This window comes from Amphiprion ocellaris, chromosome 16 (assembly GCF_022539595.1).
Source record: "Amphiprion ocellaris isolate individual 3 ecotype Okinawa chromosome 16, ASM2253959v1, whole genome shotgun sequence".
In the NCBI taxonomy this organism is placed as follows: Eukaryota; Metazoa; Chordata; class Actinopteri; family Pomacentridae; genus Amphiprion; species Amphiprion ocellaris.
In genome coordinates this window covers 34,293,961-34,347,735 of record NC_072781.1, presented here as the reverse complement: position 1 = coordinate 34,347,735, position 53,775 = coordinate 34,293,961, and the positions used below count along the sequence as shown (strand labels likewise).

General features: G+C 41.9%; 3 protein-coding genes across 6 annotated transcripts; all 3 read right to left on the bottom strand.

The window, feature by feature from the left end:
* Positions 1 to 272: 272 nt before the first annotated feature.
* acss1 (acyl-CoA synthetase short chain family member 1) lies at positions 273 to 33,615 on the bottom strand. Of its 2 annotated transcripts, XM_023285671.3 has the most exons (14): positions 33,108 to 33,615; positions 29,713 to 29,809; positions 21,862 to 22,061; positions 19,276 to 19,451; positions 18,315 to 18,467; positions 17,395 to 17,542; positions 16,771 to 16,908; positions 16,571 to 16,663; positions 9,382 to 9,494; positions 7,164 to 7,290; positions 6,969 to 7,096; positions 6,364 to 6,427; positions 1,208 to 1,329; positions 273 to 846 (listed from the first exon to the last, which is right to left on the bottom strand). In XM_023285671.3, the coding sequence occupies exons 1-14, from the start codon at positions 33,598 to 33,600 to the stop codon at positions 658 to 660; spliced, it is 2,241 nt and encodes a 746-aa protein (XP_023141439.2). In that variant the 5' UTR covers positions 33,601 to 33,615; the 3' UTR covers positions 273 to 657. The 2 variants fall into 2 exon arrangements, with proteins under 2 accessions (XP_023141439.2, XP_023141440.2); XM_023285672.3 differs by lacking the exons at positions 16,571 to 16,663; positions 16,771 to 16,908.
* Positions 33,616 to 35,985: 2,370 nt separating this feature from the next.
* Positions 35,986 to 38,725, bottom strand: LOC111578739 (zinc finger protein 135-like). Of its 2 annotated transcripts, none has more exons than XM_023285679.3 (3): positions 38,501 to 38,725; positions 37,539 to 37,680; positions 35,986 to 37,328 (listed from the first exon to the last, which is right to left on the bottom strand). In XM_023285679.3, the coding sequence occupies exons 1-3, from the start codon at positions 38,627 to 38,629 to the stop codon at positions 36,172 to 36,174; spliced, it is 1,428 nt and encodes a 475-aa protein (XP_023141447.1). In that variant the 5' UTR covers positions 38,630 to 38,725; the 3' UTR covers positions 35,986 to 36,171. The 2 variants fall into 2 exon arrangements, with proteins under 2 accessions (XP_023141447.1, XP_023141446.1); XM_023285678.3 differs by having other exon boundaries at positions 37,539 to 37,683; positions 38,501 to 38,724.
* A 716-nt stretch (positions 38,726 to 39,441) lies between these two features.
* vsx1 (visual system homeobox 1 homolog, chx10-like) lies at positions 39,442 to 48,218 on the bottom strand. 2 transcript variants are annotated; one of them, XM_023285673.3, is made up of 5 exons: positions 47,760 to 48,218; positions 47,016 to 47,091; positions 45,917 to 46,040; positions 42,018 to 42,213; positions 39,442 to 40,810 (listed from the first exon to the last, which is right to left on the bottom strand). In XM_023285673.3, exons 1-5 carry the CDS (start codon positions 48,184 to 48,186, stop codon positions 40,521 to 40,523), a joined length of 1,113 nt encoding a protein of 370 aa, XP_023141441.2. In that variant the 5' UTR covers positions 48,187 to 48,218; the 3' UTR covers positions 39,442 to 40,520. The 2 variants fall into 2 exon arrangements, with proteins under 2 accessions (XP_023141441.2, XP_035811142.1); XM_035955249.2 differs by having other exon boundaries at positions 42,033 to 42,213.
* Between the last annotated feature and the right edge of the window lie 5,557 nt (positions 48,219 to 53,775).

Below are 53,775 nucleotides of genomic sequence, written 5' to 3'. Positions count from 1 at the left end.
TGTCATGAACTCTAATTTGTTTAGTTTGAAAGAAATTCTTAATGAAACAAAAAATAAAAATCCAATTAAATAAAATTTTCCGTTTTTTGATTTCAGGAAACTTAGATTCTGTTTTAAGATTAAGGTTTTTTGTGCATACTGGAGAAGATAAAACTGAACAAGAAACTTATTTTAAATTAAAAACACAATAAAATAATGTAAACATTTTCATAATTTCAGCTAAAATTATCTCTTTAAAAAACAAACAAGCTAAACATAAAAAGACAACAGACTTTGTGTTCATCAGTAAAAGTTTATTTCTGTGATTTAATCAAACCATCATAAATCTGTCAAAAGATCACACAGAGTTTATTAAATATGATAAAAATGTGTTAAACAGTGTTAATAATTAAAATATGATGATAATAATGTGTTAAATAGTGTGAATAATTAAAATAATGCTATTAAATGAATCCCTTTATTGATTAACGATAAACAACATCAGACAGGTGGAAAATAAAAATCATTTCTGCTTTAACTTTTGCTCCTGAGCTTAAATTTTCACTTTGATTTTACAGTTTTGACTTTTATTAATGAACAGATTTAAAGTTTATTATTTATTCATGTTCCAGGGCCCTTCCTCTCTTCTCATTGGCTGTCAGGTGGACAGGTGTCCTCCTACTTCTTCTTTTGCTCCTCTTTTCTCTGCTTCCTGTACGCCTCATGAGCCTCAATGATCTCCATGACGACCGATGGGTCATCCAGCGTTGACACGTCTCCGAGGTCGCTGCTCGTTTCCATGGCAACCTTCCTGAGGATCCGCCTCATGATCTTCCCAGAGCGAGTTTTAGGAAGACGCTTCACCACCTGACAGACGAGAGGCGCTGCAATTGGCTGACAGGCTGACAATGTAGTTAACTAACAAGATAACAGGCTAACGAGGTAATGCACTAAAAGTTAACAATCTGATCTACTAACTCCATGGAAAAAAACAACAATAAAGAAAAAACAACAACAATAAAGAAAATAAACAACAACAAAAAAGAAAATAAACAACATCAAGTCGGCCATCTTATATCTGTGGTCATGTGACTTAAACCTATTTATCCGAAGCACCACATCCCAAAACACACGTCTGTTCATGTCATCACACTCTGCTATGACTGGTCGGTACACCAGGTCTTAGGTGTGCAGGAGCCCCGCCCACAATGACACGTCTGTGACTCACCAGGAAGTGTTCGGGGATGGCGTATTTAGCGATCTTTGTGGAGACAAGATCTTTGAGCTGCTGGAGGACGACGGATGGACGGTCAACAGAGTCCTCCTTCAGGACCACGAAGGCAAACGGCACTAAGAGACACACAACACAGTAACACAATAACACACACAGTAACACACACACAGTAACACACACAGTAACACACAACACAGTAACAATAACACACACAATAACACACACACAGTAACACACACACAAACACACACACACTAACACACACACACACAGTAACACACACAGTAGCACACACACACACAAACACACACACACAGTAACACACAAACACACACAGTAACACACACACAATAACACACACAGTAACACACAAAACAGTAACACACACACAGTAAGACAGACACACAGTAACACAATAACACACACAGTAACACACACAGTAACACACACACACACAGTAACACACACAGTAACACATGCACGCACACACACACACACGCACACACACACACACACACACAGTAAAACACACACAGTAACACACACACACACACACACACACACACACACACCCTCCTCTGTTTCTGTTCTCTCTCCCTCTCTTAGGTGTGCAGGTGCATAGAGGTTGGCAGCAGGTGTTTTCTGTTAATGCTTAGTGGCCGCTGGGCAAGGGCAGGTGATATGCATCTAATCAGCCACTCCAGTCTTGCATATAACCAGATGCGACCCTGCAGTCTGCGCGGGATTGTGTACATGCTATAGTTAGTGCTGCGTACTGTTCCATCTGAGCTCATAATCTTGTGCTATTTGGGAATTCTGTTTTCTGCTCTGTTCAGATTCAACTCCTGTCTGCTCGTGCTTCCTGGATTCACCTACCCTTCTGCCAAATGCCTGGAACCCCTGACCTCCGGTAACATGCACTGCTGCCAGCCTCTCCGCCACAAACACCAGCACACCACTACAAATGCCGACCTCTCCATCACGGATACCGACCACGCCAGCCACGCCACCACTGGACCTCCGCCATTCCTAAGTCGGCCCAACATCCACCGTCCGGCTGGATCCTGGCTTCCAAACTCCGGACTCACTCTTCTGTTACTTGCAGCTAAGTCCAAACCCGAGCAGTGCCAGACTTATTGCTGACCTTGTGATAGATAATTCTGTAGATTCGAATCAGATTTTTCGTTTAGTCAGAATATTGTTTATCGATTCTGGTCTGATCTAAAATTAGTCTAGTGATAACTAATTTTGTGTTTCGTGTACTTATTTGAACATTGTTAATCAACAGTTTTTCTGTAGCCGAGGGATCTAGTTCTTATGGGCTTCTTGTGGTTTTCCTGCCTTGGTCATACCATACGTGGGTTTGCAAATGTGTTTGTTCTCCGTTCCTGTATTTAGTCCACCAGACCATTAGAGGGAATCTGGGTCCGTTTCACCTTCGGCAGATTTGGAGTTATCTTCCAAGTCACTAGTTAGACTTCCTGAAGTATTTGTAGTTTGTATTTTCTCGGTTGTGTAAATAAAAGCATTTCTTTAAACACTCATTTGTCTGGGATTTCCTCTCCTGCACCTGAGCCTCTATACAAACCATAACAGAAATGGGTCCAAGAAGATCTCCAAGCTCTAGAATGTTCCCAGAGACTCTGTTGGAAGCATTATTGGTAGTTCAAAGCCACCACTACTGTGGCTACACTACATGGTCCTGGTGGAAAAAAGAAGCTATCGGAGACATCAAGATTCCTGGAGACAGGTGGACCAGAACCCTTGGCTTACTGCCAAGGACCTTGAAGAAATTGCAGCTTGGGCGTAATTGGCCGTTCCAGCGAGACAATGACCCCAAACACACATCTGAACCAACAAAGGCTGGTTAGAGAAGAACGCCTGGAAGGTTCTAGAGTGGACATCACAACCTCCAGACTGAAACCCAGTGGAGAACCTGTGGTGGATCTGAAGAAAGCTGCTGCAGCACATAGACCTGAGAACATCGCTGAGCTGGAGACCATCGCCCACGAGGAATGGACTGAGCCCTTGTCCACACGTAGCCGGGAATCTCACAAAACGAAGATATTTTTCTACGATTCGGCCTATCATCCACACGAAAACGCAGATTTACGTCATCAAAAACGATTCTTTTTAAAAACTCCGACCAAAGTGAAGATTTGCGAATTCTCCGTTTTATGCGTCTGCATGTGGACATCAGTAACCGGGGTTTTGCGTTTCGAAACGTCACCGCCTGCGACAAAATATGTTCTTACGTCACATATGCGACCTGTGTTTACATTGGGTAACAGCATGGACGCTCTCACAAGGTTTTGGGCGCCGTTTCTTGTACAGGCGCTTTTTACTTGCTTGTTTTTACAAGCCCAGATACTGCTCCACATTCAACAACACAGGCGAAGGATGACGTTAAGGACGGTTATTCTCCACCACCTTGCTAGGATTTGGGGAACTACTGCCACCTAAAGGTCCGGCATGCTTATGAATGTGCTTAAAAACGCACTTATGCGGTTAGGTGTGGATGAAGTTTTTTTCTAAAAACGAGGTGGTGTGTACGTAAGTTTTTTTTTTTTTTTTTTCTAGACGGAGGGGGCAGGATATTCGGTTTTACAAAAACCCTGCTACGTGTGGACAAGGCCTAAAACTCCCAAGGAGCTGCCAGAAGCTTGTTGGAGACGATACCTCCGTCTACAGCAGGTCATTGGAGCTAAAGGCTGCTGCAGATACAGCCTCATAGGAGCTGAAGATACAGCCTCATAGGAGCTGCAGATACAGCTTCATAGGAGCTGAAGATACAGCCTCATAGGAGGAGGATCGTTCTGAAACCGGCTTTCAGTAAAAAGTTTACATTGTGGATGGATTCTGAATTAAATGTTGATTTCTGCTTAGGTTTTATATCCAATAAACTAACTGTTCCCCTCTGATTTTGTGAGGCCTGCAGCAGGCTCTGTGTAGGACTTTTTTCCCCTCCCTTCTGTTTTCCTTATTAGGTGTGCTTAGCATGAAGGCTGTGGCGGCAGGTGATGGCACTCTGTAATCAGCAATCAGCAGAAGTGCGTGCAGGTGGACCGGAGCTAATCAGCATTCCACCCTCCTACAACATATTCAGACGCCTCTTGTCTCTCAACGCCAGATCGTTGAGTGACACGGTCAGTTCTAGACGCATTCTGTCCAGCCTCCGTTGCTTGAAGACACTCAGTAACTTTTGTCTCTGTTTTCCCATGTCTGAACTGCCATCTGTTTGTGCACCACCGTTCCTGTACTCCTGGACCTAACCTTCCAACCATCCGCCACAGTCTACCACGTTTCCCCTCTGGATGCTCACCTGGATCACCTACACACCTCTGACCACAACCCCTTCTGCAGGCCTGTCGTCACAGCCTCAGCCATTCCTTCCTCGTGCCAACCCCTTTGCTCTCCAGCCCATTAATACCTTTGTCCTCAGCTAAGTCACAGCCTGTGCATGTTCAGACTAGTTTGAGTTTGTAGTAGTGTTTTTGTAATTATTGTTCCTAGTGAGTTGTAACTCTTTCGTATTCTTGTCTGGTTTGCCAGTTTGCTCTCAGTTAACTTCCTAGCTCAGGTAGTGTATTTTTGCCCAGTAGTTACTTGTGGTCTTGTTCTGTAAGTATAGTTGCATTTTTGTATTCTGGTTATATGCCAGCTTTGTTCTTGGTTTTTGTTCCGTTTCAGGTTCCTAGTATTTTAGTATTTTCTGGTAATTAGTCATAGTTAGCCTAATTACCTTTAGGTATTTCAGTCTGGCATACCGGAACCTTCCTAGTTAATTCTCCGACTCTGTTCTGTTTCCCAGTATCCTGTTAGCTATGCAGGGAGTTTTTGTTGCATGTCTTTTGTTAAGCCTGCCTCGCTTCTAGTTAAATCCTCTTGCTCTGGTTAGTATAGTTCTCCCTGAGATTCTCTTGTTGTTCGAATAAGTTCTATGAGTGTCATCACTCTTCCAAATCCGTGTATCTGAGTTAAAGCTTTGTTCTCCTGTTCCTTAGTTGGTGTGTTGTATGTTGTATTCTCCTTTGAGTTCCGCTTTCCTGCTCAGGTCATACCTGCCGTGGGTTAGTTTCCTGCCTCATTCTGTGTAGTTTACTCCACCAGTCTCTTGAGGCAGTATTGGTTCCTGTGAACTCTCACCTTGTTTACTTCCGATTTCAATCATCCGGTTATTTTGTAACAACTATCTGTGTAAATGAACTTATTTTGTACATATCTGTCTCTATCTCTTTCCTGCGCCTCACAGAAGCCATAACAGAGTAAGTTGTAGTGGCTAATCACATCAACTGTTACTGACTCTAGGACGAAGCTGAACAGGATCAATATTATAATAAACACAAACAGGAAACGAAACCAACAGAGAACATTGAGACTGTAGATCAATGACTGAGCAGCAGGGGGCAGCAGAAGCTCTGAGGACACTAACTACATTTACTGGAGTCCTGCATGTTTAGAGCAGTGGTGGGAGGCTATTAAACAATTTAATTTATTTAGAGGCTTTGAAATTAATCACTTTTGTCAAACATCAATATTTGACACAAGAAGTGTAGTTTTTAAATGCTCATAAATGTAGTTTGAGATTGAAGAATATTCATATCTGTGAACTTAATAAAATGTTTTCTATTTATCTGTATTTTCATCAGATTACTGCTAACTCTAAGTGACATTATAGTGATTATATTCAACATTTATAGACTTCAGGTAAACTCCAGCCCTTTCTGTGTCTTCTAGAGTGGCCTATTATGGGATGGCTCCACTGTTAGCCAGTAGCTAACATTAGCTCTAGTGCTAACAGCAACATGTTTTACATCGAGCTGATCAGAAATCAACCAGGCTTTTATCCAAGAAAACTTTAATACAACCAGATCAATGCATCTTGTTTTCCTTAACTTTCTGATGTCCCTCAGTGGATCTTCTTCAAATTTAGCTTCATTAGCGCCACCTACTGGGTTCAGCAGAGTTACCAGTAGGATAGAAACTAGGAACCGAGAAAGGTGAAACGCATTAAAGTCCCAGCCCTAGTTCAGAGCAGATATGATGCGATGAGGAGTCAACAATAAACAACCAAACATAAAACAAACAACAATCAGGAGCTAGCATGTTAGCATGTAGACTAGATCAGACCGAATCAAACCAGATCTCACCTTCTCCTTTGATTTCATGATGGATTCCAACAACAGCAGCTTCTGGAACCGCTGGATGTTCATCCTGGAACGACAACACACTGTAACTACACAAACACACACAGAGACACACATTTCCCTGTTTTTTGGTCTCATGCTAATGACTGGAAGCTAGCATACTACTGAGCGTTGATGTCCTGCTGGTTGTTTTGTGTCTGTTTGTGGTTGTTTTGTGTCTCTTTGTGGTAGTTTTGTGTCTCTGTGTGGTTGTTTTGTGTCGCTGTGATTGTTTTGTGTCTCTTTGTGGCAATTTTGTGTCTCTGTGGCTGTTTTGTGTCTCTTTGTGGCAATTTTGTGTCTCTGTGGCTGTTTTGTGTTTCTTTGTGGCAGTTTTGTGTCTCACTGTGGTTGTTTTGTGTCTCTTTGTGGTCGTTTTGTGTGTCTTTGTGGTTGTTTTGTGTCTCTGTGGTTGTTTTGTGTGTCTCTGTGGTTGCTTTGTGTCTCTGTGGTTGTTTTATGTGTCTTTGTGATTGTTTTGTGTCTCTGTGGTTGTTTTGTGTGTCTTTGTGGTTGTTTTGTGTCTCTGTGGTTGTTTTGCATCTCTTTGTGGTTGTTTTGTGTCTCACCAGAGCGTCTTCGATCTCGGCTGTCCCCAGCCGATGTCCGCTCACGTTGATGACATCGTCCATCCGTCCGGTGATCTGGTAGAACCCGTCCTCTGATCGAAACGCTCCGTCCCCGCTGAAGTAGAACCCTGCAGACGGACATGGGATCAGAAGGTTCTGATGGTGGAACCAAAGCTGCTGCAGCTCAGCACTGACCAGGATAGGGCCTGAAGTAGGTGTCCACGAAGCGCTGGTGGTCTCCAAAGATGCTCCGAGCCAAACCGGGCCACGGATCCCTGATGCACAGAGCTCCACTCACCGAGGAACCGGACAGAGGCTCCCCCTGACAACACAACACATCAACACAACACCTGGTTTCCATGGAAACCCTCACCTCCAGGTCACATGACTGACCATGATGAAACTCATAAACATCTGGTGTTCAAAGATGTCCTGATCCCGACCAATACCGGTGATCAACACCAGTGATCAGTATCAGTAACACGATCTCTGTTGGTGTGGTGTGGTGTTGTTGTTTTGCGTCTCTTTGTGGTTTTTTGTGTCTCTTTGTGGTTTTTTGTGTCTCTTTGTGGCTTTTTGTGTCTCTTTGTGTTTTTTTGTGTCTCTTTGTGGTTTTTTGTGTCTCTTTGTGTACTTCCCATATGGATGTGTAGATGCTGTTGTCACTGAGCAGTAAATTGATGTGAATTTGTCGTTTCAGACGGTGTGTGTTTCCCTCCGTCAGTGTGATTGTGTGATTGCAGTCATTTCCAGTGAGGGTTAAATGGTCCCAGTGAATCCTGGACAGAGTTAATGAGACATGAGAGCAGCTTTGATGAGGATTGTGGTGAAACGAGGATGAGTCTGAAGGAGTTTATTCTAATTGAATCTTCGGTCAGTAACCAGCACTGATGAGGAAAAATCCTGGAGCTGCAGATTAACGCCAGATAATGAATCTGACCGAGTGAAATCTGGTAATCAAAGCAAACAGATGTTGCCGGCTGCTTTCATGGAAGATTACAGGAAGAGACACTGTTAATGACATACACAGGAGCTGATTGGACGAGACACCTCCCTCTACCTCTGTCCCTCTAACTCTACCTCTCTACCTCTTCTGTCCCTCTCAACCCGTCCAGCCAGCAGCAGATGGTTCCCCCACATAAAGAGCCGGGTTCTGCTCAAGGTTTTTTTCCCTGTTAAAAGGGTGTTTTCCTGCCACTGTCTCCTTAGGGCTGCTCTGGGGGTTCAGGCATATGGGTTCTGTAAAGCGTCTCGAGACAATTTGACTGTAATTGGTGCTATATAAATAAAATTGAATTGAATTGAACTGAATTGAATTGAATCTGCTACTAGAACTCTGGGTGGCATTTATCTGGGCTCTAAGCTGTTAACTGGACATTTCTGAGGCTGGAGACTCGGATGAACATCTCCTCAGCAGCAGAGGAGACTCTTGGTCTTCTGGTCTTCCTTTCCTGGGGAGGTCCTCATAGGAGACAGTTTGGTCGTAGCCCTGGATGGTTTTAGAGACTGAACTTGGAGATACATTCAAAGTCCTAGTAGGTTCCTGGGTAGTTCCTAGATGGTTCCTGTGTAGTTCCTAGATGGTTCCTGGTAGGTTCCTGGGTAGTTCCTAGATGGTTCCTGGGTAGTACCTAGATGGTTCCTGGGTAGTTCCTAGATGGTTCCTGGGTAGTTCCTAGATGGTTCCTGGTAGGTTCCTGGGTAGTACCTAGATGGTTCCTGGGTAGTTCCTAGATGGTTCCTGGTTGGTTCCTGGGTAGTTCCCAGGTGGTTCCTGGTAGGTTCCTGGGTAGTTCCTAGATGGTTCCTTAAGGATACATTCAAAGTTTTTGCAGTTTTCTGGACTGACTGACCTTCAGTTCTTAAAGTAATGATGGACTATCCGTTCTCTCAGCTGATTGGTTCTTGCCATAATATGGATTCTAACAGTTGTCCAATAGGGCTGTCAACTGTGGACCAACCTGACATCTGATGGTCCCAACCCCATTACGAAGACAAGAAGTTCCACTAATCAACCTTGACAAGGAACACCTGTGAAGTGAAAACCATTTCAGGTTGTACCTCGTGAAGCTCATCCAGAGAATGCCAAGAGTGTTCAAAGCAGGAATCAAAGCAAAGAATCTAAAATATAAAACGTGTTCTGGCTTATTTCACACTTTTTGTTTCCTCCATAATTCCAGATGTGTTCATTCATAATGGTTTGATGCCTTCAGTGAGAAAATACAACGGAAACAGTCCTGAATATAAAGATTAAATGAGAAGTTGTGTCCAGACTAAACACTGGTAGTGAACAACAACTAGCACAAAGACACAAAACACACAATGATATAAACACACACAAGAGACTCAAAGTGACCAAAAGGACAATACACAGAACTACACACAGACAGACACCAACAGAACCAGAACTCACCTGTTCTCCCATCAGAACCGGTTGTATCCCAAAGAAAGGCCTCATGGCCATCGCTGGTAGGATGGAGGCTCCATCCTCTGCAGGATGAGGGGCGATACACACTCCCCCGGTCTCTGCAGACACACAAACAACAACAACAACAACAGCTGATTAAACAGCAGGAAGGAAACAGATTCACTTTTTTTATTTTCATTCCTCTTCATGTTCATTTTGTCGATTTGTTGTTGTATTTTGTTGCTTTGTGCTCATTTTGTGTGTCTTTGTTGTTTTTGCATGTCTTGTTTGTGTTTATGTGTTTTTGTGGTGATGTGTCTCCTTGTGTGTCTCCATACTGGAACAGGTCGATTTAATTCAGCAAATAAAAATCATGAAGCAAAAGTCTCAAGAATCACATTAAAGTTCTGCTTGGAGTGAGAATCTGTGTGTCGATTTATTGTGTCGGCATTGCTGTGTCTATTTATTGTGTGTATTTATTGTGTGTCTGTATTTGCTGTGTCTATTTATTGTGTGTGTATTTATTGTGTGTCTGTATTTGCTGTGTCTATTTATTGTGTGTCTATTTATTGTGTGTCTGTGTTTGCTGTGTCTATTCATTGTGCGTATGTGTTTGTTGTGTGTCTTTTTATTGTGTATCTGTCTGTGTCTATTGATTGTGTGTCTATGTCTTGTGTGCCTGCTGTCCTCTAGGGAGCGTCAGAAGCTGCTGCAGCTGTAATTTCTTTAATTTCTTAATTTATTGGGACCTCGTTGTGAAGCAGCTGTTGGAGTCAGAGTGGGTTTAAGCGGCTCGGTGTCGTGATTGTCGAGGAATTAGGTCATCAGCTGATCTGCAGATGATTGGATCTTAATTCTTCTGCTGCAGATGTTCTCCTGCTAATCGCTCAAATTAGGCCTCGGCGCTTCAGCAGCGAGAAGCAGACGGATGAAATGACCGAGCAGGACTTAAACCTGGAAGGACGAATCCATGAAGTCAGAAACATTCCAGGAGCTGTGGCTGAGTGATGCTGGAGGAGATCTGAAGAAGGTTTGGTGGATTTTCACACCTTTAATCAGCTGCTTCCTTCATGGAGCTCCTCACTGACTTTACACTGGGGAAACTGATTACACTGGTTAAACTTACTCTGGTTACACTGGTTACACTGGTTACACTGGTTAAACTGGTTACACTGGTTAAACTTACTCTGGTTACACTGGTTACACTGGTTAAACTGGTTAAACTGATTACACTGGTTAAACTTACTCTGGTTACACTGGTTACACTGGTTAAACTTACTCTGGTTACACTGGTTACACTGGTTAAACTGGTTACACTGGTTAAACTTACTCTGGTTACACTGGTTAAACTGGTTACACTGATTAAACAGTTTCCACTGGTCAAACTGGTTACACTGGTTACACTGGTTAAACTTACTCTGGTTACACTGGTTAAACTGGTTAAACTGATTACACCGGTTACTCTGCTGGATTTATCAGTAAATGTTCACTGCAGCTTCGGGAGCACGACATTTCAAACTTTCTCCATTACACGTTGGAAACTTCTGAACAAAAGAAGGAAATGACAGGAAACAGGATTAAAATTTGATCAGTTTCTTGTTTTAACCCACAAATTATTTCATTGGTTAAAAGATTATTCAGGATGTTTAACCTCCACATGTTTCAGCTGCAATGGAATCCTCTGATCTGTCAGCTGATGCAAGACATGCCATCAACACGCCATGAACACACTATCAACACGATATCAACATGTCATCAAAACGTCATCAACATGCCATCAACACGCCATCAACATGCCATCAACATGCTATCAACACATCAACACGCCATGAAAATGTCATCAACACGCCATCAACACGCTATCAACACATCAACATGCCATCAAAACGTCATCAACATGCCATGAACACGCCATCAACATGCCATCAACACACTATCAACACATCAACACGCCATCAAAACATCATCAACATGCCATCAACACACTATCAACACATCAACACGCCATCAAAACGTCATCAACATGCCATCAGCACGCCATCAACACGCCATCAACACGCCATCAAAACGTCATTAACATGCCATCAACACGCCATCAACATGCCATCAACATGCTATCAACACATCAACACGCCATCAAAATGTCATCAACACGCCATCAACACGCTATCAACACATCAACATGCCATCAAAACGTCATCAACATGCCATCAACACGCCATCAACATGCCATCAACACACTATCAACACATCAACACGCCATCAAAACATCATCAACATGCCATCAACACACTATCAACACATCAACACGCCATCAAAACGTCATCAACATGCCATCAGCACGCTATCAACACATCAACATGCCATTAAAACATCATCATGCCATCAACACGTTATCAACACATCAACACACCATCAAACCATCATCAACACGCCATTAACACGTTATCAACACACCATCAACACGCCATCAACATGTAATCAACACGCCATCAGCACGCAATCAACACGCCTTGAACACGCCATCATCATGTCATCAACATGCCATTAACATGCCATTATCACGCCATCAACACGCCACCAACATGTCATCAACATTCAATTCAATTCAATTTTATTTATATAGCGCCAATTACAGTCAAATTGTCTCAAGACGCTTTACAGAACCCATATGCCTGAAACCCAGAGCAGCCCTAAGGAGACAGTGGCAGGAAAACACTCTTTTAACAGGGAAAAAAACCTGGAGCAGAACCCGGCTCTAATGTCCATCTGCTGCTGGCCGGACGGGTTGAGAGGGACAGAAGAGGTAGAGAGGTAGAGATAGAGGGGTAGAGGTAGAGATAGAGATAGAGGGATAGAGGTAAAGAGGTGGGGGGGGACAAGGACCATAAAACACACAATTTGATACATGCATGATAAGACAGATGATACATGCAAAGTGGAACTAACATGGAAACTGATTATAGTTTACTGCTATGGTGTATGGCTCTGACATTAAATGTACTACATATATAGCTGGTGGTAAATTCAAAAATATGTAGATGAGCAAATCAAGTATAGTGAGGGTGAAGCAGAGTAGATTGATGGAAATGGGCAGCTGGAAGCAGTGGGCTGGAGGAAGGTCAGCAGCAGCAGCATCCCACAGATGGAGATTAGGCCAGTTGGTGGGAGAACCACCACAGATCTGAAGCATCCAGCTCTGGGATCAGGGACACTCAGAGAAAGGACACAGGGAGAAACAGAGTGAGTGTAATGCAATGATGGTATATATATTAAATCTAATGGTAGATAGAGAAGGGCTCAGTGCATCCAGAGAGGTCCTCCAGCAGCCTAGGCCTGTAGCAGCAGAACTAGGGGCAGAACTAAGGGACGTCCAAGAGGAAGACTCCAGCTGACCCCCTCAGGGTCCCCCAGTCAGTCCTAACTATAAGATTTGTCAAAAAGGAAGGTTTTAAGCCTGGTCTTAAAATTAGAGAGGGTGTCCACCTCCAGAACCCAAACTGGGAGCTGGTTCCACAGGAGAGGAGCTGATAACTGAAGGCTCTGCCTCACATTCTACTTTTAGAGATTCTAGGAACAACAAGTAAGCCTGCAGTCTGAGAGCGAAGAGTTCTGCTAGGATAATATGGTACTATCAGGTCTTTAAGATATGATGGAGATTGGTTGTTAAGAGCTTTATATGTCAGAAGAAGGATTTTGAATTCTATTCTAGATTTAACAGGAAGCCAATGAAGAGAAACCAGCATAGGAGAAATATGATCTCTCTTGCTAACTCCCGTCAGTACTCTGGCTGCAGCGTTTTGGATCAGCTGTAGATGTTTCAGAGAGCTATTGGGACAACCTGATAATAAGGAATTACAGTAGTCAAGCCTAGAAGTAACAAATGCATGGACTAGTTTTTCTGCATCACTCAGACAGTATGTTCCTGATTTTTACAGTATTTCTCAGGTGGAAAAAGGAAGTCCTACAGATTTGTTTTATGTGTGAGTTAAAGGACATGTCCTGGTCAAAGATAACATCGAGGTTCCTCACAGTAGTACTGGAGGCCAATGTAATGCCATCCAGAGTAACTATATGCTTTGAAAGCAATTTTCTAAGATGTTTGGGGCCAAATACAATGACTTCAGTCTGGTCTGAATTTAGTAGTAAGAAATTATAGGTCATCCAGGTCTTTATGTCCTTAAGACAATCTTGCTGTCTGGCTAGCTGATTAGTTTCATTTGGCTTCATAGATAAATACAATTGAGTGTCGTCAGCGTAACAATGGAAATTAATACAGTGCTTCCTAATAATATTGCCTAAGGGAAGCATGTATAATGTGAACAGTATTGGTCCTAAGTCAGAGCCCTGAGGAACTCCATGATTAACCCTAGTATGCTCAGGAGAGTCATTGTTGACGTGCACAAACTGGAACCTGTCTGATAAGTAGGATTTAAACCAGTCCAGTGCTGTCCCTTTAATGCCAATAGAATGTTCTAGTTTCTGTAATAAAAGTTTGTGGTCGATTGTATGGAATGCTGCACTAAGGTCCAATAAAATAAGTATAGAGACCAGTCCATTATCTGACGCTATGAGAAGGTCATTAGTAACTTTCACCAGAGCTGTTTCTGTGCTATGATGCACTCTGAAGCCTGACTGAAACTCTTCAAACAAGCTATTCCTTTGTAAATGTTCACATCATTGATTTGCAACTGTTCTTTCCAGAAGTTTAGAGAGAAATGGGAGGTTGGACATTGGTCTATAGTTGGCTAAAACATATGGATCTAGAGTGGGCTTTTTAAGTAAAGGTTTGATTCCAGCAACCTTAAAAGCCAGTGGTACATAGCCTGTAACTAGAGAGAGATTAATCAGATCTAACATTGAGGAATTAATTAAAGGTAAAGCCTCCTTGAACAGTCTAGTTGGGATAGGATCTAAAAGACATGTTGATGGTTTGGATGTAGAAACTATTGAAATGAGTTCAGAGAGATGTATGGGAGTGAAAAATTCTAAATATCCATCTTGTCTTACAGCCAATTCTAAAGTATCTGTACTCGATGATACATCTGTGACATTTGCAGGACGGGCCAGATTAATTTTTTCTCTAATCGTAATAATTTTATTTGTAAAGAAGCTCATGAAGTTGTTACTGCTCAAAGCTAAATGAATACAAGGTTGAACAGAGCTCTGACTCTTTGTCAGCCTGGCTACAGTGCTGAAGAGAAACCTGGGGTTGTTCTTGTTTTCCTCTATTAAAGATGACTACTATAGAACTTTTCTTTTTTTTTTTTTTTAAATAAATTACTAGACTATTTTTCCAAGCTACATAAACTTCCTCTAAATTAGTGGAGTACCACTTCCTTTCCAGCTTTCGGGACGCCTGCTTTAAAGTTCGCAGCTGGGAATTCTACCAAGGAGCAGGTCCTCTCTCAGATAGAACTTTCTTTTTTACAGGTGCAACACTATCAAGTGTTGTACGCAGTGAGGCTGCAGCATTATTAACAATACAATCCACTTCTGTGGGGGTAAAATTATAATATTTCCCCTCCATTATATCAGTAAGTGGTGCTGAAGTAAATAGAGAGGGTATTATTTCCTTAAATTTAGTCACCGAATTGTCAGACAGAAATCTACTGTAATGATATTGCCATCAACACAACATCAACACGCCATCAACATGCCACCAATATGCCCTCAATATGCCCTCTATACGCCATCAACACGTCAGATGAGGGTTCTGAGAAGACAACAGATGCAGTGGAACACGAAAACATCCTGAATAATATATAACTAATGAACTCAGTTGTTGGATAAAAGGAAAAACGCTGAACGAATGAAAAAGACAACAAAATGAAGACAATCAGCTCCGAGGAATAAAACGGCACTGAAATGCTTCATATCAGGACAAGCTGAGACTGGAAACCAGTTAAAGGCAGAATACAGTACACAACACCACGAAGTACGAAGTACACAAAACAACTACAATATACACAACACCACGAAGTACGAAGTACACAAAACAACTACAAAATACACAACACCACGAAGTACGAAGTACACAAAACAACTACAAAATACACAACACCACGAAGTACGAAGTACACAAAACAACTACAAAATACACAACACCACGAAGTACGAAGTACACAAAACAACTACAAAATACACAACACCACGAAGTACGAAGTACACAAAACAACTACAAAATACACAACACCACGAAGTACGAAGTACACAAAACAACTACAAAATACACAACACCACTACGAAGTACACAAAACAACTACAAAATACACAACACCACGAAGTACGAAGTACACAAAACAACTACAAAATACACAACACCACTACGAAGTACACAAAACAACTACAAAATACACAACACCACGAAGTACGAAGTACACAAAACAACTACAAAATACACAACACCACGAAGTACGAAGTACACAAAACAACTACAAAATACACAACACCACGAAGTACGAAGTACACAAAACAACTACAAAATACACAACACCACGAAGTACGAAGTACACAAAACAACTACAAAATACACAACACCACGAAGTACGAAGTACACAAAACAACTACAAAATACACAACACCACAAAGTACGAAGTACACAAAACTACAAAATACACAACACCACGAAGTACGAAGTACACAAAACAACTACAAAATACACAACACCACGAAGTACGAAGTACACAAAACAACTACAAAATACACAACACCACGAAGTACGAAGTACACAAAACAACTACAAAATACACAAAACAACAAAATACACTAACAACCCCTCTATGGTTGTTGTTTTCTCTCTCTGGTTGTTTATTTCTCTCTGGTTGTTTATTTTCTCTCTGGTTGTTTATTTTCTCTCTGGTTGCTTATTTTCTCTGTCTAGTTGTTTATTTTCTCTCTGGTTGTTTATTTTCTCTCTCTAGTTGTTTATTTCTCTCTGTGGTTGTTTATTTTCTCTCTGGTTGTTTATTTCTCTCTTTGTTTGTTTTCTCTGGTTGTTTATTTTCTCTCTCTGTGTATTTTCTCTCTGGTTATTTATTTTCTGTTTCTGGTTGTTTATTTTCTCTCTGGTTGCTTATTTTCTCTTTGGTTGTTTATTTTCTCTGTGGTTGTTTATTTTCTCTCTCTGGTTGTTTATTGTCTCTCTGGTTGTTTATTTTCTGTCCAGCTCTCACCCCAGGTGAGAGTGTCTCACCTGTCTGCCACCAGGTGTCCACCAGAGGGCAGCGTCCGTCTCCCACCACGCTGTGGAACCAGTGCCAGGCCTCGTGGTTGATGGGTTCTCCCACTGTGAACACACAGACCTGTACTGCTACCTCTGTGAGGACTCTGTGACCGACACACATACACGACACACCTGAGCTCTGTCACATGACGCGTGACATCACGGCCCACCTGAGCCCAGCGTCCTGAGAGATGAGCGGTCGTACTTCTTCACCCAGCCGTCATCATACTTCAGCAGCAGCCGCAGAGCTGTGGGAGCTCCGTAGAACTGGTTGATCTTCAGACGCTCCACCGTCTCCCAGTACCTGCCTGAAGCACACACACCTATCACACCTGAGGACAACACCTGGAGTCACCTGGACTCTCAGTTTACTTCAACACACTCTCACATGTCTCTGGTTGGTTGGTCTCATCTGTGACCTCAACAACACACCTGGCCGTGTGTTCCACCTGTAGCTGTTTACACTCATCAAAGGGAACGACCACATGACAGCGATAACACCTGCTGTAAACTCTGTGATGTCAGAGCTGTGTGGACCAATCAGTGCTCAGAGGAGCCATAAAACAATACAGGTGAGATAACCTTCCTGAAGGACATAAACCTTCATTAATGAGTAACTGAACTCTGGTGACCTGCTCTGCAGGTGAAAGTCACCTGAGAGGCTTCAGAGTAGCTCAGCTTTACTGCAACACATATTTTTAAAGACACGGATGTGAAGTGTGTAACAAGCATGTAACAGACGTGTTACAGGCATGTTACAGGTGTGTTACAGGTGTACATGATGTGCAAGTCACCTGGGTTGGGGTAAACAGGTGTGCTCTCGAACAGCACGGTGGTGGCGCCGTTACACAGTGGGCCGTAAACCACATAGCTGTGTCCGGTTATCCAGCCGACGTCAGCCACGCAGCCGAACACGTCTCCGTCCTGGTAGTCAAACACGTACTGGAACACAGTAGCATTAGTATTAGCATTAGCAGCTTCTCAGTGGGAAGAATCTGACCACAAACGAAATGGCTGCAGAGACACTGAGTGTCTCCTAGCAACGCTCCCTCTCTCTCCAGGAGTCTGTCGCTTGGCCGGCGGCCAGAAGCCTTTTTCACATAAACCAGCTTTTGTTCCTTTTTCATCCAAACAGCAGCGACGAGCCAAAAACCTGCTGATCTGTGAGCCGCTGAGCTGCTTAGAAATTAGCACTGATAGATGTTTGGCAGCGATGGAGGAGCTTCTGGTTTTATTTAATCATCTACAGCACGATGTGAAGCTGCTGCTGCTTTGTCCTCATCTCTGAGGACAGCAGCAGATCGTTGTGTAACAACTCCTTTGTTTCACTCATTAGAACACAGACTGCTCACTGAGGACACAAAGACCCATTCAGACTAAACACACAACAAATCCACAACAAACCCACAACAAACCCACGATAAACCCACAACAAACCCACAATAACCCCACATTAAACCCACAAAAAACCCACAATAAACCCACAACAAACCCACAATAAACCCACAACAAACCCACAATAAACCCTGGGACACAGTCCACCATGAAGAGTTCCACAAGATCCTGGGAGGAGAACCTGAGAGGAACATCTGAGGAGTTACAGGAGTCAGTTATAGGAGGTGTTAGTAGTACTGCAGTACCTGGTGGGTCAGGGAGCAGATAGTAGTACTGCAGTACCTGGTGGGTCAGGGAGCAGATAGTAGTACTGCAGTACCTGGTGGGTCAGGGAGCAGTACAGCAGGTATCCAGCCTGGGTGTGGACGAGGCCTTTGGGTTTTCCTGTACTGCCTGAAGTGTAGAGCAGGAAGAGGACATCCTCACTGTCCAGAGACTCAGCAGGACAGACAGGAAGCTGGGAGGACATCACCTGGAGACACACACACCTGTACTACTGATACTACTGCTGATACTACTACTACTACTACTGATACTACTATTATTAATAATAATACTACTATTAATAATAATAATACTGATGCTACTATTATTAATAATAATACTACTATTATTATTATTATTATTATTATTAATAATAATAATAATAATAATAATACTATTACTACTACTACTACTGATACTACTACTTATACTACTAATACTTCTGATACTACAGCAGGACAGACAGGAAGCTGGGAGGACATCACCTGGAATTGATTGTGTATTTAGGATGTATTGATAATAATTGATGATGTATAGATGATGCACTGATGATGTATTGATGACGTATTGATAATGTATAGATGATGCATTGATAATGATTGATGATGTATTGATGATGTATTGATAATGTATAGATGATGTATTGATGATGATTGATGATGTATTGATGATGCATTGATAATGTATTGATGTATTGATGACATATTGATAATGATTGATAATGATTGATGATGTATTGATGATGTATTGATGATGATTGATGTACTGATGATGATCGATGATGTATTGATGATGTATTGATGACATATTGATAATGATTGTTGATGTATCGATGATGTATTGATAATGATTGATGATGTATAGATGATGTATTGATGATGATTGATGATGTATTGATGATGTATTGATGATGTATTGATAATGTATTGATGATGTATAGATGATGTACTGATGATGTATTGATGATGTATTGATAACGTATTGATATATAGATGACTATTGATCGGCTGTCTCACCTCCTCCAGCGGGATGTCCATCTGTCCCATCGCTGTCAGTCTGTCCGTCCTCTGGGAGACAAAGACGTGTTGGATGGTGGGACAGGTCTTCACGGCAGTGTCCACGGTGGTCTTCAGCTCAATGGTCCGGCCTCCTCTCACACCTTGATTACAGGTGATCACGGCTTTACATCCGGCTGGAACACAGAAGACAAGAAGACAGAAGGCAAGAAGACAAGAAGACAGAAGACAAGAAGACAGAACACAGAAGAGAGCAGCGTGAGGCCAAGAGTTCCTCAGGGATCGATGCTGGGTCCTCCTGTCTTTAATTTACTGATGATTAAACTCATCATTCACCACACAGAGCAAATAGAAACTCTACTGTCAAAAAGAAGTTAGAGTAGTTAGTAGAATTAATAATACTCAGAAATATTTGGTAAGTAATTCATAAGCTGAGAGTTTGAGACCTTCTGGTGTTTAGAGTTTGTCATCTTCATGCCGTGGTTCTTCTTTAAAAGGATTTATTAGCAGGACTAAAACCAATTCCTCCTCTTCCTCTTCATCTTCATCATCATCAGAGCCCTCCAACCCCAGAGAAAAGAAAAAGAAACAGAAAAGCTCTGGTTCATCCAGTTTCAGGTTTACTGGGCTGGAGTTAGCAGTTAGCAGGGAGCTAGCTGGTGTTTCTAAAAAGCTAAAGGTGTAGCAGCGAGTTCATCTTTAGTTTCTGTTCCGTGTTCATCTGTTCTTCAAAACTGTTTAAAATGTTGTCTGACATATTTTTGCACATAAACTGTGACATTTAAACACGCATGTTGAGTTTATTCCCATTAGCGACGCTGCTAACAGTGAGAATGAGCGCTGCAGTGAATGTTTTCTGTCAGAATGAAACCTGAAGCTGTTTGTGTTTGAAGGAACCTTTGAACCGCTGTAAAATTCAGCAGTTTGGTGATAAAACGGAGGTTCCAGCAGCTTTAGCTCCTCCACCTGTTCCAACTCCACAGAAACCTGCAGCTCACATGTTTCATTCATAACTCTGCTTTTGGATTCATGAAGCTGCAGATCAGATTCTGTTTGGAGGTTTTTCTGACATTCATTAACAACATTTAAGTGTTTCTTTAATAGAACACATCGCAGTTCTGCTTCACCACAGATCTGAACAAAATGAGGTAAAAACAACATGAAGAAAAGATCAGTGACGCTTATCAACAGAGAAAACACTAATAATTCATGATTCCAACTTTTCAAAGGTGAAAATTTGCAGATTTTTCTTTTTAAAATGAAAAACTAAAAATTATGACAAAAAATAAACTAATTAAGAGTAAAAATGATAAAACTTAAAATGTTAAAAATGTAAAATAATTCCAATTAAAACACAATAAAAATGCAAACTAATAAGATGAAGTCAAAATTTACAAAAAAGATCTGATAAAAACTAATAAAATATAACAAGAAATAAAACAAAGCAGATTTTTAACATGTTTTTACTTTGTCATGTGGAAACACTGCCTGCAGTTCATCTGAAAACTGAACTTTGGTTTCTGTTTGTCAAAGAAAACATCTAAGAAATGAGAAGAAATATTTCATGATTCCAAATGTGAAGGTTTGAAAGATTTCTTGATGATTAAAGTTCATTCTGAGATCCGGTTGCTGAGATTTTGCGACGCAAAGCTGAAAGAAATAATCTGAAAATGAACTGAGGATTAAAATAAACCACCACTAATGATCAGTAATAATTGAATAATCAGTCAGAGTGAAGCTCTGAAGATGTTTTCAGATCATATTCAGCCTTCAGAGGTTTTTAGTTCCACTCTTTAAGAAGCTGAACTCCTCATGTTGTCGGGTCAAACTTCACGCTTCCTGCTTCTGTTTCCACAACAAACGTCTGAATTCCACAGAATATGAGCAGCAAAGAGCAGCGTTCTGCTGGTTCTGCTGGTTCTCAGATAACTTGGCTGGTTAATCAGGAGCTCTACTCTGGTCTGCTTTGATTCCTCTCCTGCAGGTCACCTTCTACTCTCCTGTCTGTCTCTCTACTCATCTGTCCAATAAACTCAACAAAAGGCCAAAAACAACTTAAAATGAATAATCAGAAACTAGAAGTGAAATAAAAACACTCTGAGCCCTGAACTACAGCTCTCTGTGTAAATATTTAAACATTAAAACGTGAATCCCAAATCTGACATTTTTCTACAGTAAATCTGTGTTTTTGTTGTTTTTTTATGACCTTATTCTGTAAATATTACTGGTTTTAAGTGTAAAATGGACCCAGTTTCTCGTAATAGTTCATAAACTTTGATATGTATTCATGGAATTCATTTTTTTTAAATTTTTTTTGGTGGGGGGGGATTTTTGGTGAAGTTTTTTCAACTTTAATAACGTTTCTCAAAATATCTCAACTACATTCTGTAAATTCCAGATTTTTCTGCTCATAAAGTGACTCTTTCCTGCAGCTGAAAACCAGACGACAGACGAGCAGCTGGAGGGACTGAAGGATCCTTGAGCTGCTCGTCTGGTTCCTCTGTGGAACTCTGGAAGTTCTCAGCCTGTTTCTAAAGAACCTCCTGATCTAAAGGCAGTTCCTGTCCTGTTCCTCTCTGGACTCACCGTCCTGGATCCGTCCGGCCAGAGCCTCGGCGCTGAAGCCGGCGAACACCACGGTGTGCACAGCGCCGATACGTGCACACGCCAACATGGCCGCCACCGCCATGGGTGACACGGGCATGTAGATGGCCACGCGGTCACCTCTCTGGACGCCGTGACTCTTCAGAGTGTTGGCGAGGCGGCAGGTCGTCTCCAGAAGCTCTCTGTAGGACGAAACATCTCATCAATAAAGACTTCATCAGTAGCAGGAAGTGATCACATCAAGGATCAATAACAGAACTGATCACACCAACGATCAATAACAGAACTGATCAGAACATTTTCAATAACTTCACCAACAGCTGATTAACTGAAAAACCCAACATTGATCAGAGAACATTGATCTGGTTCTGATGTTGGTTCAGTCCACAGACTCCTGGTCGGTTCCTCAGTTGGTTCTGATCCATCAGAGGAACTCTGTTGGTCCCAGTTTGAGTTCTGGTTGGAGGTCATGAACCTCCTCAGGAGTCTTTGTCATGGTGCTCCATTGCTGCTAATCTCATCCAGGTCCTGGTGGTTGTAGGAGCTTCAGTAGAAACCAGCTGGACATGAGAAGTCCAGCTGGTTTCTACTGAAGCTCCTACGATTAATAGGTGGAACAATTCAGGTCATATACCTCCTCAGGAGTCTTTGTCATGGTGCCCGCTGCTGCTGAACTCCCACAATGCTCTCTGCTGGGAGGTCTCATAATGACCAGGAGAACCAAACCATCATCCACCTCAAACAGGAGGACTACTTAGAGCATTTCTTCAGACTGATCATCTGAAAGTTAAAGTTTGGGGTTTGATTTTACAGAGAAGCAGGTCAGAAGGAACCTAAAGTCAGAGTGAAGCAGCTTCCTGGAGGTTTGAAGCTCCATAAGAACATCTGAAGGCTTGTTTTCCAGCCTGTGGTGAACGTTGACCACAACCTTTATGGGACACATTCCTGTTCCTGATCAAACATCTTCTGACGGAGCAGAGTTCTACTCTGAGCTTCTCCGAAGCTTCACTTCTGAACAGAAGAACACAAATAAAATAGTAGGGAGGTTAAGTGACTTTTGACTTCAGGTCATGATGCAAAGGTCTCCTTTGGTATGGAAGCACCTTAGGGTCAAACAAATAAATTTATTCTGAGACACAAGTGAGATCACGCTTTGGCCATACTTGAGAGGCCCATATCTTTGCTTCTGTTGTAGCTATAATAGCAAACTTGGTGTCCAAGTGTACATTTTTGGGGTCAAGGAATCCAATAAATAGGTTCCAAGACTACAAAAAGAATGATATTCTCTTCACCATGACAACTGAAGGTAAAATATGCAATTTATTTAAAAAAAAAAAAAAAAAAAACGCATACCAAAAACACAGTCAATTCACAATTCAATAATTTAATAAATAACAACTTAAAGTGTTGAATATGTGTATTATGGATGCAAAGAAACAAATGAAACAACAAGTTCATAACTACAATCGTGGAAAAACTTATTCAAGAACCCTTGTTTTCTTCAGGTTCTTGTTCATTTTAATGCCTGGTACCACTAAAGGTTTATTACCTGAAGAATCCAATGAACACAACTTTAAATGCAACTGATTCAATAATATTTTATGTCCTATCTGACCTGCTTCAGCTTCATTGTATTCCAGGGTATATAAGAGGACATTTCAAAGGCCTAGAGTGGTTTCCTGCTGATATTCAAGCTGTAGCATAACTCAGAAGTTGTCAGCTCCCACATAACGTCTGAAACTAGAGAATTATGTGAAGCCACAAAGGCAGCCATCATGAGTGAGAGACAGGTAGCCAAAAACCTGAAGATCTCCAAGACAGCCGTTCATTCCACCAAGTATAAACAAGCCCAGCATGGTTCTATCAAAATGCTAGCTGGTCAGGAAACGTCTTTCTACCCACCAGATGACCGTCACTCATCCGTTCCTGTCAGGAATCGTCCTCAGACCTCCAGGGACCTTAAAAATGAGTGGACACGGGCACCCGTATAGCTCAACGCATTAAACGGGCGACCCATGTACAGGGGCTGGTCCCCGACGCAGCGGCCCGAGTTCGATTCCCGCTCGCGGCCCTTTGCTGTATGTCTTCCCCCCAACTCTTCTCGCCTGTTTCCTGTCTCTCTCTCACTGCGCCTATGAAAATAAAGCCGAAAAAAGGCAAAAAAAAAAACTTTGAAAAAAAATAAAATTAGTGGACACTGTGGAGAAATGGGATTTGTTCTTCAAGGACAGTTGGAAAGTGACTTGTTGAAGCTGGTCTGAAGTCCCACAGGGCAGGAAGAAGCCCTTCATCAAGGAAAGGCAGAGGAAAGCTGGTTACTCTTTGCTGGGATCACAAGGATTGGACTGTTGATGATTGGACTAAGGTTCTCTTCAGGGATGAATCCAGTTTTCAGTTGATGTCCATCCAGCCAACTTACTGGTTAGGAGGAAGCCTGGAGAAGCTACAAACCAGACTGTCTGCCCCTACAGTAAAACATGGGGGTGGATCAGTGACCATCTGGGGTAGTTTCAGTCTGGGTGGAACAGGGCAAATGAACCAGGTCATGTTTGGGGCTACTCTGGAAAACAGTCTTCTTCCATCAGCTGGAAAACTCTTTCCTGCCTCCAATGACTCGATTTTCCAACAAGAAAAGGTCAGTTAAAGCCTGGATGGAGAACCAGAACACTGGAACCATGCCTTGGCTGCTCAATCACCAGATCTAAATCCAACTGAAAACCTGTGGAAAATCATCAAACGCTAAAAGGAGAACCACAAACCCAAAAACAAAGCAAGTTAGTTAGAATTAGTGCAACAGGAATGGGCTGCTGTGATGGCAGAACAATGTCAGAAGCTGATGGAGAACATCCAAGACGCATGACTGCAGTCATCAGAAACAATGGTTATGAATCAGTACTAACTCCTGTGTGGATCATGGGACTAAAACAGACAGAAAAGAAAACATGGAATCCTAAAAGCTGTTTCTGGCAGAACAATGCCATAGCTATTGATGATTGGTTATTATCTAGAAAACATGGAAAATGTCTGATATCAGCTCTGAAATTTAACTCTGATCCGCTGTTTCTGTTGTTTTCTTTATATTTGTCCAAACTAACGGACCTTTAGTGGTACCAGGCTTTAAAATGAACAATAAATTGAAGAAAACAGGGGTGGTCTAACATTTTTTTTACATGACTGTATGTTCACATTTTAGAAGTAGGCAATGCAAGTACCTACAATTTTCTAGTGATGAAGACTAATAGCTTAGTGTAAATACATTACAAAGATGATCTTCTATTTAGATGTCTGCACCACTGCGGGAACATAAGCCATGACGTCCACAGAGAGACATGCAAGGTAGCCTCTGCATGCAGCCTTTGCAAGGTGCCTTACAGTCAGTCTTACACTTGCAAATGAAAATTTCTGGCAGGTCCTTTGAAATAGTGGCAGTTGTAGTGTAGACAGGAGTTGGTGGAGAGTCTGGGGAATCCTGCTGCCATCCCCGTAGAGACGGCAAAACTGTTGCATGGTGTTTGAAAGTGCCTTGCCCCATACATGTCCACTCTAAAGAAAAACATGGTTAGTGATACCAAGGCCCTCCATTATTCTTAGCCATATTTATATTATGCTCCTATACAAATTTGTCTTACCTGATAAGCTACTCGAAGGAGGTGCTGATGGAGTGCATCAATTCAATTCAATTCTTAATTCAATTTTAATTCAATTTTATTTATATAGCGCCAATTACAGTCAAATTGTCTCGAGACGCTTTACAGAACCCATATGCCTGATTATATGCCAATTATATGACATATGCCAATTCAATTCAATTCAATTCAATTCAATTCAATTCAATTTTATTTATATAGCACCAATTACAGTCAAATTGTCTCAAGACGCTTTACAGAACCCATATGCCTGACCCCCAGAGCAGCCCTAAGGAGACAGCGGCAGGAAAACACCCTTTAAACAGGGAAAAAACCTTGAGCAGTACTCGGCGCTTTATGTGGGGGACCCATCTGCTGCTGGCCGGGCGGGTTGAGAGGGACAGAAGAGGTAGAGAGGTAGAGATAGAGAGGTAGAAGTGGAGGGGCAAGGACCATAAAACACCCTTAAGACAATCTTGCAGTCTGGCTAGCTCATTAATTTCATCTGGCTTCATAGATAAATACAATTGAGTGTCGTCAGCATAACAATGGAAATTAATACAGTGCTTCCTAATAATATTGCCTAAGGGAAGCATGTATAATGTGAACAGTATTGGTCCTAAGACAGAGCCCTGAGGAAGTCCATGATTAACCCTAGTATGCTCAGGAGAGTCATTGTTGACATGCACAAACTGGAACCTGTCTGATAAGTAGGATTTAAACCAGTCCAGTGCTGTCCCTTTAATGCCAATAGAATGTTCTAGTCGCTGTAATAAAAGTTTGTGGTCGATTGTATCGAATGCTGCACTAAGGTCCAATAAAATAAGTATAGAGACCAGTCCATTATCTGACACTATGAGAAGGTCATTAGTAACTTTCACCAGAGCTGTTTCTGTGCTATGATGCACTCTGAAGCCTGACTGAAACTCTTCAAACAAGCTATTCCTTTGTAAATGTTCACATCATTGATTTGCAACTGTTCTTTCCAGAAGTTTAGAGAGAAATGGGAGGTTAGAAACTGGTCTGTAGTTGGCTAAAACATCTGGATCTAGAGTGGGCTTTTTAAGTAAAGGTTTGATTCCAGCAACCTTAAAAGCCTGTGGTACATAACCTGTTACTAGAGAGAGATTAATCAGATCTAACATTGAGGAATTAATTAAAGGTAAAGCCTCCTTGAACAGTCTAGTTGGTATAGGATCTAAAAGACATGTTGATGGTTTGGATGTAGAAACTATTGAAATGAGTTCAGAGAGATGTATGGGAGTGAAAAATTCTAAATATCCATCTGGTCTTACAGCCAATTCTAAAACATCTGTACTCCATAATACATCTGTGACATTTGTAGGAAGGGCCCGATTTATTTTCTCTCTAATCATAATAATTTTATTTGTAAAGAAGCTCATGAAGTCGTTACTGCTCAAAGCTAAAGGAATACAAGGTTGAACAGAGCTCTGACTCTTTGTCAGCCTGGCTACAGTGCTGAAGAGAAACCTGGGGTTGTTCTTGTTTTCCTCTATTAAAGATAAATAATATGTTGTCCTGGCATTACGAAGAGCTTTTTTATAAATTACTAGACTATTTTTCCAAGCTACATAAACTTCCTCTAAATTAGTGGAATACCACTTCCTTTCCAGCTTTCGGGACGCCTGCTTTAAAGTCCACAGCTGGGAATTCTACCAAGGAGCAGGTCCTCTCTGAGATAGAACTTTCTTTTTTACAGGTGCAACACTATCAAGTGTTGTACGCAGTGAGGCTGCAGCATTATTAACAATATAATCCACTTCTGTGGGGGTAAAATTATAATATTTCCCTTCCATTTTATCAGTAAGTGGTGCTGCTTGGAGGCATGTGGTCAAAATCTTTTCCTTTGTGAAAGAAGAGGGAGAGTTGTGCAGCATCCACAGTTGTGATGTTGTCCTCAGATACACCATAGAGCATCAGGACAAATCTCTGGAGCATGGGTGTCTGACCTGGACTAAGGTTCTCTTGTTTATCTGAGGACTTTCATTGCATGCCAAGCCATAGTGAGGCTGGTAGGCGACTCTGTGAACAGTGGCAACCTGTATGATATGGATGGGTGAAGTAGCCTCTGTGATGCAAGAGCATTTCTGCAGCTTTTGTGCCACATGACAGAATTTTGACTCATCAGCTGCACTACATCCTGACTCGGACCACTAATGTCCACTATAAAATCAGGCAGATTCCCATATACCTTCAGGAGGGTCCTGGATGTTATCTACAGCATTTTTAAAAACATGATTGCAATCACTGTCATCTTCCTCCTGGACAGAGCTCTGTCTCACCTGGAGAAGCCTGCAGGCACTGTGAGAACCATGTTCTTTGATTTTTCCAGTGCTTTTAACACAATTCAGCCGGTTCTCCTGAGGGACAAGCTGGAGGTCACAGGGGTGGATCACCACCTCTCGGGCTGGATAATGGACTACCTCACAGACAGACCACAGTTTGTGAGGACACGGGACTATAAGTCTGACATGGTGGTCTGCAGCACAGGGGCCCCACAGGAAATGGTCTTGGCTCCGTTTCTTTTCACTCGGTACACTGCAGACTTCATGAACCACTCAGCCAGCTGTCATCTGCAGAAGTTCTCTGATGACTCTGTGATTGTCGGTCTGATCTCAGATGACGATGATCAGGAGTACAGAGAACTGAACCAGGACTTTGTGGACTGGTGCCAGTGGAACTGCCTCCAGATCAACTCAGGAAAGACCAAAGAACTGGTGGTGGACTTCCACAAGCACAGTCACACACACCCACCATCGGTGAACATCCAGGGCATGACATGGAGCGAGTGGACTCATACAAGTACCTGGGAGTTCACCTGAACAATAAACTGGACTGGTCAGACCACAATAGTCCACTTTACAGGAAGGGTCAGAGCAGACTCTGTCTACTGAGGAGACTGCTGTCTTTTAGGGTGCAGGGGGAATTCCTGAAGACTTTTTATGACTCTATGGTGGCATCAGCCATCTTCTATGGAGTGGTCTGCTGGGGCAGCAGCATCACAGCTGCTGTAAAAAGGAAACTTGATCGGCTTATCAAGATGGCCTGCTCTGTCCTGGGCAGCCCCCTGGATCCAGTGTAGGTGGTGGGAGAAAGGAGGATGCTAGCCAAGCTAACATCCCTCCTGGACAGCGTCTCGCACCCCATGAATGACACTCTGAGAGCACTGGACAGCTCCTTTAGTGACAGACTGCATGACTCCAGGTGCGCGAAGGAGCGTTACCGCAGGTCCTTCCTTCCTGCTGGTATCAGACTTTATAATCACCACACACACTCACTTAATGACAGTTAGCAAACTGTCATGTGCAATAAGCTAAAGTGGAATACATTCGTGTATATATGTATAATAATGAAGCTAACTAACTAGCTAGCAAAATGTAGGCTATGTGCTTGCTTCAATTATAATGAAGCAAACTAGTTAGTAGCTAGCTAGTTGTAATGTAGCTAACTATTTACTAGCTAGATAATTACTAATTATCTAACCTTAAAAAAGTTTTTCTATTCAATGAGAAAGTCATACAAACCTGAAAGTGTCAACCCGTCACCTTTGACCTTCAACAGCTGCTACAGCTGTTATAGCCCCTGGTGCATCAAGGCATATGCTACTGCTGACTGGTCAAAATCTCATGCTACTTAGGACAAATGTAATGTACAGAAGTAGCTGCACTGCTTAAATACAAAAAATCTTTGAAGGAAAAGATAAGTAAAGTCACTCTGATGACACAATTCATGTAAAATGTACAAATTTACCCCAAGTTGTCATGGCAAGAGGAAAATTGTTGGTATTTTAAACTTGAAACCTATTTTATTGGATTCCTTGAACCCCAAAATATACACTTTGACACCAAATGTGTCATTATACCTATAACAGAAGCAAAGATATGGGTTCTCGAGCATTTTCGGCCTATTGGCGGCCATTTTTTAAAAAAAATGTGTTTATTTCCAATACAAAGAGTGATCTCACTTCTGTCTTTGGATAAATTTACTTCTATGACCCTAAGGTACTTCCATACCAAAGGAGACCTTTGCATCATGACTTGAAGTCAAAGGCTTATTTTTTGGGCTTAACCTCCCTACTAAAACCAGCAACAAGAACTTTAAAGAAGATGAAGCTGGAACTAAAGGCAGGAAGAGCAGTAGAACCCAACCACCTGAAGAGAGAACATCATGAAGAACGTGTTCCTACCTGTAGGTCACCTTCACCTCCGTCCCCGGCTCGTCTCGCTCCCAGATCAGAGCCACTCGGTCCGGATGTTTCTCCACGTGGACGTCCAGACAGTTCACTGAGGACACATTCAGATCATCATCTACACAGTCCTCAGAGGACACACCTGAAGTACAAGAACACTTCACTGTTTAACCATAAAACCTCAGTGTTCTGTAAGTGGAACCTTGTAGTAAAACTACATGTAGTACTACAGGGTAAATGCAGTACTACAGGGTAAATGTAGTATTAGAGGGTAAATGTAGTATGAGAATGTAAATATAGTATTAGAAGGTAAATGTAGGACTAGAAGGTAAATGTAGTATTAGAAGGTAAAATTAGTACTAGAAGATAAATGTAGTATTAGAGGGTAAATATAGTACTAGAAGGTAAATGTAGTACTAGAAGGTAAATGTAGTATTAGAAGGTAAATTTAGTACTAGAAGGTAAATGTAGTATTAGAGGGTAAATGTAGTACTAGAGGGTAAATGTAGTATTAGAAGGTAAATGTAGTACTAGAGGGTAAATGTAGTATTAGAGGGTAAATGTAGTACGAGAGGGTAAATGTAGTATTAAAAGGTAAATGTAGTACTAGAGGGTAAATGTAGTACTAGAAGGTAAATGTAGTATTAGAGGGTAAATGTAGTACTAGAAGATAAATGTAGTATTAGAGGGTAAATGTAGTATTAGAGGGTAAATGTAGTATTAGAAGGTAAATGTATTACTAGCTAGTACTACTCCAGTGGATTCATGGTCCTGACAGTGAAGATCGGAGGAGTTCCTGATTGTAGAACATCTTCAGAAATAAACTTCAGGAAGTTCAGCTGCATCACTTCCTGTTGTGGAACCTGAATATAGAACCTAAAGCAGTAGATAGTAATCTGATACCAGAGACAATGCTCTTCTGTTGGAAGTAATCTGATTACTGTGAGAGGATTACAGGCCTGAAACCGTCAGGTAGAAAATGGTTTGACTGCAGACATCAAACTAAACAATCTGAACTTTAGTTCCTGTAATAATCGATCAGTCAGATCAATCAATAATCACATGATCAGTTCAGGGTTGAATTATCAATAAACTCCACAAACGTCTTTGTTCTGCTTTGATTACAACTAAAGTGGATTTCAGATTTAATCCCGTCTGAGCGTCACACAGCGTTCAGAGCATTTATGTAACTTCTGATCAGATTGGATTATTATTGGATTATTATTGGATTATTATCAGAAGGATCAGGACTGGAATCTGGTGGAGGTGGAAGAGCTGAAGGAATCACATTTCTATCCTCAGAAAACTATAAGTGCAGTAAGACTCTAAACTGGTTTTAGTCTGAACTGGTTTTACTCTGAACTGGTTTCAGTCTGAACTGGTTTTAATCTGAGCTGGTTTTACTCTGAATTGGTTTCAGTCTGAGCTAGTTTTACTCTGAACTGGTTTTAGTCTGAACTGGTTTCAGTCTGAACTGGTTTTAATCTGAGCTGGTTTTACTCTGAATTGGTTTCAGTCTGAACTGGTTGTAGTCTGAGCTGGTTTTACTCTGAACTGGTTTCAGTCTGAACTGGTTTCAGTCTGAACTACTCTATAAAAAATGTCTGTACATTTTTACGGTGAAAAACTGTCAGACCATGACAGTAAGAATCTGTAAACTTTCAACCAGTTTGATGGCATTTATTCAACCCTGTGTCACAGTAAATCAGTTCATCAAGAGAAAAATGTGTTTTTTAGATTTTTTTTCTCTTGAAAAAATACATTTCCCGACTCCTGCTCAGTTTTTAATGGAAAAATGCCGTAATATTTAGAATACTGTAATTTTTGCATTTAATTCTCTAAAAGAATCCAGTTTTTCCAGTTAAATATACATATTGTTGTACTGATGATGGAAATGTGATGCAATATTTATAACAAGGAACATTTCTGCATTTATATGTAAAATTTTGTCAAACTGATGTAGTTTTGTGTTAATAACAGACATGTGCTTTAACTTTTATGACATATTTAATAACTGCAATTTTTACTAAAAATTCACATATTTAGTGTTAAATACACCAACTGTGGTGCTGATGATGGAAAAATGCTGTAATATTTATTATAAGTCACACAAATTTTATTATATGTGATATTTTCATGTAAATTTTCAACTTCTCAACTTTTTTTTTTTACAGTAAAATATGGAATGGAGCACATTTTTTAACCCTAAAATCAACATCAACACGTTTCTTTACCATAAATATAGAAAATGTTTTACTGTGATAAGTTCAAGCCACCACAGCTGCTGGAACTCCACCGTAAAAATAACTATTTTTTTTACGGTGTAGTGTAGTATCTGATCTGAGACATGTATTAGTTGATAAGTTATTAGAATGGAATCTGTTTTGTCTTTTCTATTAGCTGACCAGCAATTTGTGGGAAAACATACGTTTCCTTTTTCCCTACATAAACAGGTAGTCTCTGACAAGAGATATAGGTCTTTCTGGTTTGGTTCTGGGAATGTTTATGTTGAAGAGGCTGAGCTAATGTTTATGCAGGGGTCCCCCGTCCAGATAGTGATGGATGGGCCCTACAGAGTCGAAGGGTATCCTGTATCATGTTTTTACCAAGTTTTCTAACAGAGACTAGATGTTGTGACCTCATACGTTACCAAAGGGTATAAAATTACCACCAGCCCTTTGTTCAAGTGGGATTTTCACATTGGCTCTGAAGTCTCCATGGCGCCTGAACAGATGCTGTCTTTTTATATAATAAAATTTTATTATAAAAGCAACAGTGTCAACGGACGTTTTCTTCAACATCTGCACATCCTTGAGGTCTAAGAGAAACTACGACAGTAGTTTTCATCACTTTGTTCTTTGTCTCTAAAAGTATACATTAGTTTTTATTCCAGTAAAGCTGAAAATATGATTCACTGAATTTATTTCACGTTTCTGTTTTTAAACTTTTTTTTTTTTTTTTTTTTTTAATCTTTGAATATTTTTGACATTTTATGAATATGTTTTAAAACTATTGGAGTCATTTTATTATTTTTATGATTTAATTGTTAAACAGGTTTGATTATCAGGAACATTATTAATGATAGATTGATTGATAGATAGATAGATAGATAGATAGATTGATTGATTGATTGATTGATTGATTGATTGATTGATTGATTGATTGATTGATTGATTGATTGATTGATTGATTGATTGATTGATTGAGCACAACAGTTCAATGTAAAAGTCTGAATAAAGTTCAGGAGAAAAGTTTCAGATTTCTGGTCTGGATGAAAATGAAGGACCGCTTCTTGCCCTCTGGTCACAGCTGCTGGTTACTGATCAGCTGTTGGTTATTGATCAGGATCGATAGGTGCTTTTGGTCAGACCTCGGTTCTCCGGTAAACTCACCGGACACGTTGAGCCTCCCGCCCAGGAACCAGCCGATCCTCCCGCTGCGGAGCTCGCAGTCCCGGACCCGCTGGAACGGCTCTATCCAGCGGAGCCTGGCGGCGGCGGCGGAGCCCCAGAACCGGTCCGGGTCGGTGACGGAGAGCCGGTACAGGTCCCGGTGTGGCAGCCGGGACAGCTCGGAGTTCCACGTGCCCGGCGGCGGCACCGAGGACACGCGGCGGACCGGACCGGACCCGGAGCGGCCGATATCCGGAATCCTGCAGCGGGTCGGAGGGATCCTGAAGAACCCGGTTCGGCTGAGTGCCGCCATGTTGGTCCCGATCACAGTCTCCTCCTCCTTAGGAGAGCTCACCTGGAGGGAGAGGATCACCTGGAGGGAGAGGATCACCTGGAGGGAGAGGATCACCTGGAGGTAGGAGGGGCGACGGCGGGAGCAGAGGTTCTCTAAAGGTTGTTTAGAGGTTCCACAGAGGTTCTCTAAAGGTTCCATCTTCTCCAGTTGACAGATCAGGTTTAAATAATAATAACCCTAATAATACTAATAAATAATAATAATAGTAATAATAATAATAATAACACTAATAATACTACTAATAAATAATAATAATAGTAATAATAACACTAATATCAGGTAAAAGCAGAATTCCATCCCATAAATCAGAATTTAGCTTTCATCTTAAATTCAGTTTTTAATCCCAGAAATCAAACATCTGGTTTTAGTTTTATCAGCAGAATATTACATTTAATCTCATAATTTAAACTCTTGAATCTAAAATGAATTTTTATTTTCTAATAAATCAAAATTTTAATAATTTTGATTCTTAAATCATTTTTTAAAATTAATTCTGACTTTTGAAATCAAAGCTGATGTTTTTATATCATAACTGAGTTCTATTTTTATATATTTTAGAACTTGAGGGCCGTCATTTGTTGAATTTAAAGTTTTATTGTCATTTTAATTAAATCTCAGAACTGATCTCCAGTCTTTTCGGTTTCTCCTTTTAGACTTTTTATTGGTGAAGTTAGAACATCAGACTGAATCTAAAGACTCTCACACCTGTCAGCTGAGATGAAGCTGATTTGATAAAACTTACCTGACAGACAGCTGCTACCACCTGCAGGTGAACTCAGGAACTCACCTGCTGTCATTAATGAGGTGAAGCTGCTCCGACCCAACATTCCTGTTTGTTTTCACCCTTTAAGCAGATTAATGATGTTTGTCTGCAGTTGTAGCACCAATAATCTGCCACTGATTAGCATCAGAACACCTGGACCATCAGAACACCTCCAGCGCGTGTTGTCCTGCTGGCTGAAGTGGTTAGATGTGTTGGACAAACACTAAGTGGATTATTGCTGCTATACATCCTTTAATCTGCTGCAGGAAGGATTACAGTCATCAGTCAGTCATGATCAGTTCAGCAGAACGTTAGAGGAACATCTACCACCGTGTTCCATGAAGCTCCTCCTGGTTCCCTCCAAGGAGGTGAGAACATCTGGATTTATGAAGCTGATCGATCAGTCGATCAGTCGTCTGTGAGAAGCTGCAGCTTCAGATCAACTGGAGAGATGAAAAGTAAAATAAAAGGTAAATAAAAAATGAGAAAACAAAAACACTATACATTAAAAAACTGAAAATAAATAAAAATAATAAAAATTAATGTTAAAATATGAAAGAAACTAAAATGCTCACGTTAATAATTTAAAAATGAAATAAAATGTTATAAAATGAGAATAAATACAAAAAACAATGAAACTAACTAATCTTAAAAATTAACCAAAGAAAATAAATAAAAGGAAAATAAACATAAAACCCCACCCACAAAGAGTTTCATGGAGACAAAGAGAAAAGCTCCAATTAAATCTGGACTAGAGTTCACCAGAAGACGTGGAGACTCTGAAGACACCTGGAAGAAGGTTCTTTGGTCTGAGGAGACCAGAATGGAGCTTTATGTCCATCAGACTAGATGATATGTTTGATGGACACCAAACACTGAACGTCGTCACAAACACACCATCCCCACTGTGAAGCATGGTGGTGGCAGCATCATGATGTGAAGCATGGTGGTGGCATCATCATGACGTGAAGCACAGTGGCGGCAGCATCATGTGAAGCACGGTGGAGGCAGCATCATGTGAAGCACGGTGGAGGCAGCATCATGTGAAGCACGGTGGTGGCAGCATCATGTGAAGCACGGTGGAGGCAGCATCATGTGAAGCATGGTGGTGGCATCATCATGTGAAGCACGGTGGTGGCAGCATCATGATGTGAAGCACGATGGAGGCAGCATGATGTGAAGCACGGTGGTGGCAGCATCATGTGAAGCATGGTGGTGGCATCATCATGTGAAGCACGGTGGTGGCAGCATCATGATGTGAAGCACGATGGAGGCAGCATGATGTGAAGCATGGTGGAGGCAGCATCATGATGTGAAGCACGATGGAGGCAGCATGATGTGAAGCACGGTGGTGGCAGCATCATGTGAAGCATGGTGGTGGCAGCATCATGATGTTCCTCAGCAGCAGGTCCTGGAAGGCTTGTAAAGGTAGAGGGTAAATGAACAACCTGATGATGAGACGTGGAGAAGATCAGTTTTCCATCCAGACGATGAGTCGAAGCAAACAGACAAAGATCCTCAGAGATGGTTTGAAGACAACAAGGAGCAAGTTCTGGAGGGGTCAGAGTCCAGACCTCAGTACACCTGAGAACTAGAGTCTGGACCTGAAAGGTTCTGCTGATCAGGATCTCTGAGGAACCTGACAGAGTTTAACAGTTTATAAAGGAGGTCCAGATGTTCATACTGATGGAGACCAACAGGACCAGAAGGTTCATCTACTGAAGACTGAAGAAGGAGGAGAACGCTGATGGAACCACTAGTTCAATATTTAAGATTTTTTATTAATTGACATTATTTTGTAGACGTTTGACATAGAAGCTTACTAAAGGAGAAAACTTGCAGGAAGGGTGAATACCTTCTATGAACGCTGCATCTATCTACCTGTCTACCTGTTTGACAGGTAGTTTATGGTCCAGATGCCCAAATGAATAAAAAATGAAAACAGGTTAGAGATGGGCATCACCCGCCGGCCTCTGCTGTATCTGCTTCAGGTGAGCTTTGGTCTGCAGGTGAGCCTTGAGGAAAGTGAGCAGGCGGAAGTGTTTCCCACAGTGGAGGCAGCTGTAGGGTGTCTCCCCGGTGTGGATGCTGCAGTGTCTCATGAAGCTGGTGGCCAGGTTGAAGGTCTTGGAGCACAGCAAGCAGCGGTAGGGTTTCCCTCCGGTGTGGGTGTACCGGTGGTCCCGCAGCAGCTCCTTCAGCCGGTAACTCTTGCCGCAGATGTCGCAGTGGAAGGGTTTCTCCCCGGTGTGGCTCCTCTGGTGCACCCGGTACTGCGACAGGTTGGGGAACTTCTTGCCACAAACGTCGCAGCTGATGATGGAGTTTCCGGCCGGCAGCTCGTCAGCCGGCAGCTCGTGGGAGTGTTTGCTGATGACATGGTTCTTCAGGCAGCGGAAGCTCTTTCCGCAGACCGAGCAGAGCTGCCTCTCTCCAGTGTGGGTCAGCTGGTGGCTGCGCAGGTTGGCGGCCTGCGTGAAGCCTTTTCCACAGGTGGAGCAGCGGTACGGTCGCACCTCCTGGTGCACCAGCTTGTGGCGCGTCAGGTGGCAGGCGTGGTAGAAGTCCTTCCCGCAGATGTCACAGATGAACGTCTTGTCAAAGTGCGTCATCCTGTGTGTCTTCAGCACACTGATGCAGGAGTAGCCCTTCCCACAGATGTCGCAGTGGCACGTTTTCTCGCCGGTGTGTCGCGCCTTCACGTGCAGGTTGCAGTGAGTCTTGTGGTTGAACCTCTTCGGACAGTAGTCGCAGGTGTACGGCAGCAGCCCATGCTCTCTGATCTCGTGGTCGCGCAGCTTCAGGATGCCGGTGAACATCGTTCCGCACACCGAGCACACCGGGTGACACTTCTTCGTATGGTCCGTGAACCGCTCGGTGTTTGGAAACAGCATGCCGCATTGTGAGCACTGCAGTGGAGCTTCTGCAGTCACTGCAACGCCGTCCTTCCTCCTCCGGCTGCGAGTCTGCTCCCTGACTCCACCCTCTGCTGCCGAGGAGGCACCAGGAGGTGATGGCGGCAGGGCGTACTCATGGTCATCAGCCAGAGGGGAGGAGGAGCGAGCGCCATGCAGCGTCGCATCAGAGCGGCTTTTATTTTCACCTGCAATAGAAGAACAGCAGATCCAGTAGTGTTAGAGACGGGTTACCATGGTAACTGTTGATAGCTAAATTATGCTAACTAGCTAGAGGCTCAAAAGCTACATTTAGCCTCTAGTACTACATTTACCCTCTAATACTACATTTACCAGCTTGTTACTGTGGACCTGCAGCTTGTTGCAGTGGACCTGCAGCTTGTTATAGTACAGCTTACCTGCTGTCTGAGTCCGGATTAACGCTTCGCTGGCATCAGATGGATGCTTCAGACTTCCATCAGTCTCCTGCTGCTGCTCAGATGCCTTCAGGATTTTCTCCACAGCTTCGACACACAAACTGTCAACCAGAGCTCCCAGTTTCTGCTGAGAGGAAACCACTGGGACTCAGTACGTCCACCATTACACTGCTCTCTGACAAACATTAGATCAGTTTTATTTTGTTAATCTGTGGTCACACGTCATAAAATGGAAGGAGATAAAGGTAAATTTAGAAGTAATATTTTATTTTCATGACTTACTGAGGTGTACATGTGAGAAAATTGTTGTATTAAAGCAGCTGATAGCAGATTTAGGCAACTTTTTCTCTTAATTCTGCAGGAAAAAACGATCTGGTTTGAATTCCAGATGTTTTCAGACTGTCGGGGAGGTAAAGGAGTACTCACACAGGTTCATCACCTCATTTAAAGACTTTTCTTCTGTGTCACAGTAATTCACTGACAGTTTTCTGCACATACAACACATATACAACAGATACACAACAGATACACAACACTAAGGATAAGATAAGATAAACTTTTTAAGGATGCGTCAGGAGAGAATTCAGCTTTTTTAATTTTACAAAAAGATCAGCATTTCTAAATGTGGAGCTGTGAGGAGCTTCTGTGTTCAACTGCAAACTGTTCACAGTGAAGGAAGTCGAAGCCGGAAGTTCAGTCAGAGCCACCGGAGAATCTTTAAAGGCCTCGAACTCTAAATAGTTTGTTTAACTCAAAAACCAGAGTGTTTGGATGTAAAATATGTTTAATGATGTTTAGTGTGACTATATAAAGACTAAGACTGAGACTCCTGCTTGAATATTACAAGATTAAAACATAAAGTCTCCAGATTAAACTCTCCGCCGTTAAACCGGAAGAGCTAACGGACAGTTAGCCGTTAGCCACAGTTAGCGGCGTTAGCTTACCTCCGCTTCGGGGTTTTGTTTGTTCAAAGACACTTCCTCCGCCGCGATGAAGATCTCCTTCACCACCGCTTTGGCCAAGCTGTTCACGATGAAGGCAACTTCGGTTTTAAAAGCGACTAAATCGACCATGTTGAAGAAATCCGGCACTTAGCAGCCGGTTAGCTTAACAGCCGGTTAGCTTAGCAAACACACGGCTACGTGCAGAGAGCGGATGTGACGTCTTGGTGTCCCGCCCATAGACTGTATATGGAAACGGATAAAAACACATTTATTCTTTTTTCATTAAATCTGCTCACATTATTCTGATTTTAGAGTCGTAATTATTTGCTGTGATGGAAACTGAACAAAATGCCATATTACGGGCCACGATATTATTAATTTACAAGTTTAAAATGCAGTATTTACTAATCCTGTCTCATTTTAAATTCATGTGTATTTTATTTTTTAGTTATTTTAATTACACTCAGAAGCAAGAAATGTTTTTCATTTTTTCTCTAATGTCAACGGTTAATTTTAACACACTTAAACTGATTAAACTTTTTATTAAAATTAAATGTTCAATAAGATACATTTTTATGAAATTTCTGAACAAGTTTCAACATTAAGATTAAGACCTTTAATGATATTAATGAATATAAATAAACCTGACTAACTTAAACAATAAGGTCTAGGACATATGAACATTAGTAATTATTAAAATTTACCAGAATAATTTAAAAATGAAGGGAAAGATTTTACAGAATTCTACACAAAAAGTAAATTGTCATTAAATTTGACTTTAATTCTGTCATTTTAAACATTAACATGTAAAAGAAGGTTGTGTGTGTACTGATTGCTTTAGCAAATTAAAACCCTTTTGTTTAATCTTCTTTCTGCTCATTACTTGTGATATTTGTGTTGTGCTGATGCAGACAAAATGACAAAAATAAATGTCACAATGATTCCAAAAATACGTTTTTACTGCAGAATGTCCTGCTGTACATACATATTATAATAATGACAATAATAAGTAGCATTTTTAAATATTACATTAAAATTACATTCATCCACGGACAAGCTGCTCAGTCCAACTATAAAACACACAGAAACCAACAGGAATAAATATTAAATAGCCTCTTTTTAAAAAAAACAACGTAGATATAAAACGAACTCTCGTTACAATACAATAAACACAGACAGAGACATCATTTACATCAGCGCTGTTAGCATCCTTAGCATCCTGGGAGCACAGCTAGCTGTTAGCATCCTTAGCATCCTGGGAGCACAGCTAGCACAATCAAACTGCTCCATCATTCAGGAGCAACTCAAAACATAAAAAACACGTGTGTCACCGGTTTCAATCAGCTGGAATGTACTTGTGTGTTAGAAAACTAACAAAGCTAACACACCATTAGCATTCGGACATGTATTAGCATGCTAAACATCTTGTTTTGCCCAAGTAGTAAATAGCTGTTACGCTAATTTAGTAGCATTCATTAGTCTATAGCTCTTAGCATGTTAGCTAAAAATATATTATGGGTAGCAATATATTGGCTACTAGCTTATATTGTAGCATAGTTTTTGAATGTTAGCATAGTGCAAATGTTAACGTGGTAAATAACTCCCACTTTGGCCTGCTAACATTTATTAGCAGTATTCCTATATTGTTAGCATGATGGTATATATTTAGCATGGTAGCATCCATAAGCACTGAAGCATTTTAATTTAAAGGTAGGCAACAACTTGGCACAACAGCGCCACCCAGGCAGAGGAAGGTAAACTACACTGTTATGAAGTTAATGTTTGAGTATGAAAGCTCTGATCATGTATGTGCTAAAGGTGTTAGCATGATAATATATTTTCTCTACATGCTGTTCGCATGATAATATCAGTCTATGTAATCATAGGAAAACTTTGCATAGTAATAAGTGATGTAACAGCTGTTTGTTCATTGGCTGTGCTCCCTGAGAGAAGAGCCAATCAAATGTCAGTGCTTCCAGACCACTGTCCTCACTCAGACAGCATCAGGCTCCTCCCACCTTCAGCTGTCTGATTCGCTGCCACTCTGTCGTCGTGGAGAGGAGGCGGTCCTTGCCGAGGCCCTGCCCTCCTCCTGCTGCTGCTGCTGTTTGGAGGAGCTGGATAGGTCAATGGCCACCTCCTCCTCCACCTCCTCCTCCATCTCCTCCTCCTCCAGCAGCTCCTCCTCCTCCCGGGCCTCACCGCCGCTGTGCCGCTCCGAGGCGTCACAGAACGAGTCAGAGCGAGTGCAGTCAGACGCCGGAGGACTCGAACACTTCTTGGACATTTCCAGAGACTTCTTGTGCATCCCTGTGGGGGCCGAGCCAGATTCAGATTCAGTCCTGTTTACATGTTTGTTTGTTTACACTGTTGTTGTTGTTTACACTAAGTTAAAGGAACAGAAATTACAACCAAGAACCAGAACCTGAGTCTGGTCCAGTCAGTCCAGAAGCTCCAAGTCCAACCAGAGTCCGGTTCCAAAGTCACAAGTCAGTAATACCAAATCGGGACTTGATCTAGTCCTGATCTAGTCCTAAATCTGGTCCTGAACTAGTCCTGATCTAGCCCTGAATCTGGTCCTGATCTAGCCCTGAATCTAGTCCTGAATCTGGTCCTGATCTAGTCCTGAATCTGGTCCTGATCTAGTCCTGATCTAGTCCTGAATCTGGTTCTGATCTAGTCCTGAATCTAGTCCTGAATCTGGTCCTGATCTAGTCCTGATCTAGTCCTGAATCTGGTCCTGATCAAGTCCTGATCTAGTCCTGAATCTGGTCCTGATCTAGTCCTGATCTAGTCCTGATCTAGTCCTGAATCTGGTTCTGATCTAGTCCTTATCTAGTCCTGAATCTGGTCCTGATCTAGTTCTGAATCTAGTCCTGATCTAGTCCTAATGTAGTCCTGAATCAGGTCCTGATCTAGTCCTGAAACAGGTCCTGATCTAGTCCTGAATCTGGTTCTGATCTAGTCCTTATCTAGTCCTGAATCTGGTCCTGATCTAGTTCTGAATCTAGTCCTGATCTAGTCCTAATCTAGTCCTGAATCAGGTCCTGATCTAGTCCTGAATCTGGTCCTGATCTAGTCCTGATCTAGTCCTAAATCAGGTCCTGATCAGCCCTGAGTCTGATCTAACCCTGATCTAGTCCTGATCTAGTCCTGAATCAGGTCCTGATCAGTCCTGAGTCTGATCTAACCCTGATCTAGTCCTGAATCAGGTCCTGATCTAGTCCTGAGTCCTGCTAAAGTCTGTGTTTACTGTTAAATATTAAAGTTTTTTTATTGAACTGAGACAAAAAACCTGCTGTGTAGCTCTGAGAGTGTATTAGTGTTTGTGTGGTGTGTATATTATTGTGTTATTGTGTTGTGTGTATTCGTGTTTGTGTTTGTGTGGTGTGTGTATTTATGTTATTGTTTGTGTGGTGTGTGTATATTAGTGTTGTTGTGTGTATTAGTGTTTGTGTGGTGTGTGTTATTGTGTGTTTGTGTTAATGTTTGTGTGGTGTGTGTGCGTGCCACTGACGTGCATGCGGCTCACCGAGCAGCCAGGGGGCACAGCTTCCCATCATGCCGTTCTTGGCTGAGTTGAGGATGGACTCTGGGAGGGGGATGGAGTGGCGGACCATGGCTCCGTACAGACCGTATTCCGCCATCACGCTGCTGCGGCCCCAGCACTTCTCACGCTTCCTCCACTTGGCCCTGCGGTTTTGGAACCACACCTGGAGCAGAACCACGGGGTTAGAACCATAGGAGCAGAACCATAGGGTTAGAACCACAGGGTTAGAGCCACAGGGTTTGAAGCACAGGATTAGAACCACAGGGTTAGAACCAGCAGCAGAACCATGGGGTTAGAACCATAGGGTTAGAACCAGCAGTAGAAACATGGGGTTGGAACCATGGGGTTAGAACCATAGGGTTAGAACCATAGGGTTAGAACCATAGGGTTAGAACCAGCAGTAGAAACATGGGGTTAGAACCATGGGGTTAGAACCACAGGGTTTGAACCACAGGGTTAGAACCATAGGGTTAGAACCACAGGGTTTGAACCATAGGGTTAGAACCAGCAGCAGAACCACGGGGTTAGAACCATGGGGTTAGAACCATAGGGTTAGAACCATAGGAGCAGAACCATAGGGTTAGAACCACAGGGTTAGAACCATAGGGTTAGAACCATAGGATTAGAACCAGCAGCAGAACCACGGGGTTAGAGCCATAGGGTTAGAACCAGCAGTAGAACCATGGGGTTAGAACGAGCAGTAGAACCATGGGGTTAGAACCACAGGGTTAGAACCAGCAGTAGAACCATGGCGTTAGAACCACAGGGTTAGAACCATAGGAGCAGAACCATAGGGTTAGAACCAGCAGCAGAACCACGGGGTTAGAACCATAGGGTTAGAACCATTGGGTTAGAACTAGCAGTAGAGCCATAGGGTTAGAACCATGGGGTTAGAACCAGCAGTAGAACCATGGGGTTAGAACCAGCAGTAGAACCATGGGCTTAGAACCACAGGGTTAGAACCAGCAGTAGAACCATGGCGTTAGAACCACAGGGTTAGAACCATAGGGTTAGAACCATAGGGTTAGAACCAGCAGCAGAACCACGGGGTTAGAACCATGGGGTTAGAACCATAGGGTTAGAACCATAGGAGCAGAACCATAGGGTTAGAACCACAGGGTTAGAACCATAGGGTTAGAACCATAGGATTAGAACCAGCAGCAGAACCACGGGGTTAGAACCATAGGGTTAGAACCAGCAGTAGAACCATGGGGTTAGAACGAGCAGTAGAACCATGGGGTTAGAACCACAGGGTTAGAACCAGCAGCAGAACCATGGCGTTAGAACCACAGGGTTAGAACCATAGGAGCAGAACCATAGGGTTAGAACCAGCAGCAGAACCACGGGGTTAGAACCATAGGGTTAGAACCATTGGGTTAGAACTAGCAGTAGAGCCATAGGGTTAGAACCATGGGGTTAGAACCAGCAGTAGAACCATGGGGTTAGAACCAGCAGTAGAACCATGGGCTTAGAACCACAGGGTTAGAACCAGCAGTAGAACCATGGCGTTAGAACCACAGGGTTAGAACCATAGGGTTAGAACCATAGGGTTAGAACCAGCAGCAGAACCACAGGGTTAGAACCATAGGGTTAGAACCATAGGGTTAGAACCATAGGGTTAGAACCAGCAGCAGAACCACGGGGTTAGAACCATAGGGTTAGAACCATTGGGTTAGAACTAGCAGTAGAACCATAGGGTTAGAACCATGGGGTTAGAACCAGCAGTAGAACCATGGGGCTAGAACCAGCAGTAGAACCATGGGGTTATAACCACAAGGTTAGAACCAGCAGTAGAACCATGGCGTTAGAACTACAGGGTTAGAACCATAGGGTCAGAACCAGCAGACCATATATCTATATATCTATATTTATACGTGTATCTGGGGAACACCAGGAAATACTAAAATGTAACAAATAAAACCTAATGAGTCGTGGAAAAATTATTAAAAATAAATTAAATAAAAGAGAGACAAATATAAAGAACTGGAGAGAACCAATATATAAACTAATTAACTTGGTTCTCTGTCAGTTTAACGTTCTACAATAAATGTTAAACAATAAATGTTCTAAAATAAATGTTCTATAAATGTTCTATAATAAACATTCTCTAATAAATGTTCTAAAATAAATGTTCTATAAATGTTCTATAATAAACATTCTATTATAAATGTTCTCTAATAAATGTTCTCTAATAAATGTTCTATAAATGTTCTATAATAAACGGTCTATAATAAATGTTCTATAATAAATGTTCTATAATTGATTCTTCTTTTTATTTTTTAAGAGTATTTTTATCTATTTTTATTTGCACTGCTGCTAATTGTGGTTTTCTTTCAGACAAATTTCGTTGTACTTCTGAACAATGACAATAAAGTCTCTGTAATCTTTAATAAACATTCTATAACAAATGTTCTATAATAAATGTTCTATAAATGTTCTATAATAAACGTTCTATAATAAATGTTCTATAATAAACCTTCAACATTAAATGTTCAAGAATTAATGTTCTTTTATAAATGTTCTATAATGAATGTTCTATAATAAATGTTTTATAATAAATGTTCGACAATAAATTCGAGAATAAATGTTCTTCTATAAATGTTCTATAATGAATGTTCTATAATAAATGCTCTACAATTAATGTTCGAGAATAAACGTTCTATAATAAATGTTCTATAATAAATGTTCTACAATAAATGATCTAAAATAAATGTTCTATAAATGTTCCATAATAAATGTTCCATAATAAATGTTCTACTATAAACAGTTAATATGCATCTTTGTGCTTTAACTCATTTTATAGACATCTGATCTTTTTTCCTGATGAACAATCAGAAACTGATATGAATAGAACCTGGTTAGAACCTGGTTAGAACCTGGTTAGAACCTGGCTAGAACCTGGTTAGAACCAGGTTAGAACTTGGTTAGAACCTGGTTAGAACCTGATTAGAACATGTCTAGAACCTGGTTAGAACCTGTTTAGAACATGTCTAGAACCCAGTTAGAACATGTCTAGAACCTGGCTGCAACCTGATTAGAACCTGGCTAGAACCTGATTAGAACCTGTTTAGAACCTGATTAGAACATGTTTAGAACCTGGTTAGAACTTGATTAGAACCTGGCTAGAACCTGGCTAGAACCTGATTAGAACCTGTTTAGAACCTGATTAGAACATGTCTAGAACCTGGTTAGAACCTGATTAGAACCTGGCTAGAACGTGGCTAGAACCTGATTAGAACCTAATTAGAACATGTCTAGAACCTGATTAGAACCTGATTAGAACCTGGCTAGAACATGGCTAGAACCTGTTTAGAACCTGATTAGAACATGTCTAGAACCTGGTTAGAACCTGATTAGAACCTGGCTAGAACCTGGCTAGAACTTGATTAGAACCTGGTTAGAACCTGATTAGAACATGTCTAGAACCTGGTTAGAACCTGGTTAGAACGTGGCTAGAACATGTCAAGAACCTGGTTAGAACGTGGCTAGAACGTGGCTAGAACCTGATTAGAACCTGTTTAGAACCTGAATAGAACATGTCTAGAACCTGGTTAGAACCTGATTAGAACCTGGTTAGAACCTGATTAGAACATGTCTAGAACCTGGTTAGAACCTGGTTAGAACATGGCTAGAACATGTCAAGAACCTGTTTAGAACCTGGTTAGAACGTGGCTAGAACGTGGCTAGAACCTGATTAGAACCTGTTTAGAACCTGATTAGAACATGTCTAGAACCTGGTTAGAACGTGGCTAGAACATGTCTAGAACCTGGTTAGAACCTGGTCAGAACCTGGTTAGAACGTGGCTAGAACATGTCTAGAACCTGGTTAGAACGTGGCTAGAACGTGACTAGAACCTGTTCCCCACCTGTATCCTGTCCTCGGGCAGCTCTGTCTTCATGGCCAGCATCTCTCGGGCGTAAACATCTGGATAATGAGCTTCATGGAACGCTTTCTCCAGTTCCTCCAGCTGGTGGGACGTGAACACCGTCCTGCTCAGAACAAACAGAATGTCAGAACTAACAGAAAATCAGAACACCAGAACATCTGAATGTCAGAACATCAGAACATCAGACCCAGCTGCTCTTCCTTCATCTAAACCATCTGAATCATTTTTGATTTGAGCTCCAGTAAATAAATAAATAAAGTGTTTAATGGATTAATTTTCGTCTGCTGTTTTTATCGTCTCTCTCCTATCAGTTCTCGTCTCGTGTTTTTCTCTCCTGTAAAGTTTTTAATTAAAGTTGTTCTAATAAAATAATAATAATAGTAATAATAATAATAAAAATGATTAAAGAGGATTTTTAGTTTCACTCTGACATCTAGAATTCAGAATTTATGAAGAAAAGCAACAAATTCTCATTTTAAAGTTCGAACTGCAGAAGTTTGACTTTAATCTGGTAATCATAAAACATGATTAAAAATTAATTATTAGAAAGAATTAAATTGAATCCAGTCTCAGTCAAAGGTAGAATAGAATAGAATAGAATAGAATAGAATAAAATAGAATAGAATAGAATCATCTGGTTTGTATTCAAATAAATGTCGTTTATGTTAAAGATGAAAGTTTATTTATTATTTAATTTTTCTTGTTTTAATTTTATACCCAAATGTAAATAAAAAGTCAGTTTACAGTTTTATGATTTCTGCCAATAATGATCTAAAATCTCCTTTAATGTGTTTAATATTTAAAATAGTATGAATTATTCATGATTTTAATTTTCTGATAAAACTCTGATTGTTTCAGTTTAATTGTTCATACATCTTTGGCTTCTTTTTACACTTTACTTGGTTTCTCAGCTGATAAATAAAATCATCTCATTAACAGATAAATATTATATGAATAATAGTTTGAGTTTTTTTACAACAAAGGAGAGTTTTCGATTTAATCTGAGCTGGATTTCCTTTAAAACTGACGCTGAAGAATTTAATTATTTCTATTTCATTTTCAGAGAATAATCCCTCACCGGTGTCTCCGCTTCTTCCTCTTCTGAGAGTTTCCAGAACTTTTAGAGTCATTTCTGTCCGACAGACACTCTTCATCTGGAATAAAAACACAGAAAATAATCAGAAACTCTTTATCTGGAAATAAAAAATATATAGAAAATAATCAGAAAATAATCAGAAACTCTGTCTGGAAATAAAAATATATAGAAAATAACGAGACTTTAATTTACTAACGAATAAAAACAGACATTTTAATAAATAAAAAAATTAATAAAAGTCGTTTAATCTCTGAATCAGAAACATTCAGAGAAAATAAAAACGTCTCTGGAGCTGATAAAGATTTTAAAAACGAACTGAAGGACATAAAACCGGAACAAAAACGAAATTCTGGATCAGAATAAAAACGAAAAAATATAAAAATCTATCGAACAACAAGAAAATGAAAGAAGTTTCGGACAGAACTGGAAGTTTTTTAAGAAACAACCGAAGCAAAAAGATAAAAACGAAGCCAGAATAAAATAAAACGTTTTAAAGTTTTACCTCCGAACCGAAAGAACATTTTCACAGAACCACATACCGCAGTTCAGATTTAAACCCACAGAACCGAACTGTAAAATCCGAAACGGATAAAAAATAAATAAATCCAACAGAACTGATCCGAACTGAAAGAGAATTTTAAAGAGAATCTCTGAAAATAAAAGCGGACAAACAGCACAGAAAGTGTTTAAACCAGTGAAACCGGGCCGGGCCGGGCCGGGCCGTACCGGAGTAGGCGTCCCTCTGGGCCTCCAGGTTCTGCAGGTAGTGGCTGTCGGCCCGGGCCTGCAGCAGCGGCAGGTGTCCCGGCAGGAAGCACGGAGCTCCGGCGGGCTGCTGCGCCGCGAGGCTGCACAGGAAGCCGAGGCCGAGCGGCAGCGACCCTCCCGGGAAGGAGAAGCCGCCCAGCCCGCCGCCTGGCCCCTGCGGCTCCGCCACGGGCCCGGAGCCCGCCGCAGACAGGCCCGACACGGGGCCCCCGCCGGGCTGCTGCCGGGCCTGCAGGTCCGACTCCAGGCCCAGCAGGTCCGTGATGGCGAAGCCTTTGGAGCGGAACCCGGAGCCGTGCAGCCGGGACTTATCAATCCCAAAGCCCGGGGAAAGCATCTTCACTCTTGGCTTCTCCTCTCCAAGGTCCTCCCGGCCGGTCATCATCAGTCAGGGGGAAGGTGGACACATGGAGCCGCTGCCGCCCCACCGGACATTTATCCGGTACCGGGACCCGGGATCAGGGCGGCAGCCAATCAGAGGCCACCGGGGGGGGGGGGGGGGGGGGGGGAGGTCCTCCTTCAATCCCAGAGGATTAATTGCACCAATTTCCCCCCAATCCGCTCAGGATTTATTCCAGAGAGGATGAAGAAGAGGAGGAGCTGTTTACCCCGGGGCAACGAACATCGGGGCAACTTTACTCTGGGGCAACTAACATCAGGGCAACTTCACCCCAGGGCAACTTCACATCAGGGCAAGTAACATCAGGGCAACTTCACATCAGGGCAACTTCACCCCAGGGCAATTAACATCAGGGCAACTTCACATCAGGGCAACTTCACATCAGGGCAATTTTAACACCAGGGCAACTTCACACCAGGGCAACTAACATCAGGGCAACTAACATCAGGGCAACTTCACATCAGGGCAATTTTAACAGCAGGGCAACTTCACATCAGGGCAACTGACAACAGGGCAACTCCAGCATCAGGGCAACATCATATCAGGGCAGCATCACATCAGGGCAACCAACTCTAATATTAGGGCAACTTCACATCAAGGCAACATCATATCAGGGCAACATCACATCAGGGCAACTTCACATCAGGGCAATTTTAACACCAGGGCAACTTCACACCAGGGCAACTAACATCAGGGCAGCTAACATCAGGGCAACTCCAGCATCAGGGCAACATCCCATCAGGGCAATTTCACATCAGGGCAATTTTAACATCAGGGCAACTTCACATCAGGACAACTTCAACATCAGGGCAACTAGCATCAGGGTAACATTGGGCTAGTCTCTTGAAAGGGTTCTACTTCACAGGTGTTCCATGACAAGGTTCATTAGAGGAACTTCTTCCTTCTTAATGGGGTTGGAACCATCAGAAGTCAGGTTGGTCCACAGTTGACAGCCCTATTGGACAACTGTTAGAATCCATATTATGGCAAGAACCAATCAGCTGAGAGAACCGACAGTCCATCATTCCTTTAAGAACTGAAGGTCAGTCAGTCCGGAAAACTGCAAAAACTTTGAATGAATCCTCAAGGAACCATCTAGGAACTACCCAGGAACCTACCAGGAACCATCTAGGACAGGGGTGTCAAACTCATTTTGGTCTGAGGGCCGCATACGGCCTAGTTTGATCTCAAGGGGGCCGGACCAGTAAACTTATAGCGTAGTTACCGAAAAGTAACAATAAGTCTAAGTTTTTCAGATGTTTTAGTGCAAAGAAGAACAAGTATATTATAAAAATCTGTATATGTAATGAACTGTCCTTTTAAAAAAATATATTATGAACAACCTGAGATTAAAGTAAGTGCAATTTCAACAACACTATGCCTCAGTTTAACATTTATTTGTGTGCGTTGTGCATTACAACTGATCACAGTGATTGTACAATGGCACAACATATTTAGTCACAAGTATGTGGAACTTAAAAACATAGTCCTGGAATTTAAAAAAAATCAAACTCATCAAAATATAGAAGTTTTTGAAGTCCATTTTCCACATCTGGAAAGTAATTCTGAACACCTAAATTAACTCTGCACACTTTTAAATCTTAAGTAGCAGCTATTTTATACAGACAATTAAGAAAATAAAGTTGTCACCTGCTTTGTTTATGTATAAAATGTATACATTAAAAAGCTATATACATAATATGGATGGCATGCATTAGAAATAATATTCCACTCAACCAAACACTTTTGTAGTGAACCTGTTGACTAACACTGAATTTCACAGTATTTACTAGAGCAAGTTTTCATTTAGTAACATTTTTTTTCATCGTGCAATGTTTAAAGCAGCATTTTACAGGATTTACTCCTGCTTTGTATTTGCTCCTGAAGCTTGACATCTTTTAGCCTGCACAAGTGCATCAATATCAGGCATCATGTCCTGAGTAGCAGCCAATTTCAGAATGTCAGTTAAGTGCTTATGTGTGAGCTTTGTTTTATTAATGTTCATTACTGAGAAAACTTGCTCGCAAAGATAGGTCGTCCCAAACATGCACAACACTTTTGCAGCCAGTGCTGTTAATTTAGGGTAGTCTGGAAGGAGATGCTGATAAAATGTTTCCAAGCCCAAAGAGGCAAATTTGTCCTTCAATTCTACATCACACTGCAAATCAATTATTTCAAGTTGCATGTCGGAGGGCACTTCAGAAGCTTTTACTGTGAATGGTGAGCGAAAAACTGTGAATTCTGTCTCGAGTTCGCTAAAGACCTGAAATCGTTTCTCAAACTCCCACAGCAATCCCGTAATCTTGTCTTTGTACTGTCTCATGTCAGCATTGATGCTGGCTGCACATACATCTCTTAGACAGGGGAAATGATCAGTGTCACCACTGGCAAGCTGCGTCTCCCACAATGTGAGCTTCGACTTGAATGCTCGTATGCTGTCATAATACTGGGTGACAATTCAGATTATTCAAGTGCTCTGTAATAATAACCATAAATGCAAGGTCCTGCAGCCATTGTGGGCTTTGTAATTCCACAACAGGTTTACCTTTTTTCTCCATGAACTGTCCGATTTCCTCACGAAGATGGAAGAAGCGCTTTAGCACAGCACCTCGGCTTAGCCATCTTACTTCAGTGTGGTATGGCAGGCCATGGGTAATGTTACTGTCACTGAGAAAGCAGTCAAACTGACGATGATTCACACCTCTGGCTCGGATGAAATTAACAGTTCGGACAACCACCTCCATGACGTGATCCATTTTTAACGACTTACAGCACAATGCCTCCTGATGCAAAATACAGTGGAATGTCCAAAAACAACTCCCTCCATTTGCGGCTTGTACTTTGTCTTTAAACTTTGCCACAACACCCGCCTTTTTCCCGATCATTGATGGCGCACCATCTGTAGCCAGACTGACAGTACGGGACCAGTCCACTCCAACCCTGTCCAGCTCACCAACGAGAGCGCGGAAAATGTCCTCGGCTGTTGTGGTGTCTAACATAGGCACCAACTCAAGAAACTCCTCTGTGACAGTCAAAGTCTCATCAACTCCACGAATGAATATGGCCAGTTGAGCGACGTCCGTAATATCAGTGCTCTCATCAATTGCAACAGAAAATGTCACAAATGACTCCACTTTGCGTTTTAATTGGTTGTCCAAATCCGTCGATAGTTCTGAAATCCCGTCTGCCACGGTATTCCTCGTCAGGCTAATGTTGGCAAAAGCTCCCCGTCAGAGTACAGCTTTGATGCTAATGCTATTTTGCTAGCAATTAGGTAGCTGGCTTTCACTGCAGCATCACTGACCTCACGGCTCCGGGTGAAAACAGACTGCTGTTTTCTCAAACCTGCCAACAATTCATTTATCTTCTGTCTTCTCAGTTCTCCTTGCAAGTTGTTGTAATTTTCGCCATGCCGAGTCTCATAGTGGCGCCGAAGATTAAATTCCTTGAGCACCGAAACTTGCTGCATACACACCAGGCACACAGGTTTCTCATTCACCTCAGTGAACAAATAGAGGAGTTGGTCCATTTTTCTTGGAAAATCCTACACTCGATGTCCACTTTTCTCCTTTTTGACAAAGACATCTTGCTGATGACTGTGTCAAGCCCAGCAGAAAAGCAGGTAAAATTCCAATAGACAAAATGCTGCTTACAGACCCGGATTCCGTATTGCTGCCATCTGCTGTAAGTTCTGAGTCACAGTGTTGTGTCATATTGTCTACTCTGAATAAAACAGAGCGCCCCTAGCTGACAATATGGGAACTGCAGTTTTATCAAAAAACGTACTTCATAATTTGTAGGTATTTTTTTCATATTGTAGATTTATTCCACGGGCTGGATTGGACCCCCTGGCGGGCCGGTACCGGCCCGCGGGCCGTATGTTTGACACCCCTGATCTAGGAACTACCCAGGAACCATCTAGGACCTACCCAGGAACCATCTCGGAACTACCTAGGAACCTACCAGGAACCATCTAGGAACTACATAGGAACCATCTAGGAACTACCCAGGAACCATCTAGGAACTACCCAGGAGCCTACCAGGAACCATCTAGGAACTACCCAGGAACCATCTAGGACCTACCCAGAAACCATCTCGGAACTACCTAGTAACCATCTAGGAACTACCCAGGAACCTACCAGGAACCATCTAGGAACTACATAGGAACCATCTAGGAACTACCCAGGAACCTACCAGGAACCATCTAGGAACTACCCAGGAACCATCTAAGAACTACCCAGGAGCCTACCAGGAACCATCTAGGAACTACACAGGAACCATCTAGGAACTACCCAGGAACCATCTAGGACCTACCAAGGAACCATCTCGGAACTACCTAGGAACCATCTAGGAACTGCCCAGGAACCTACCAGGAACCATCTAGGTACTACCCAGGAACCATCTAGGAACTACCCAGGAGCCTACCAGGAACCATCTAGGAACTACACAGGAACTTTCTAGGAACTACACAGGAACCTACTAGGACTTTGAATGTATCTCCAAGTTCAGTCTCTAAAATCATCTGACCAAACTGTCTCCTATGAGGACCTCCCCAGGAAAGGAAGACCAGAAGACCAAGAGTCTCCTCTGCTGCTGAGGAGAAGTTCATCCGACTCTCCAGTCTCAGAAATGTCCAGTTAACAGCAGCTCAGATTAGAGCCCAGATAAATGCCACCCAGAGTTCTAGTAGCAGACACATCTCTACATCACCTGTTCACAGGAGACTGAACCAATCAGGCCTTTATGGTCCAATAGCTGCTCAGGAACCACTATTAGGAAAAGCAACCAGCAGCAGAGATTAGTTTGGACCCAGAAACACCAAGAATGGACATTAGACCAGTGGAGATCTGGGTTCTGGTCTGATGAGTCCAAATCTGAGATCTTTGGTTCCACCCGCCGTGTCTTTGTGAGACCAGAAAAGATGAAGGGATGGTCTCTACATGCATGGTTCCACCGTGAAGCATGGAGGAGGAGGTGTGATGGTCACTGTTGAGGATTTATTCCAAACTGAAGGAACCCTGAACCAGCATGGCTACCACAGCATCCTGCAGCAACATGACATCCCATCCGGTTTGGTTTAGTTGGACCATCTTTTATTCTCCAACAGGACAATGACCCCAAACACACCTCCAGGCTGTGGAAGGACTATCTGACCAAGAAGGAGATGATGGAGATGACCTGGCCTCCACAGTCACCTGACCTAAACCCAATCCAGATGTTTGGGATGAGATGAACTGCAGAGTGAAGGCAGAAGGTCCAACAAGAGCTCAGCATCTCTGGAACTCCTTCAAGACTGTTGGAGAACCATTTCAGGTTCTACCTCATGAAGCTCATCCACAGAATAACAAGAAAGTTCAAAGCAGGAATCAAAGAATCGAAAAGAACGGACAGATTTTCAGTCATTATTGGTCATTTTTAATTCAACTAGAATCAGACTGAGTTTGTTGGGACTTGTTCAGGGTTATCTGGGACTTCTTTTGGGTCATTTAGGACCAGATTTAAGAGATTTTGGACCATTTTTAACATGTTCTGAGAAGTCTTGAGTAGTTCTGAACAGGTTTCAAGTCATTGTGG

What these genes read in the sequence shown, in the direction of transcription:
- acss1 (XM_023285671.3), bottom strand. Translation starts at nt 33,600, where the DNA reads ATGGAACCTTTAGAGAACCTCTGTGGAACCTCTAAACAACCTTTAGAG. An exon ending in TGGACATCCCGCTGGAGGAG is followed by an intron (nt 18,468 to 19,275) that starts GTGAGACAGCCG and finishes GTGTGTCTCCAG; the next exon opens with GTGATGTCCTCCCAGCTTCC. An exon ending in TCATGAAATCAAAGGAGAAG is followed by an intron (nt 1,330 to 6,363) that starts GTGAGATCTGGT and finishes TGTGTCTCTTAG; the next exon opens with TGCCGTTTGCCTTCGTGGTC.
- LOC111578739 (XM_023285678.3), bottom strand. Translation starts at nt 38,629, where the DNA reads ATGGTCGATTTAGTCGCTTTTAAAACCGAAGTTGCCTTCATCGTGAAC. An exon ending in AACAAAACCCCGAAGCGGAG is followed by an intron (nt 37,684 to 38,500) that starts GTAAGCTAACGC and finishes GTTTCCTCTCAG; the next exon opens with CAGAAACTGGGAGCTCTGGT. An exon ending in AATCCGGACTCAGACAGCAG is followed by an intron (nt 37,329 to 37,538) that starts GTAAGCTGTACT and finishes CTTCTATTGCAG; the next exon opens with GTGAAAATAAAAGCCGCTCT.
- vsx1 (XM_023285673.3), bottom strand. Translation starts at nt 48,186, where the DNA reads ATGATGACCGGCCGGGAGGACCTTGGAGAGGAGAAGCCAAGAGTGAAG. An exon ending in TGCCCGAGGACAGGATACAG is followed by an intron (nt 42,214 to 45,916) that starts GTGGGGAACAGG and finishes GTTCTGCTCCAG; the next exon opens with GTGTGGTTCCAAAACCGCAG. An exon ending in GCTCGGTGAGCCGCATGCAC is followed by an intron (nt 40,811 to 42,017) that starts GTCAGTGGCACG and finishes CGGCCCCCACAG; the next exon opens with GGATGCACAAGAAGTCTCTG.